This window comes from Chrysemys picta, chromosome 1 (genome assembly GCF_011386835.1).
Source record: "Chrysemys picta bellii isolate R12L10 chromosome 1, ASM1138683v2, whole genome shotgun sequence".
Taxonomy (NCBI): domain Eukaryota; kingdom Metazoa; phylum Chordata; order Testudines; family Emydidae; genus Chrysemys; species Chrysemys picta.
Window position 1 is genome coordinate 66,328,964 of NC_088791.1, and position 71,466 is coordinate 66,400,429.

At 47.2% G+C, this 71,466-nt stretch overlaps 2 protein-coding genes and 1 long non-coding RNA gene across 3 annotated transcripts; all 3 read left to right on the forward strand.

Moving 5' to 3' along the window:
* The first annotated feature begins 4,608 nt into the window (after positions 1-4,608).
* LOC101940051 (uncharacterized) lies at positions 4,609-8,593 on the forward strand. The gene is made up of 3 exons (XR_254672.5): positions 4,609-5,306; positions 6,368-6,446; positions 8,131-8,593. It is a non-coding gene; the product is annotated as an uncharacterized LOC101940051 (long non-coding RNA).
* Positions 8,594-21,653: 13,060 nt separating this feature from the next.
* Positions 21,654-26,997, forward strand: LOC101940227 (lysozyme C). The gene is made up of 4 exons (XM_005280040.4): positions 21,654-21,860; positions 22,669-22,833; positions 24,681-24,759; positions 26,537-26,997. Exons 1-4 carry the CDS (start codon positions 21,725-21,727, stop codon positions 26,601-26,603), a joined length of 447 nt encoding a protein of 148 aa, XP_005280097.1. The 5' UTR covers positions 21,654-21,724; the 3' UTR covers positions 26,604-26,997.
* Positions 26,998-47,049: 20,052 nt separating this feature from the next.
* LOC101940491 (lysozyme C-like) lies at positions 47,050-56,890 on the forward strand. Its single transcript, XM_024109080.3, has 4 exons — positions 47,050-47,319; positions 50,054-50,218; positions 53,895-53,973; positions 56,420-56,890. The coding sequence occupies exons 1-4, from the start codon at positions 47,184-47,186 to the stop codon at positions 56,484-56,486; spliced, it is 447 nt and encodes a 148-aa protein (XP_023964848.2). The 5' UTR covers positions 47,050-47,183; the 3' UTR covers positions 56,487-56,890.
* Positions 56,891-71,466: the final 14,576 nt, after the last annotated feature.

Consider the following 71,466-nt stretch of genomic DNA (forward strand, 5'->3'; position numbering starts at 1 on the left):
TTGGGCGATGATGCAGTGTTGCCAACTGTCGCCACTTCATTGTGCGTCTTGTGATTTTTTTTTTTTTTTTATCTAGTTATTAAAGCCCCTAGAATGAAGTGACTGCCTGAGACCCTCGGCTTTCCCTGACAAAGTTTCCAGCCTCGAGAACATGATTGATTGTGCCCCAAAATGCCCAGAAATCAGCAGGCAAAGAAAAAGATCCCAACTGTGGAAGAGCCTCCTCACCAACGGTGCACGCTTTCTTGGCTGGGCATGGCATAGCGACCTTTTCTCCCTAGGGGCCCCCGGCCCACAGCCACTCTGGCTCTGCAGTGGTCTTCCTCTTTGTCCAGGTCACTTTTACTCCTGCCGTATGCAGGATAACCAAGTCCAACACACCCGTAGTCTGGCAGGGCCATGCTAGAGCTCTGGTCCTGCTTCAGGCTTTGTGGGCCTTCCAGCCCTTGGCTGTGAGGTTTTCATGCCTCCATTGTAGATGGGCTGGTAAGGGGACACTGCCCAGAGGCCCTGTATGAAGCAGAACTGGTTTTTCCCTCTTTTAAACCTTCCCTACAGACTTGACACCTTGCATAGGTGTAATAGACTCATAGACTTTAAGGTCAGAAGGGACCATTATGATCATCTGGTCTGACCTCCCGCATGATGCAGGCCACAAAGCCGTCCCAACCGTTTCCCTTGACTCTGCTGTTGAAGTTCCCAAATCCTGTGGTTTAGAGACTTCAATTAGCAGAGAATGGGGTGGGGCTGATAGGGGTACAGGCTTTCATTAACCCTTTACTGCTCAGAGTGGCGTCTGTACAACCCCTCACATCAACATTTATAAATTAAAAAGATCTCCATGTTTATAGGGCAATCTCATGATGTTGGGGGCTGGCTCCTGAGTTTGGACCACTGGGGACTGGCCGTCCTCATCTCGCCACCCGCTCTGACCACAATCACAAGCGAAGGAGTTCTGAGTCACAGCAGCAGGCGGAAGGGAGACCCTGCACAAGTGCATCTGCTGCCAGGATGTCAGTGGGTCAGAGAAGAGGGAGGGAAATGAATCATGGCCCCAGTCGGGCTGGGGAACTCTCCTGACAGAGAGAGTTAAGATCTGGGACTGTTTCATCTGGAAAAGAGAAGTGTCAGGTGATGGCTGGGTACAAACTGCTGAAGGAGAGGGGCAGTGGTGACCAATTTCCCCTTTCCCACAGTTCGAGAACAAGAGGGGCCCCAAGGACATTAAAAGGCAACTTATTTAAACCAGACAAGAGGAAGCACCTTGGCATCACAACGCAGAACGAACCTGGGGAACTCACTGCTGCAAGCAATTATTGCAGCAAAGGGCCTGAGAGGTCTCAAAAAAGGATTAAGGGGGAGAGTCTCTCCTCCCCTCCACACCCACCGTAGCCCCTTCCCATTGCTCAAGAGGGCTGGACGGTGCTCCTCCTACACAGGCACAGGGGCAGTCTACACTCGTTGCATGCCTGTAGGGGGTGTGCTGGGGGAAGGTTGGGGTGGGATGGGCATGTCATGGGGCAGATTCTGAGCAGTTCTGTGACCCCTAGGAGGCTGCTGTAACTTAGCCAGGCTCCCAGGGCTGGCTGTTCAATTGAGGGCCACTCCAGCCTGTGGAGTAGCTGAGGCTGGGGAGGGTGCAAAGGTGGCTTAAAGCCCCCCTCCTCCCCGTCCCCTGGGCTGTGAGGTCTGTGCTGCATCTCTTAGCCCAGCCCCCTGCATGTCGAGCTGAATGAGAACAGCATCGGAGACACAACAGCCCAAGTAACACTCCTGAGGCGGTCGCCCCCTGTGCGTTTCTGGATCAATGGGACAAGCAGGATCAATCTCTTCTGCATCTGGGCTAGTATCAGCTGGGTCGGTAGCAGGGGGATATGGGCCTATCTGAGTACAGCAGGAGCTGGAGATGGCAGTTCTGGAGAGGGAGCCCTGCGATGTGGGTGAATTCCCTGCTCTGCCAGTAACTCCCTGCGTGACCTTGGGCCAGTCCCTTAGTCTCTCTGGCCTCAGGTCCCCGCTGTGAAATGGCATTAATAACACGTCCGTTTCCCTCACTCCTTGTCTGATCGTTTAGAGTGAAGCTCTTCGGAGCAGGGGCTGCCTCTCCCCATGTGTACGTGCAGCCTCCTATCGCCAGCTATGGGCCCCATCGCCATAGCAATTCTCTGTCATTAATACATTTCCCCCGTCCTGAAGCATGGCTGTGCCATTATCTCCACTTTACAGATGGGGAAACTGAGGCAGCGAGTGGCTGCGGGTATGTCTACTCTGCAGTTAGACACCTGCGGCTGGCCCCTGCCAGCTGACTTGGCTCGGGCTAAGAGGCTGTTTAACTGCAGTGGTCTAGGACCCCGCAATTAAACCCAAGCCCCACGAGCCCAAGTCACCTGGCAGGGGCCAGCTGTGAGTGTTTGTTGGCAGAGTCGTCATATCCTGTGTGACTTGCCTAAGGTCACTTGTGGTAGAGCGAGTGAAACAACCAGCACCTCCCCTTCTTGCACCCTGAGGGGCGGGGGAATCTCACTGTGGTGTCTTTTCTGTTTGTGGATTTCCAAGATCAAAGGAGCGATTCTGCTCTCAGATCCTGTCTTGCGGTTAGTTTGAGCGATCAGAAACATACCACATCCTGCCTGTGTGGCCCTCCTCCCCCAAGCTCCCCTGGAGATGCACACAGGAGCCCAGGGCAGCTCTCTGCTGTCATGTCTTGATCTGGGGGCTCTTCACCAACCCCCGGCTCCCCCTTCTCCCACCCCATTTCTGCACCGTGCAGAGCCACCGAGATCTTTGTGCTGCTTCTCTCTGCCGGCCCCAGACCAAGGAGGCCAGGCCTGCCCAGGCCTATCACACCAGACATTAAACCACGTGAACTGAACCGGCTTTAAGGGCAGTTCCTGCTAGCAAGGTGGGGCAGTATAGTCTGCCTGGCCCGTGCAGATCAACCACAAACATTGGGGTGAAAAACAAGGCCTAGGCCAGCTCCCTGTGTGGCCGGAACATGCCTTTAAACAGGGCAGAATACGGCCTAAAGGAATTCTTGGGGTAGGGACTAGAGCTGAGAGAAATCTGAATTTCTGTCCCATGGGCAAGCCCAATATTCGACCTTCGTTCCTGTTCCAGATCAGGACGAAAAGTCAAAATATTGAAATTATTCATGGAACAAAAAGTCTTAAAGCATTCCTATTGGGGAGTGTTGACACGTGTCACTGTGGGGCAGGTTGACACAAAACTCCATCTGCCCCCGTTGCCACCACGCCTCATAGGACTCGTAATTTGGGTGTCTTATTCCCTTATTCTCCCCCATGGGCACAGCTCCCTGGCTGGACTACATCTCCCTTGATGCACTGCAGTCATATGACTCCCATGATGCCCCACATATCTCAGGCTGGACTCGGATTGGCAGCCATCCCCAGAGAGCACCCAGCGTGCTGTTTGATCGGGGAAGCTCGAGGACTTTCAGGCAGGGAGTGACAGTGGTGGAAGGACAGATGTGGGGAGTTTGCTTCCATCTCTAGCAATCTGGGTTCTGCAGCACTCTCATTGCTACCCTACAGGCCTCTCCTGCACTGCATGCATCTAACAGCTGCCCTGACATCTCCCAGCTCCAGTGACATGAGCAACCCACTCGAGTTTCACACTTGTCGTTTCTACCATGGATGTGAAACCCCTCGCAGCTGGCTGGGTGAAGGTTTTTACGCTGAGGAAAAGAACAATGGTGTGAAGGTGTGGAAGCAGAGAAAGAACTGACAGGAAGGGGATGCAATGCATGACAGTTCGTTAGCAAGAGTCAGGCTAACTGTAACCCTAATAACGCGAGATTTGTAGAAGCGAGGATTGTGTGAGGCAAGTGGGAAAGAACTGTGTGAGAAGTTGTTGCGACCTTGTGTAGATAATATGGAATGTAGACTAAGAGTCTACACAAGTGAGAAAAACAAGATATCAGAATGACCAGTGTATAAACAAAATGCAGCTGTTGCTTATTATTGTCTGTAACAAAAGGTATCAATCCTTGCTGTAATTGTTTACCTGTTGAGAGACCTGCCTAGGAGGGGGAGACCCTGTGTCCTAGTGCACTCTCTCCCTCTATGCAATTGCTTGAGAGAATAAAGTATCTGACTTTGCTGTACCCAACCAAAGGAGTGAGAACTGTGTTTTTCTCCGACAATTTGGGGGCTTGTCCGGGATGGCAACGCCTGAGACAGCGGCAGCTGCTATGGATTGTTCCCCTTCGAACCCCATGGCGCCACAAGAGAGGTATGAGACCTTTTGAAATCTCTATTGGGGTGTCGGAGGAGGACTGCCCGTGGAGACTGTCTGTCTCTGTTGGGCTTACGCCATCTGAACTTATTGACTGCAGCAAGATCAGATGCAGAGCAGTGCTGGGGAACTGTTTTGCCGCCCCCAATAAGGTTAGTTTATGTGGTGCTGGGGACTTAGTTTTGCCACCCCCAAGAAGGTTAATGCATAAGGGAAATGCATTAGGTATGCACCGGGGCTGAGGGGTTTTTAGCCTCTCCTGTGTGAGTATCCTGTAGGGAGAGATCCTTAGTTTATGAGTGGACAGGGCATCCTCCCTGTGTGTGTGATTGGAAAATGGGTGGGGGACAATCTAAGCATTCCCTCTCACCCCCTAAGGGTACCCCAGCTTATTTCATGTACGTACATTATGGTCCTAAAACCTGCAGGTATTTAGAGAATTGGAATCTTTACACGCGTGAAAATCCATCTAAACAATGCCCACTAGAAGGTACCTTCAATCTAGATAAGATCATACATCTCAGAGGAGCTTTTAATCACCAAAAAATGCCTCTGACACACAGTGGGAGCAATTTGTCTATTGAGGAAAGGAACGGGTTAATTTGAAATTCAGCTTGGCCCAGAGATAAAGAGAGAGTTGCTCTGCGTTCAAGGTCAAAAATCAACGCAGACCAGGCTAAGTACAAAGAAAAACTGCTTTCGGCCCCAGCTGGCTGTGAAAAAATATAGACAGAGGCAAACCAAAGGCAATACAAGTTACAGGACTGAGATTATATTTTCAAAGCTTAACTGTCCAGTGAGATCCAACAGTCTGGCTTTGCGACCCTGGAGCCGGCGTGGTTTGGGGATGCTGAAGAAGCCACAGGCAGCCGGCCTGGACTGGAATCTCTGAAGAGATGCCGCAGGAGACCCCAGGGCGTAAAAGAACTGCCCTCCCAAGAGAGGAAGCAAGTTGGAGATTCTGGACAAGCTGTATACAGGATAATCTCCCGTCCACCTCTCCCCCTTCTCTGGACGTTCTACACAGACGTGGCCAGTCTGGACATACATGTGTGAGTATGAAAGTGGCTTAGGGCTTGGGGCATTAATGTGTTTTTTTTTCTTTCCCTGAGTGATGTGGGAGCGTTCCCAATACTCTGTTGTTGTTTTATTAATGAAGCTTTAAAATGTAGTCCTATGGTGTGTTTTCTTTATCTTCCCCCAATGATCCTGCAGTGTCAGCCTGACCATCTGACACGAGGGATAGATTGGTCACAGAAATCTGTCAGTTTTGGTGGAAATTGAGGAAAGGGGGGGAGCCCTGCAGAATGCACACCATCTATTTGTTTTGCCTTTATTTTATGTTTGCTTTGCTTGGTACTGTTAGTGTTATATGTTGAGAATTGCATGATTAAAAGTGTGCCCACTCTCAGCCGCAGTAAGTCTGAGAACTGGAGAGGGGTTTAGCATTCCTTTCTCCACCCCGGTTGACCAGGAAGGGTGTCAGGTGAATCTACCCCAGTCGTAACAGGACTGGGTAATAGAGAAGTTGGAGAAAAGAGAAGAGTTGTGTACTTGATAACTAGAATTGAGCAATTAAGAGCATAGATCATGAACCAGGCAGCAACTCAAACCTACGCCCAGGGCAAGTTGCAAGCCTTGAGACAGGACTTCCAGGCAGAAAAGGAAGCACTAGCTAAGCAAGTACTGGTCCTGTTATTGGTTATGCTATATCTAGCCCACAGATTGACAGCATTCTAAAGCTAAGACCAAATTGTGGAACTAACATAATGCTTGACACCAGAACATTGCTTACTCTGTGTGTTATATCCCTTTCCCCCACTCTGGGTCTGTCTTTCTATTTAGATTCTAAGATCTTCAGAACACGGACCATCTGCTAGTCTATGTTTGTACAGAATACTATGTTTGCCTATCATAGGCAGAATTCTATGTTTGCCTATCACCAGAGGGTCCTGTTCTTGGTTGGTCCTTAGATGCTACTGTAATCAACTTGATTAATAAATAATAATAATAAAATATTATTTCAGCATCAATTTTAAGATGACCGATTCAAAAAAAATGAAGAGGAAAATGTTTTTTTCTCCTCCCTCTTTCCACTGTATTTCTTTTTTAGAGTTACTGACAGCAGATATTACAGCGAGTGTAAATTGTGCAAAGAGAGTTGTTCGCGATCCTAATGGCATGGGTGCATGGTACGTTTAAAACTGTTACAAGAACTAATAACAATGACATATTTGTGTGTATAGTTGGGGGGAGTCCAGTTAAAAGAGAGAGACTACAATCTTCTTTTGGATAAACAAGCTTGTATAGAAGCAACAAGCAGGTTGCTAATATTTGCATGCTTATTTATTAACATATTTGAACTCAGAACTTGTATACTAAGGGTTCACAGCACAATACATTTATGGACATTGAGGCTTCTCAGTTGTAGCTCTGATACACATCAAGGCCACTTGGACCTTTACAGCAGCAATGGAGATAACACTCAGATCTCCCTCCTCCAAAAACTCCTACACTTGGACTGAAAACGACTCTCTATTCGTTATTAAAGGTGTAGGGTCTATGACATACAGTTGACCAGTTTTGATTCCATCCAGTATAGAGCACTGGCACTGTGAATGGGAGTCTTTTCCATCTGCTCTAAACAACAGTCCAGGTGCCCTCTCTAGGTTCACAACTCACCTACTTCTGGGGTTTGACTTTTCTAATGACCAATAAAAGAGCACAAAGTCCGGTCTAAACCTTCTCCACAGACTTGGGTGACCTGACAGTTCCTAGTTCAGGATTGCTCAGCCCACCCCTTAGGTCTTCTTGGCCTTCTTCCTCTCTTTTAATTCCCTCTAGACTTGTTACTTCTAGCAGGTGAAATGGGACCGGCTTCAGCTGTTGTCTACAGGACAGACAATCAACCCCTTCCTGCCCAGGTTTGCCCCGCTTGTCCACCACATCACAAGCACACCCACTCTTCTAATTAGAGAAATGTATTTTGTGAGCATCTGTGGTTCCCAGGAATTCAAACACCAATGTAACAAATCCAAATCCACCAAGGACTTCAAGATTACATCTATGCTACACAACAGGGCCACTTGATCCTTCATATGGCAGTGGGGATGGAACTTAAATCACCTTTCTCTGGAAGTTTACTGCCCTCCAGCTGGAAATAAATGGGAATGTGCATTAGTTCTATTTAGCAGGATAGCGCTTATGGCACAAAACTGAACAAATTTGATTCTATCCAGTAGGGAGCAGCTTCTAATTTTCCCTGGGGGTGCTCAAACCTATCCCACCCGGGCCCCACCCCCATTCCACCCCGTTCCCCAAGGCACCAACCCACCCATCTCTTCCTGCCCTTGCTCAACCCCCTCCCTGCCTCATTCTGCCCTCCCCCCTGAGCATGCCCTGTCCCCATTCCTCCCCCTCCCTCCCAGCATCTCCTGCATGCCACAGAACAGCTGATCCATAGCTGTCAGGAGGCACTGGGAGAGAGGGGGAGGAGTTGATCAGCAGGGCCGCTGGCGAAAGGGAGGCACTGGGAGGAGTGGGGGAGCTTGGCTGTCGGTGGGTGCTAAGCTCCCGCTAATTTTTTTCTGGAGTTGCTGCCTATGAGCAGTGTCACAAACACACCAAATTTATGTGGCAGGAATAACAGCTGGTAAGTGGGCCTTTTGACAACCTTTTAGGAACCTTTTAGGCCATTCAGACTAGCCAGGTGCTTTGTCGGGATTGGACCAGTAACTAATTATTTGTTATATAAGCTTGGATCTCTGCAAAAAAGTTAATTGTACATAAATGTAATTGGTTGGCTTTTTCTTGGGGGGCTTTGCACTAATTGATAAGCTTGCCATAATCAACTAACGTGATTTTTAACTCAAACAGGGTGGCATGGACAAAGAACTGCAAAGGGCGAGATGTCTCCCCGTGGATCTGTGGCTGCGGGCTATATGGTTATGGGGTTTACTGCATCTTGGTTCCCTTATAATTAAGGAGCTTTTCACATGCAGCAAAATATTCCCTCTTCTTGCTTCCCTTTTACAATTAATCATGTTCAAAATAAAACAAATTCAGGAGAAAGGTTTGCAGGGCAACTGACTGGTAAAATGCAAATATTTTACTCCTTGCCGTGGATGGTTCCATGTGACCAGCTGCAGTAACTTATTTTGTGTTCTACACAGTTTTAAAGATCTTGTATTACCTCTTTATTATATATACATGTCAGAATAAGCCAGATCTGTTTTTCCTGTGAGATCCTGCAACTAGTTTGTTCTGCTAATTAGTAGCATTGTGTAATCCTGCCTGTGAGCTCACATTCATTATGCTCAATAAAATGACGTACTTTGCACATAGTTTTTGTGATTATTGGTTAATATACAAGAGAAAGTGAATATGAGATTATGAACTTGGACCCAGGTCCTCAAAGGTATTTAGGCTCCTAACTTCCATTGATGTTCATTTAATGGAAGCTAAGAGCCTAAATACCTTTGGAGAACGGCCTGGCACTATGAGATAAAGATTGTGGCAGAAGCACATAATCACGGACACCTACATGTTTTATTTTGACTATCATAGTTTGTAAACACATGGTGCAGAATGGTAATCTGTTAAATATAATTATGTTCCAAACCCACAAATTTGGGTTTAAAAAATCTGTTACGGTTGTAGCAACTACACTAATGTCACTCATCACATCATTCACACAACCCAAACATTTAAAAGCAAAGAAATGAATAGTTAAGAACACTGGCCCTCTTACACTGGTTGCATGACAAACACACACGCTGATCCCAGTTTAACCAGGTATTGAAGCACACGAGTCATCCACGAGGTCAGGGGGAGAGGAGAGGGACTCCCAGCACTCCTGCACACCCCAGCTAGTAGATGCTCCTTTGGAGACTATTACCAGCTGGCAGAGTTAGCTCTCCACTGGAGCATAGCAGGCAAGAGAAATCAGGGAGCCAACAAGGACACCGAGGAACTGTTGGGACTGCAGCTAGTGGTGTGCCCCAGGGAGACAGAGGAGCAGGTTCACAGCAAGGTGATCATAGGAAGGAGCCCAAGGATACCAGACGATTGTCCAATTGTGTTGCCCTAATCCTGGTCAGCATGTTGGGATCCCCACTGACCACGTGGTGGAACCCTCTGCCAGTGTTAGGGCCCTGGGCTGGGACCAGGTGAAGTAGGGTGAGCCAAGGTCCCCCTATCCTCTGCTGCCAACCCCATCTCTGGGGGGCAACCTTCCCACCTTAGGCCAAGAGGCCTGTGTTTGTCTGCCATCTCCCAGATACAGGATGTCAGGCATTAACCTGCTTGCTGCTGTGCCCTGCCTCAGGGCCTGAGCCCTGGACTTCTTGCTGCCTGGCCCCTGCCTAGGTGACCAGGACCTTGGAGACTGCTAATCCCCCTTTGAGCCAGTCTTTCCAGAAACACAGAGCGAGGGGGCCTGCCCTCCCTCTGAGCCTGATGGGGAGGGACAGCCGCAGGACCAGTGCAAGGATATTTTGCTCCCTAGGTGAAACTTCCATTGCGCCCCCCCCTTCTCCTCCCCTCCATCTGAAGCATCACTTATTATAAACTTTCAAAAATGAATACTGCATAATGTGGCATTGTTCATTAGAATTAATACAAGGGGGTCAGAGGAGATGATCACAATGGTCCCTTCTGGTCTGGGGGATAATGAGCAATGAGGAGGGTGAGAATGCCCCCTGCTCACAGGGTCTCTAAACATTCCCAGGCTCTGAGTACTTCGCCCTCCGGGGGGGACCCAAGGGCAAGGAGGGCAGAGCCGGGCTCTCCCGGGGAGCAGGTGAGGATCTCCCTGGGGATCAGGGCTGGCTCCCTGCATTGGCACAGTGCCACCGGGGGGGCAGGGAGGGTCAGTGTTTGGAAGCAGCACCTGCACCAGCCCTTTCCCGTCCGTCGCACTGCGGGGTTTTGTTTCACTTTCCCTTGCCCCAGGAGGCAGCTGCGCCCGGCCCCAGGCATGGCACGTTGGAGGGCGAAGCTCACCTGAGCTCAGGACTGCATCCTGCCTCCCCCAACGGTTTCGTCCCTCGGCCGCACTGGTCGCCACGCCCGGCCGGCTGTCTCCTCCTTGCTCCACCACAGGCTCCCACTGACCATCCTGTGCGGTACCCCACGCTGCGGGGGCGGGTTTGTTATGGCCTTGCTCCCCGCCCTGCCCCGCTCAGCTGACTCCCGTGACTCTGGACACCGCTTTTTGGCGCCCCCAAATCTTGGCGCCCTAGGTGGTTACACCGGCCCTGGACAGCCGCAATCTCCTGCACCTCTGGTGAGAGCAACCTCCAGCCCCATAGATTTCAGTGGGAGTTAGATGCCTAAATACCTCACAGCATCTTGGCTTATGACTCCCAAGTCTTTAGAATAGTAGGTAGAGAAGAAAATGGGAAAGTAGGAAAGATCTTCGTGGCTCCAAAAATGGCTTGAAGGATCCCCTTCCCTCCTCTCCCCATCAAGGAAAAACCTGTGATTTACAATGGAGATAGTGCAGGACCTGGTATTACACTGGCCCAAATGGCACTAGTCACATACATTAATACACACAAGCTTGGCAAACTTCTGCAGTGCTCTGGTAAAATCAAACTGTTGACAGATGAATGAGGAAATGAAACAATGTATGTTTTTCTTTCTTTCTTTACAAGAAGTTAGAAATACTAATTTTGGATTTCCCAACAGGGCTTTCTTCATAGTGCTGTTCTCTTTCCTGCCTGTATTTGCACAATTCTCCTGATTAAGATGAAAATCAATACAGTACTGTTCTGGGGTGGGGGTTTGTTTTTAACATCTATAACTTGCATTTGTAGTAAGGTACAAATCTAGCCCTGGAGGCCAAGAATGGAGCATTTTAGCTGTGTTTGTTATGGTGAAACAAGCCCACACCACATTCAATCCATCTATGGCATTTATATGGCTCCTACCATCGAAGTGTGTGAGCACTGCATGCCACCCCCGTGAGGCAGGGAACAAAGGCACACAGCGACTAAATGACAGAGGAAATCTGTGGCAGACGGGGGTATTGTGTCCCCAAGACAATGCCCTAGCCACTGGTCCAGCCTTACTTTCATAATAATAAAGAATAAAGAATAAGAATAATAAAGTTTTTGGTTCTGAATAGGTGTGTCTTGTCGTTCAACGAAAACTGCTGTTTCTTTTGCCGAATGCAAACTGGCTCTGGTTCAAATTCTGTCGGAAAGTCTATTTCTTCAGCAAGCTCGAGAGAATCTACCAGTGTTCTTTCGAACCCTTCATCACTTCTGAATTGATCCAGAATATTTTTAGTTTGCTGCAGTTTTTGAATAGCAGAATGTAAGTTCAAGTTCTTTTCCTGAAGCTGCTTACTAGTGATAAAAAGGATATTATACCACAAAATGAGTGAAGTCACAAATTTGAACTTGGAAAGGTCATTTGCAAGAGCTTCTGCATCTGAATGTGCCGTATTGCCAGATGATCCAGTAAAGGTAGTATCATCAGAAATTTCAATTAGGGCATCATAACTGTTTCCAAGTTCATAGCGAAGAGGCTTCAAAGCATCAATGCGACCCTCCCATCTTGTCTGACTAAGTGGTTTCACAGTTAGAGAATTCACATGGCAAGTCAGAATCTCCCAACGGCGTGTTGAGCCTGAGAAAAACATATAAACACGTTGCACCAGGTCAAAGAAACTGCTTGTCTCCAAACATCATCTAGCGACATCATTGACAACCAAATTCAGAGAATGCGCACTGCAAGGAACGAAAAAGGCCCTAGGATTGATTTCCATCATTCTCCTTTGAACACCAGTGTCTTTACCCTTCATATTACTCCCATTATCATAGCCTTGGCCACATAAGTTTTCAACAGATAATGACATTGTTTCAAGCTCTTGTGGAATAGTTTCAGTCATAAATGCTCCAGTCGTCTCCTTCAGTGGTATGAAACCCCAAAAATGTTCCTTTATGAGCACTTCAACATTATCTTCATCTGCAGACTTTTCCATATCCACAAAATGAATGATCATCATAATTTGTTCAACATGACTCACATCTGGTGTACAGTCCAGTATTATTGAAAAGTATTTTGCAGAATGGGCAGCTTCTACAATTTTCTTTTTAATGGCATTTTCTAGGATTTGAATCAGTTCATTTTGTATATATTTTCCTAAGTAATGAACCTGTCTTTCATGATCAGTTATTTTACATAGATGCGCCTTCATGACTGGATCAAACAAAGCTAGGTATTCAAGAAATTTTAAAATGTTTCCATTACCTGGAGTGTATAATTTTTCATTTCTACCGCTGCCGCGGAATGCTAAATTGCTCTCACTAAAGCAATCAGATGCTGTAATATTTGTTGCCAATATTCTTCTTTTTCCTTGATCACACGTACATTTTCTTCATAGATAGTTTTTCCTTTTTTCAATCGTAATTCAAGTTCTTTCCAATTTTGAAAACATTCCAAATGTTCTGTACCTCTTTCATGTGAAGAGAGAATTGAAGATACGTTTTTCCAGTCCTTGGAACCATTTTCAATGTGATGTACCAATTGCTTGATTTCTAAACAACTTGCAGTAAAAGCAAAATGCAGAGTCCTTCAACACTGAATATTGTAACCAGTTTTGATGAATTTCTTTCCCATTAATGAGTTTCCTCTTGTAATGCTGAGCAGAGAATTTTCTTTTATTTCCATTCTTAGGGAAGGGACATTCATGAACTTGTTTGGGTCCATGTTCCACGAGAATTTGCTGCACACTGTCATCATATCTGGGCCATGAAGCTGGGTCCCCATACTGTAACTTGTTTGTAACTTCCTCATCCTTTCTTTCTTCGACTTCATTTACTTCAATTTCTGAATGTATCTCTGAAGGCGAATACATTTTCTCCACTTCCATATCAGTCTGATGCTGTGAGCTGCCTTCATCTGGAAGTAAGTTTCCGTCATCTTGAGTTTCCAAACTGCTTTTATGTGGATGTGAGCTACCTTCATCTCAAAGTAATATATCTTCATGATGATGTTACAAACTTCATGCAGATGTGAGCTAACCTCCTCTCCAAGTAAAATTCCTTCATCTGGATGCTGTGAACTGCTTCCATCTTTATTTGGATTAAGGAGAAGATATTTCAGGAAGGATCCCTGCTGTTTTGCTTGATCCTTTTCCTTCTCAGCCTTTCGTTTACAATACTCAGCTCCTGAGGGTTTTCTTTTTCCTCTTTCTGCCATGGGGCACTTGAATATTGTTATGTACTGTGCTTCCGACTGCAAGCATTATAGTGTTAAGGATGGCTGACACACCACATCGTTGGTGATTTAAACCACATTGCAGCCATCCCAGCACATCTTTTCACTGCTTAAAGGTTCAATGATTAGTGATATACACTCACTTACCTATTAAAACAGTTAGTTACAGCGTTTACACGGAAACAAAATGACCTTTTTCGCTGTTATAACCCGACACTGGTTGTTTAGAAAGTAATCCCCTTCCTCACAGTTACCCGCTTGGAGTGTGACGTCATCACTTTCGTAGTCTAATAAGCGTTAACGCTGTTACTTTTCTTTTATGGACCTTATTTATTACATGTGAATCAGTTATAACAAAAAAAATTTCATAATTATACAGCCCGATAATAATGCTAAGGTTTAATAACGCTTAAAGATACTCACATTTTGGATTTATAATGCTGAAAGACGTTATTCTTTATTCTTTGGCACCAAAAACACAATTTTCCACAGTATTCGCTCGATTCTTAACCATCTACCTGCGACGTGTGTTAAAATGACCATTTCACATGTATCAACTCATGATATCTCCGCTCTCCATGAATTTCCGGCTATGCGACCTTGATGTATATTCGGGTTAGGTGTCACTAGCCTTGCAGCTCTTGCCGCTGGCGGATGTGTTTCATTGTGGCTGAGTTATTGCTTATCAAAATTGCGGAATGGGTCATCTTGACCCTACGTCACAAATTGGAAAAAAAAATCGCTAAAATATTAATTTTTGCACTAAATAAAACATTTTACATATGAATAAATTCTCAGAAATGTAGAGAAATTAATTATAATTCATATTCCCTCCACACGCGCACAGGAATTGAAATAATGACATCTTCATTATTTTATTTGTATTTTTTCCCCTCTTTTTCATTTTTTTTATTTCTTTTTTATTTGATTTTTTCCCCTCGAATTTGGCGCCCCATTTAACTTGGCACCCTAGGTGACCACCTAATTTGCCTATATGGACAGGCCGTCCCTGTACAGGCTCCTGGGTTTGTTGGGCTCTCAGCAGGTGAACACTCCTCTCCCCCACTCCCCCCCGCATCATCTTAAATCATTCCCACAACTGCAGCACTGGTACCGAGTCCATGACCCAGGACTCCTGCTCTCCCATGTCTCCCAGAAAAGGTCCAAAATTCCCCTGGCCTGCCCCCTATACAGAAGCTCAAAGGGGTAAAATCCCATAGAGGCTGGAAGAACTTCCTGTATGGCAAATAACAAGTCTGGTAGCAGCCTGTCCCAGTGTCGCGGGTCATTGCCAACAAATTTTTTTAACATGGATTTCAGGGTGCTGTTGAAATGCTCCACCAGCCCATTGGTTTGTGGATGCTATACCAACATCTTGAGGGCCAGGATCCTAAGTAATTCACACAGCTCTTATATCAGCTTTGAAGCTTTGATGAGAAATTGGACCCCCCCGTCCAACAGAATTTCTTTTGGGATCCCAACCCTGGCAAAGACCTTCATGAGCTCGCCTGCTATGGTGGACGCTTTCATCACACCCAGTGGAATGGCCTCAGGATACCAGGTGACGTAGTCTACAATCACCAGTATGTACTGGAACCTGGATGCGCTTTTCTGCAGGGGTTCCACCAGATCTGTCCCTATCTGCTCAAACAGTACTCCCACTGCAGGGATCAGGATGTGGGCCTTTGGCACCACTTTGAGTCCTGTGAGTTGACACTCATGGGATGAGGCACAAAACTCACACATTTCTTGGTGGATGCATGACCCAAAAAAGGACTATCCATTGTAGAGTGTTCTCTTGCCCCAGGTGTCCAGTGCAGCACTGTGTGGGCCAGCAAAGTAGCTCCCATAGAAATCTCTTAGGCACAAGTAGCTGATGCCATGTGTCTTGGATTTTGGGGTCTCTCACTATCCAGTACAGAGGCTTGTTCTGAACTTCAAAGTGAGGCCCCTCTGGTGTCCATGGGCCTCCTTTCCCTTCTCCTTCAGGTGTGCCTATTTGTTCCCAAGCATAGCTCAGGGTCTGGTCTTCCCGTTGCTCCCACACAAAGTCCCCGTCTTCCATCAATCAGTCATTGTCCGTCTCGTTTAAAGCCCCCGTAGTCGCAGGTTGGATCACTGGCACCTCTGCCGGGTTTGAGAGGCCCTCTTTCTGCTTCCTCTGTCTCCTCTTGATCCATGAGCCTCCTCACTTTTGGGCATGGGTTGGTCGCCACAGGGTGTTTGCTGCTCCCCAGGAGCTCCCCAAATCACCTCCAGTCCCATCCCAGGGCTACCAGGGTTCTCAGGACAAATTTTTTGGTGTCCTTAGAGTGAGGCCACCAACTCTTACAGGTGGCTGCGCTCATATTTTTCCCTAAAATACTTGATTAGCTTTAGGAAAAACAAATAAATATGCACATATACACATCCAAATCATTGTAATTTATTTATTGCTAGCTAGTAAGTCTGTTGTGAAAAGTGATATTAACAAACATACAAATATCACTTTTCACAGTGGACTTACTCAGCCCTGGCAAGCCTGGGGACAAATTAAGCCCTGGATGAGGGGGTTGGGAGGCAGCGGGGTTAGGGGCGATGGGGTGGGTCGGAAGGTGGCTGAGGGGAGGCAGCAGGGCGTTGGAGCCTGAAGCCCTGTGGCCAGATCCCAAAGTCCCATGGCCGGGCGATGGGGCTTGGGGATGGAGTCTGAAGCCGGGCAGCTGGAGCCTGGGGTCTGCTGCCACACAGCTGGAGCCCAGGGTTGGAGCCCGAAGTCCTGTGGCAAGAGCCTGCTGCCCCACCCGCCCTGGGCTGAAGCCCTAAGCCTGAGCCCCAATACCCCTGGGAAGGTGGGAAACTCAGTGGTTGCTCCTCCAACATTGTGCCCCATATGTCTCCAGAGGGGGACAGGGCCCAACCCTTGCTAGCAGTCCCAGTTTGCTGAAAATTTTTCATTTTCTCTATGCCCCAAAACCAGCTTTTTTTTCTACTTTTCAAAATTGGCAACAAACCAAAAAATCCATTATTTGCCTTGCACTAGCTACACCCCAAGTGCCTGGCTACGGCTGTGAGCGCTGCTCAGGGGAATTCCCCGATGCATCCTCCAGCACTTTGCTAAAGCCTTGCATCCCCCAATCCTTGCTGGCCATTCCCCAATATATGAGGATGGGAGGAAACCTACTGCTGCTGCACAGCATGGGAATCCAGAAAACTTCCCCTCTCCCATCTGATGCCTTCTCTAAAACTCCCTCAATAAAATCTCGGGAGAAATGAACCATTTCCAGAAAGGATCTAAGAGCTGTGACATCTGTGGGAACTGGTAGTTTAAGAATCAGCTCCACACTCTGTTGATCAGGGGAATGCCCCTTCTGTCCCAAAATCACTCCAAAATAGTTTACGTGTTGGGACCATGATTGAGCCATTCTTTAGATTTACTTTAAACCCAGCTTCCTGAATCTTTTGTAACACCCTGTCCAGTACTTCCGAATTCTCTTCCCTGGGGTCTGAGTGCAAACCAGGATGTCATCCACATAAGAAATTACACTGTCGCTTTCAAGCATTCTGTCTTTAACTGATCTATCTCCATACCTACTATCATCACTACCATTTGCTTACAGAGCTGCAGGAAGCTCCCAGAAACCATTACCATGCTCCTGTACAAAATCATTCAAGCTATTTCCCAAAATCATTTCCAACTTCTTTTTCTTTCCAGATATTCCCTTTCCTTCTAACGTAGCTTCTTACCCAATCAGGCTGTCAGCCTGAGCCCTGAATCAGTAGCAGAATGTAATGATAAATCAACTCATGGGCTACGACATGGAAAATTACAGATTGCGATCCTGTTCCACCTTCCCTTTCCCCTATTGCAAACAAACAAACTTCTTGTATCAATTGTCCCCTCCTCTCCACCATTCCTGGCAACTGGCTCACCAGATCCATTACCCAGGGTTTTCAGAACCCAAAGCAGTGGTAACTTAATTTAACTTAACTGTTTCATTCCAGGTGGTATCAGGAATAAATCAATGGGAACACAGCGCTTCCAGCTAATGAAAGATTGATACAAGTAAGCATGCTCCTATCTAAAACGACTATTTATTAGATTTAAGTACACACAGACACAAGCAATAGGTTTAGAACATTCCAAATAATTACCTAAACTCTGAGATGGTATTGAGTAATGAGCAGCAGGTCAGCAATGGCCAGGTGCCTCCCTGCCGGAGAATATGGTTTTGGGGAAAAGTCTCTCAGGATAGCTTCAGAGAACTGCTCCAAAGTATACTCCATTATCTAGTCTTGTTATAACTAATTTTTACAAAACTCATAGCTCATTGTGACTCCTACTGGGTCATCACTTCTCCTAACTTCAATCAACTACTGGTTAACAAAACATTCTACATCAAAAGCGCCCAGCTCAAGGTCTCCATCCACTTATTTTCTTTCAGTCTCATAATTTGTTGATGCTTTTCTCCCCTCCTCCCATCACGATAAATAGAAACTGCAAGCTTGCAGCTAGTATTCTCCAAAAGCCCTGCTTATGCAAATTAACCCTTAACTATGTGGTGTTCTATTTTATTAATTCATGGTGGCTGAATAAACATAATATTGCTGCAATTAGCATAATCAAATTCTGGAGTAACACACCTCTCAATTCTCGGGTAATACAGCCACCGGAGACCCATTCCAACACCTAACCCGCCATGTCACGTAGAGAAGGGTCATCAACATTAAGAAACAAAGGGGACTCAATTCCCAACCAACCATCAACACAGAAGGGACATCACCCTTACCTACCATAATTGCTGCCGGTAGAAGCCACAGGCAGCCACCCGCCATCATTGCTACTTCTGCGAGGAAGAGCTGCCATGTAGGGGAACCACCTCAAGGAGCCTTCTATGGTGGGTTGGGGGAAAACATGGTGACTCAAGATGTGCTGGGCCAGGAAAAGGGTGGTCTTGTGTCAACTAGGGTTGTTTGTTGGGGGAATGGCACACTTTTGAGGGAGCCCATTGTTAAAATATTGGCAGCACAGCCCTGCTCCTGAAGACCTAAGAAGAGTTAGCAGTGATAGTTTAAACTCGAGTCAGATTCCAGTGGGGGTGATTCCATTCTGGCTAGCTACGTTCAGCTAGAAGTCGCAATGGACACAAAATTCTTCAATGCCTTCAATGCTTTGCAGTGTTTAGAGGTTTTCAATGTCAGAGGTGGCTGCATTCAGCAGCGGGTGGAGTGTTCTCTGCTTTCAGTTTTATAGCTAGTCTGGTGCTTTGGCTTTGGCTTTTTTGGAGAAAAACACTATATAAATGTCTATCACATACGAAGACTGAAAGATCATACTACAAATACCCCCCAAATCAACATTTAAAATGACAGGCTTGGGGTGTTATCTTCACTAAATTGCCATGATTGACATTTTTGATACTTTCTGAAGTTAGGAATTCCCGAACAACGTCGTTTAGGGCTCTCCCGTCTGGCCATACAGTATATGGAAAAGAACGCTCCAACTTTGGGCCAGATCCTCAGCAGATGTAAATTGGTGTAGCTCCCTTGAAGTCATGGATTTGTTCCAGCTGAGGATCTGGCCCTTGCTCCTCTGCTTTTGGGCCAGCCTGGGAAAGATTGCACTACATAGCAATGCTGTACGGAACGTGCACTGAGGCCCTGCTGACGGAGACTTGAGGAAAGGGGAAAGCATCTTGTACCAGCAATGCTTCTGGCTGCACTGGCGCTGATGGCTTCTGGTGAGAGCAACCTCCAGCCCAGCATAGATTTCAGTGGGAGTCAGGCGCCTAAATACCTTTCAGCATCTGGGCCCAGGACTCCAATGTCTTTTGGATAGCAGGTAGATAAGAAAATGTGAAAGTCGGAAAAATCTTGTGGCTCCAAAAATGGCTTCAAGGATCCCCTCCTCTCCCCATCAAGGAAGAATCTGTGATTTATAATGGAGACAGTGCTGGACCTGGTATTACACTGGCACAAATGGGACTAGAGATATGTATTTACACCTCCCATTTTGTAAACTTCTGCAGTGCTTTGTTAAATCTAGCAGCTGACAGATGAATGAGGAAATGAAACAATATATGTTTTTCTTTGAGTAACAGAAAACCACACCTTTCTTTACAAGCAGTTAGAAATACTAATTCGGATTTCCCAAAAGGGCTTTCTTCATAGTCTCTTCCCTGCCTGTATTTGCACAATTCTCCTGATTAAGATAAAAATCAATACAGTAGTGTTCTGGGGTGGGTTTTTTTTCCTTAACGTATATAAATTGCATGTGTAGTAAGGTAAAAATCTAGGCCTGGAGCATTTTAGCTGTATTTGTTATGAAAAAACAGAGGTCCATAGCACATACAGTCCATGGCTCCCACTATCAAAGTATGTGAGCAGTACTTGCCACCTCCATGAGGTAGGGAGCGAAGGAACACAGAGACCAAACAACAAAGGAAATCTGTGGCAGAAGAGGGAATTGGGTCCCCAAGCCAATGCCCTAACCATTGGGCCATCCTTGCTTTCATAATAATAAAGAACAGGGTGTGGGCTCTGGGAGGGAGTTTGGGTGCGTGAGGGTGTATGGGATGCAGGATCTGGGAGGGAGATTGGGTGAGGAAGGGGTGTGGGGTCGGGCTCTGGGAGGGAGTTGGGGTGCGCGGTACAGGCTCTAGTCTGGGAAGGGGGTTGGGTTGCAGTAGGGGGTCGGCGCTTACCTCTGGCGGCTCCCAAAAGTGACCAGCACACCTCTCTGGCAGCGGCTCTTAAGTGGGGAGTCCAGGGGGTTTCCATGTGCCACTGCCCACAAACACCACCCCAGCGCTGGGGGCGGGGGCAGCATGTGGAGACCCCCTGTCCCCCCCGGAGCTAAAGGGCCATTCCGGCCGCTTCCAGGAGCAGTGTGCAGTGAGGGCGGGCAGGAAGCCTGCCTTACCTCTGCTGAGCTGCTGGCTGCGGTGGCTGGGGCCCACGCGGGCCCTTTTAAATTGCCCGAGCCCCTGGGCAATTGCCCCCTTTACTGCACCCCACCCCACCCCACAACCCGTCAGTGGGCCTGGATAAACTCGGGAAATTCAGGGAAACTCACACACTGGACAGCTTGGAAAGTCATCAGTAAGGAGCACAAACTATATTCAACTCTGGGCTGTAGGCTAGCACACAGATGTACTCGGTAATCTAAATGTGATCTCTTGTCACATTATTTTACTACAGAGGGACACATATATATATATACACCTTCCCTCCTCCCCCACCACCAAGAAGAATGTTTGTTTTTGAACTTCTGTGCTTAAGGTGTCCAATTCATTTCAGGTTTTTTTAGTAAAGATTTCCCTCTCCCTCGGGCCTCTCCTACCAGTTTTGAAGCTGACATTCCTGTGGTTGGGCCTTTTAGCTGGAGTGGCCCAGATCAGGCTTGTAATGGAAACTCAGTCACAACATTAACTACAGAGTTGCTATTGTCATACTACAATGTTACAGGAACAGAAATCTCAGGGTCTGAGCTTGTTGTTTTTACGAAGTCAAAATTCACATCCACATTTACAGATCAAAGGGGAAGTAACATGTCAGGGTCTGCAAAGTGCTATAGCGATTTTAGGTCTGTTGAGCAGGGCCTGTTGGTATAACTGTAGATAGCGCCAGGGCCCTAATTTAGCACACATCGCAGTAATAGAGGTGTTCTTTCACCACTGGAGAAAAAGATATAGTATAAACTGTTCTCTTAGGGTATAGAATGCCAGTCATTACTGAGATTTATTAGTGTAAGTTTCAAAATAGCATTTGCTCAGCATAATAATACCTAGCAACACCTACACAGAGCATATAGGCCACAAGAGAGGCATCATTATCCCCTTTCTGCATATGGGTAAACTGAGGCAGAGGTAAAGTAACTTGTTCAAGGTCACCCGGCAGGCCAGAGGCAAAGCTTGCACTACAATGTAGGGCTGCTGAATCCCAGTCCAGTGCTGTGTCCACTAGGCCACACTGCATCTCCAAAGACAGCAGAACTTACAGATGCCAGAGTGAACTAGACAACCTTTTAACCCACCTACCAAAGTATTTGCAGTTTATCATTCAAAGCTGGGAGCTGCAGGGAGGGGCTGTTGCTTTAGATGCCCAGCATGGCAGGAGGAACAGCTGAGAACTCAAGGGAAGTGCCGCTGCTTTCCGGGAAGGGTGTGACTTGAGCTGTTCCTGGTTGTTCCTCCCCAATATTAGCAGGCACACGTCGTCTCTAGTTTCAGTGGTAGGAGCCTGGGTTTGCTACGCTGCCAGCATGAAGGCTTTGCTAATCCTGGGGTTTCTCCTCCTGCCCCTGGCTGCTCATGGGAAGATCTACGAAAGGTGTGAGCTGGCAAGAGCAATGAAAAGGCTTGGGCTGGATGGATACCGGGGCTACAGCTTGGGACACTGTAAGTCTGCTTCCTTGGAGGAGATGTCCATGTGATTCAGGGGGCAGGGAGGGAAAGGGGATAAGTTGACAGGTGCCAGTTTTCCACTGGCAAATCCAGCCAAAACAGGGACCTGGCAGTGTCCCGTCAGATGTACTGACTGGAGACCAAAAGTCTGCTTACCACGGAGGGTGGGAGTGGGAGGGGAGGCACTGGGTCATCAACCTTCGACAGCCCCCGCTCAACCAGGGTCGTCTTCTATCTGCAGACAGGCGGGAGGTAGGCTCTGAGTCCAACTGCAGCTCCTTTCCCAGCCCTGGAGCAGAGGGAGCCCAGCTGGTGAGGGAGGGAGGATGAGACAATCCAGCAACAGGGAGGGGGGAGAGCAGTGAGCGATAGGGGGAGGGCGAGAGAAGAGTGAGTGGGGACAGGGCTTTGGGGAAGAGGTGGGACTGGGGCAGGGGCTCGGGAGTTTGATTTTCAGCAATTAGAAAGTTGGCATCCCTACCCCAAAACACTTACTGGTGTTTCCTTCAAAGATATTGGCCCCATGTGGTGTTCATATGAAAATCAAAAGTTTTACATGTAGAATGGTTTTTTTCTTACTCTTCATATTTAATAAGGATTGTGAATCTGATCAGATTAAAAGGAAGCAAAACTACCTGTGTGTACTTTGTACTAAATAATCATTTGCATCATCTACGAATGGGTGATACAGGGGCATTTAGATTCGCATTTATGTAACATATCAAGCTATGAGGAGTTTTTATCACCAGAGAAAATACATCCATCTGTGTGTGGTTATTTTTTTTAAACGGAACCTTCACAGGGGTGTGCACAGCAAACTACGAGAGCGGCTTTAACACAGGTGCCACAAACTACAATCGAGGTGACCAAAGCACTGACTATGGGATTTTACAAATCAACAGCCGCTGGTGGTGCAATGATGGCAAGACTCCAAGAGCCAAGAACGCATGTGGAATCCAGTGTGGTGGTAGGTGCAATATAATGTTCCCACAGGTAACACTATGAACGGCAAATTCTGCCTGATTGTGTGAGCCCATAGCATTGCAAAGTTATAACCGAGGCCATGTTTTGCCCCTAGTATCCTTACATTAAAAAAACAACCCCTTATTCTATTTACAAAAGGGCGGGATTGCAATGTGTGGGGATGCATATGTGCTATTAAAGGGGCGTTCCCAACGGATTTTTTAAAAAGCAATTGTGTTCCTTCTTTTCAGACTTTCTGTTTTATGTTTCCTTAGTAAAAACAATTCCCTTTTCGAGAAGCACTTATTACTTACTGGTTAGGTTGATTTGAGTACCCTTAACTTTGTTCTTAGAGGATGAAGTTCACCGCTGGGCAGAAGGCCAGCACAAATGCCGGTTCTTGACCTTGCTTCATTATAAAAATAAACATTTTAAAGTTTCTAATTTAAAGAGACACAATCAACTTGAAATCTAGTCCATTTTAAGAAAGAATTAAAAATAGTTTCAAGACTATAATATTCCCTCCTCCCCCTGACAGTTTTTGTATTTTTACAATCACTCTATTTTTTTTGGACTTGTCTCTGCTGTTGCTGTGTGAGAGACCCACACAAACAATCCAGGGAACTGTCTGTCTGACTATACATAAAACCAGCAAAATAGCTATCCATAAAGAGTAAAACCAATGCTTTTGGAGAGAGTTAGCACAGAATTTATGGTCTCACCTAAGACATATTACTCCCAAAAGCTGTCAAGGGCACCAAGGAAAGAAGATGGAAAAAATACCAAACAATATTTTTCTCTCATTTCTTTCAATTTCTAGTGGCTCATAGGTGCTACTTGTGGTAATAGTTGGTTTAAAATTTTCAGACAAGTGTGTTATATTGAAGCAGATGGTATGGTATCCCTTTATAGTACTAGAAGACATTTGCTTTGAAATTAGATCATTAAATAGAATTCAGCAAAGAAAGTCTAATAGAAACAGATAGAAACTATAAAGAGAGGAACATAGCAATTACCATACTGGATCAGACCAGTGGTCTTTCTAGTCCAATACGATGTCTCCAATATCCTCTTTACTCCTGGGGGAATTCTACGCCAAAAATTAAAAATTCCGCACACAATATTTTAAAGTTCTGCAAAATTCTGCATATTTTATTTGTCAAAATAACACAATATAATCACATGTATTTCAATCATTTTGGTAATTTATTTTGAAATACCTGTCAGCAAGGATGTCTGTAACAATACAGACAACAAAAAAGATCCAGGAAATGTTTTTTGACAAATAGATTCCTTACTAGGCATATTAATACAGGACTCTGAGTAATAATTAATTTAAACTATAGTACAGAAACGTATTTCCCGCACCCCTCAGAAGCAGTGCAAAGACTTGGGGGAGTCAGGGGTAACGGAGGAGCTGAGGGAGCAGGAAGTAATTGCTGGGAAGGAGGCTGAGTGTGAAGTTGGGGGGTTGTTGGGTATGGGTGGGAAAAGTATGGAACAGGTTTTTTTGAGCCGTGGGGAGGGATTGTTAGGGAGCTTCCCCCATGCAGACCCTGGATAACCCCTAGCCTCTCCCGTTCAGTCAGGCACATCTGCCCCTGTCCACATGTGTCCTTCCACCCCCATTTAGACAGGCCCCTCCCCCCAGAATACATTCTATTCTATGTTTGCCTATCACCAGAGGGTCCTGTTCTTGGTTGGTCCTTAGATGCTACTGTAATTAACTTGATTAATAAATAATAATAATAAAATATTATTTCAGCATCAATTTTAAGATGACAGATTCAAAAAAAATGAAGAGGAACATGTTTTTTTCTCCCCCCTCTTTCCACTGTATTTCTTTTTTAGAGTTACTGACAGCAGATATTACAGCGAGTGTAAATTGTGCAAAGAGAGTTGTTCGCGATCCTAATGGCATGGGTGCATGGTACGTTTAAAACTATTACAAGGACTAATAACAATGACATATCTGTGGGTATAGTTGGGGGGAGTCCAGTTAAAAGAGAGAGACTACAATCTTCTTTTGGATAAACAAGTTTGTATAGAAGCAACAAGCAGGTTGCTAATATTTGCATGCTTATTTATTAACATATTTGAACTCAGAACTTGTATATTAAGGGTTCACAGCAGAATACATTTATGGACATTGAGGCTTCTCAGTTGTAGCTCTGATACACATCAAGGCCACTTGGATCTTTACAGCAGCAGTGGAGATAACACTCAGATCTTCCTCCTCCAAAAACTCCTACACTTGGACTGAAAACGACTCTCTATTCGTTATTAAAGGTGTAGGGTCTATGACATACAGTTGACCAGTTTTGATTCCATCCAGTATAGAGCACTGGCACTGTGAATGGGAGTCTTTTCCATCTGCTCTAAACAACAGTCCAGGTGCCCTCTCTAGGTTCACAACTCACCTACTTCTGGGGTTTGACTTTTCTAATGACCAATAAAAGAGCACAAAGTCCGGTCTAAACCTTCTCCACAGACTTGGGTGACCTGACAGTTCCTAGTTCAGGATTGCTCAGCCCACCCTTTAAGTCTTCTTGGCCTTCTTCCTCCCTTTTAATTCCCTCTAGACTTGTTACTTCTGGCAGGTGAAATGGGACCGGATTCAGCTGTTGTCTTCAGGACAGACAATCAACCCCTTCCTGCCCAGGTTCGCCCCGCTTGTCCACCACAAGCACACACACTCTTCTACTTAGAGAAATGTATTTGGTGAGCATCTGTGGTTCCCAGGAATTCAAACACCAGTGTAACAAATCCAAATCCACCAAGGACTTCAAGATTACATCTATGCTACACAACAGGGCCACTTGATCCTTCATATGGCAGTGGGGATGGAACTTAAATCACTTTTTTCCGGAAGTTTAGTGCCCTCCAGCTGGAAATAAACAGGAATGTGCATTAGTTCTATTTAGCAGGATAGCGCTTATGGCACAAAACTGAACAAATTTGATTCTATCCAGTAGGGAGCAGCTTCTAATTTTCCCTGGGGGTGCTCAAACCCTGCTCAGCCCCAGACCCCTCCCCCACTCCATCCCTTCCTCCTAGCCCCCACCCCACCTCTTCCTGCTCCTATCCCACCCGGGCCCCACCCCCATTCCACCCCGTTCCCCAAGGCACCAACCCACCCATCTCTTCCTGCCCTTGCTCAACCCCCTCCCTGCCTCATTCTGCCCTCCCCCCTGAGCATGCCCTGTCCCCATTCCTCCCCCTCCCTCCCAGCATCTCCTGCATGCCACAGAACAGCTGATCCATAGCTGTCAGAAGGCACTGGGAGAGAGGGGGAGGAGTTGATCAGCAGGGCCGCTGGCGAAAGGGAGGCACTGGGAGGAGTGGGGGAGCTTGGCTGTCGGTGGGTGCTAAGCTCCCGCTAATTTTTTTCTGAGGGTGCTCCAGGGCTGGAGCACCCACGGAGTTGCTGCCTATGAGCAGTGTCACAAACACTCCAAATTTATGTGGCAGGAATAACAGCTGGTAAGTGGGCCTTTTGACAACCTTTTAGGAACCTTTTAGGCCATTCAGACTAGCCAGGTTCTCTGTCGGGATTGGACCAGTAGCAAATTATTTGTTATATAAGCTTGGATCTCTGCAAAAAAGTTAATCGTACATAAATGTAATTGGTTGGTTTTTTCTTGGGGGGCTTTGCAGTAATTGATGAGCTTGCCATAATCAACTAACGTGATTTTTAACTCAAACAGGGTGGCATGGACAAAGAACTGCAAAGGACGAGATGTCTCCCCGTGGATCCGTGGCTGCGGGCTATAAAGTTATGGGGTTTATTGCATCTTGGTTCCCTTATAATTAGGGAGCTTTTCACATGCAGCAAAATATTCCCTCTTCTTGCTTCCCTTTTACAATTAATCATGTTCAAAATGAAACAAATTCAGGAGAAAGGTTTGCAGGGCAACTGACTGGTAAAATGCAAATATTTTACTCCTCCGTGGATGGTTCCATGTGACCAGCTGCAGTAACTTATTTTGTGTTCTACACAGTTTTAAAGGTCTCGTATTACCTCTTTATAATATATACATGTCAGAATAAGCCAGATCTGTTTTTCCTGTGAAATCTTGCAACTACTTTGTTCTGCTAATTAGTAGCAGTGTGTAATCTTGCTTGTGAGCTCACATTCATTACACTCAATAAAATGATGTACTTTGCACATAATTTTTGTGATTATTGGTTAATATACAAGAGAAAGTGAATATGACATTATGAACTTGGACCCAGGTCCTCAAAGGTATTTAGGCTCCTAATTTCCATTGATGTTCATTTAATGGAAGCTAAGAGCCTAAATACCTTTGGAGAACGGCCTGGCACTATGAGATAAAGATTATGGCAGAAGCACATAATCACGGACACCTACATGTTTTATTTTGACTATCATAGTTTGTAAACACATGGTGCAGAATGGTAATCTGTTAAATATAATTATGTTCCAAAACCACAAATTCGGGTTTAAAAAATCTGTTACGGTTGTAGCAACTACACTGATGTCACCAGGGGTGGCTCTAGGCAGCGTAGCAAGCAGGTGCTTGGGGCGGCCAACGGGAAGGGGCGGCATGTCCAGGTCTTCGGTGGCAATTCGGCGGTAGGTCCCTCGGTCCCTCTCGGACGGAAGGACTCGCCGCTGAAATGCCGCCGAAGAACAAAGTGGTGGCGGTAGAGCTGCTGCTGATCGTGGCTTTTTTTTTCCCCCCCACCACTTGGGGCGGCAAAAACGCTGGAACCGGCCGTGGATTTCACTCATCACATCATTCACACAACCCAAGCACTTAAAAGCAAAGAAATGAATAGTTAAAAACACTGGACCTCTTACACTGGCCACATGACAAACACACCCGCTGGTCCCAGTTTACAAGGTATTGAAGCACACGAGTCATCCACGAGGTCGCGGGGAGTGGAGAGGGACTCTCAGCACTCCTGCACACCCCAGCTAGTAGATGCTCCTTTGGAGACTATTACCAGCTGGCAGAGTTAGCTCTCCACTGGAGCATAGCAGGCAAGAGAAATCAGGGAGCCAACAAGGACACCGAGAACTGCAGCTAGTGGTGTGCCCCAGGGAGACAGAGGTGCAGGTTCACAGCAAGGTGATCATAGGAAGGAGCCCAAGGATACCAGACGATTGTCCAATTGTGTTGCCAGAATTCTGGTCAGTGTGTTGTGTTGGGATCCCCACTGACGACGTGGTGGAACCCTCTGCCAGTGTTAAGGCCCTGGGCTGGGACCAGGTGAAGTAGGGTGAGCCAAGGTCCCCCTATCCTCTGCTGCCAACCCCATCTCTGGGGGGCAACCTTCCCACCTTAGGCCAAGAGGCCTGTGTTTGTCTGCCATCTCCCAGATACAGGATGTCAGGCGTTAGCCTGCTTGCTGCTGTGCCCTGCCTCAGGGCCTGAGCCCTGGACTTCTTGCTGCCTGGCCCCTGCCCAGGTGACCAGGACCATGGAGACTGCTAATCCCCCTTTGAGCCAGTCTTTCCAGAAACACAGAGCGAGGGGGCCTGCCCTCCCTCTGAGCCTGATGGGGAGGGACAGCCGCAGGACCAGTGCAAGGATATTTTGCTCCCTAGGTGAAACTTCCATTGCGCCCCCCCCTTCTCCTCCCCTCCACCCGGAGCATCGCTTATTATAAACTTTCAAAAATGAATACTGCATAATGTGGCATTGTTCATTAGAATTAATACAAGGGGGTCAGAGGAGATGATCACAATGGTCCCTTCTGGTCTGGGGGAACCTATGAGCAATGAGGAGGGTGAGAATGCCCCCAGCTCACAGGGTCTCTAAACATTCCCAGGCTCTGAGTACTTCGCCCTCCGGGGGGGACCCAAGGGCAAGGAGGGCAGGTGAGGATCTCCCTGGGGATCAGGGCTGGCTCCCTGCATTGGCACAGTGCCACCGGGGGGGCAGGGAGGGTCAGTGTTTGGAAGCAGCACCTGCACCAGCCCTTTCCCGTCCGTCGCACTGCGGGGTTTTGTTTCACTTTCCCTTGCCCCAGGAGGCAGCTGCGCCCGGCCCCAGGCATGGCACGTTGGAGGGCGAAGCTCACCTGAGCTCAGGACTGCATCCTGCCTCCCCCAACGGTTTCGTCCCTCGGCCGCACTGGACGCCACGCCCGGCCGGCTGTCTCCTCCTTGCTCCACCACAGGCTCCCACTGACCATCCTGTGCGGTACCCCACGCTGCGGGGGCGGGTTTGTTATGGCCTTGCTCCCCGCCCTGCCCCGCTCAGCTGACTCCCGTGACTCTGGACACCGCTTTTTGGCGCCCCCAAATCTTGGCGCCCTAGGTGGTTACACCGGCCCTGGACAGCCGCAATCTCCTGCACCTCTGGTGAGAGCAACCTCCAGCCCCATAGATTTCAGTGGGAGTTAGATGCCTAAATACCTCACAGCATCTTGGCTTATGACTCCCAAGTCTTTAGAATAGTAGGTAGAGAAGAAAATGGGAAAGTAGGAAAGATCTTGTGGCTCCAAAAATGGCTTGAAGGATTCCCTCCTCTCCCCATCAAGGAAAAACTTGTGATTTACAATGGAAATAGTGCAGGACCTGGTATTACACTGGCCCAAATGGCACTAGTCACATACATTAATACACAAGCTTGGCAAACTTCTGCAGTGCTCTGGTAAAATCAAACTGTTGACAGATGAATGAGGAAATGAAACAATGTATGTTTTTCTTTCTTTCTTTACAAGGAGTTAGAAATACTAATTTTGGATTTCCCAACAGGGCTTTCTTCATAGTGCTATTCTCTTCCCTGCCTGTATTTTCACAATTCTCCTGATTATTCTCTTCCCTGCCTGTATTTGCACAATTCTCCTGATTAAGATGAAAATCAATACAGTCCTGTTCTGGGGTGGGGTTTGTTTTTAACATCTATAACTTGCATTTGTAGTAAGGTACAAATCTAGCCCTGGAGGCCAAGAATGGAGCATTTTAGCTGTGTTTGTTATGGTGAAACAAGCCCACACCACATACAATCCATCTATGGCATTTATATGGCTCCTACCATCGAAGTGTGTGAGCACTGCATGCCACCCCCATGAGGCAGGGAACAAAGGCACACAGCGACTAAATGACAGAGGAAATCTGTGGCAGAAGGGGGTATTGTGTCCCCAAGACAATGCCCTAGCCACTGGTCCAGCCTTACTTTCATAATAATAAAGAACAAACCCTAAGTGAAAGAGTCTCTAGTCCACTTGAATATAGTTTTAACTTTAGGTGTTGGGATGTTACAACATCTGATCAGAGTCCACAATTCCCTCCTTCGAAAGGATTATTCCAGGGAAAAAAGTTGTTCTAGTGAAGTTAATGCTGACTCTACATATCAGCAACTCCAGTGCAATAAATCCATACAAGCACCTTGTCACTAGCCAAAAGAAATAGATAAACTCGGGAAATTCAGGGAAACTCGCACACTGGGAAGTGTGGAAAGTCAATGTTAAGGTGTGGAAACTAGATTCAACTCTGGGCTGTAGGCTAGCACACAGACGTACTCGGTAACCTAAATGTGATCTCTTGTCACATTATTTTACTACAGAGGGACACATATATATATATATACACCTTCCCTCCTCCCCCACCTCCAAGAAGAATGTTTGTTTTTGAACTTCTGTGCTTAAGGTGTCCAATTCATTTCAGGTTTTTTTAGTAAAGCTTTCCCTCTCCCTTGGGCCTCTCCTACCAGTTTTGAAGCTGACATTCCTGTGGTTGGGCCTTTTAGCTGGAGTGGCCCAAATCAGGCTTGTAATGGAAACTCAGTCACATTAACTACAGAGTGGCTATTGTCATTCTACAATGTTACAGGAACAGAAATCTCAGGGTCTGAGCTTGTTGTTTTTAACAAAGACAAAATTCACATCCACCTTTACAGATCAAAGGGGAAGTAACATATCAGGGTCTGCAAAGTGTTATTGCGATTTTAGGTCTGCTGAGCACGCCCTGTTGGTAGATAGCCCCAGGGCCCTAATTTGGCGCACATTCCTGTAATAAGGGTGTTCTCCCACCACTGGAGAAAAAGATATAGTATAAACTGTTCCCTTAGCCAGTCATTATTGAGACTTATTAGTGTAAGTTACAAAATAGCACTTGATCAGAATAATAATACCTAGCAGTTACACAGAGCATATAGGTCACAAGAGAGATATCATTATCCCCTTTCTGCATATGGGGAAACTGAAGCGGAGTGACAAAGTGTGGAGTAGAATGTGGGTCTGTTGGATCCCAGTCCAATGCTCTGTCCACTAGTGCACACTGCATCCCCAAAGACAGCAGAACGTACAGATGCCACAGTGAACTGGACAACCTTTTAACTCACCTACCAAAGTATTTGCTGTTTATCAAAGCTGGGAGCTGCAGAGTGGGGCTGCTGCTTTCCGGGAAGGGTGGGATTCCTGCTGTTCCAGGTTCTGCCTCTCCACTATGAGCAGGCACACTTTGTCTCTGGTCTCACTGGCAATACCCTCCCAGGGCATATTGTTCCAGGACCCTGAAGGTGGAGAAGGCACATCTGGTGAGTGCACATTTGTAACGACACTACAGGGGTTAAAAGCAATTGTGTTTAATGTTTGATTTGCCCTGAACAATTGGGATGCATTCGCGGCCAGTACAGCTACTGGAAAAGTCTGTTAGCGTGTCTGGGGATGGAGTGTGAATCCTCCAGGGTCATCTCCATGAAGCTCTCCTGGACTTACTCTGAAAGCCTTTGCAGAAGGTTTCTGGGGAGGGCTGCCTTATTTCGTCCTCCACGGTAGGACACTTTATCACGCCAAGCCAGTAGCAAGTGGTCTGGAATCATTGCAGCACAAAGCATGGCAGTGAATGGTCCTGGGTTTTGGTCGCATTCATGCAACATTCAGTCTTTATCTTTCTGAGTCAGCATCAGGAGGGTAATATCATTTATGGTCACGGGGTTGAAATAGGGGAATTTTTGTAAGGGAACAGTAATCCCCTCTGTTTGGTGATCCCCGACACATTAGACCCTGGTCATGCTGGGCTGTTTGCACTTGGCTAAAGAGATCATCCCAGAGAATAGCCATGCAGGGGTGGAGGAGTGTGCTGCACATTCACCCCAAAACTGCAGCCCCTCCATTTAAATGGCAAACCCAACCAGCATTGGTTGCTATGGGAAAGGAGGGTGCTGCAGTTTGAAACCATTCCCACATGTTATGATCACGGAAGAAGCCAGCCCCGCGTACCTTTGGTTTACCATGGCTGCCTGAAAACTGAATTTTGTTGCCCAGCCGTGTGTGATGTGTCACCATACCAGCAGGTGCTCAATATAAAAGGCAAAATGCGACCTTGTACCTAAAACACATGTGCTGTCTGCTGTGAATTGATTGATTCACTGTGAAAGAGTCTCGCTTTTGTTCTCAGAAATGTATCTTCTTAAAATCTACTCTCTCTTTTTTGCCCCCTGCAGCTGCAAATGTTTCTATGCTCCCCGCATCAACTCTATCTCTGAGGTTATCGCAGATTAGAAGGTGAAAAAAACACACTTGGGATGACATGTTTTCAGAGCTCATGCAGTCCTCCCGCACCGATAGGGCACAGCTGAATGCATGGAGGCATTCAGTGGCAGAGACCAGGAAAGTATACAATGAGCGTGATCGGAACACGCAGGAGGAGATGCTGAGGCTAATGGGGGAGCAAACGGACATGATGAGGCGTCTGGTGGAGCTGCAGGAAAGGCAACTAGAGTACAGACCCCCGCTGCAGCCATTGTGTAACTGCCTGCCCTCCTCGCCAAGTTCCATATCCTCCTCACCCAGAAACCCAAGAACGCGGGGAGGGGAAGGATCCAGGCACCCTGCCACTCAACTCCAGGGATGGCCCAAGCAACAGAAGGCTGTCATTCAGAAAGGTTTGATTTGTAGTGTGGCTACAATAAGCAATGTGGCCTTGTCATTTCCTCCTCCCCCACCCTGTTATAAAACCCCTTGTACACCCGGGTTACCTTTTACGAGTCAGCGTTATCAGTGATCTCAAGGGTTTTTTTAATAAATAAAGAATGAATGGATTCAGAACAATAGGGACTTTATTTCCTGTGCCAGCTGTGGTCGAAGAGGGGGAGGAGGATTGACTTACAAGGAAGTACATTCACAAAAGGGGGTGGCTTTGCATCAAGGAAAAACACACACGACTGTCACACCATAGCCTGGTCAGTCATGAAACTGTTTTTCAAAGCCTCTCTGATGTGCAGCACACCTCGGTGTGCTCTTCTAATTACCCTGGTGTCTGGCTGTTCAAAATTGGCCGCCAGGCAATTTGCCTCAACCTCCCACCCCACCATAAATGTCTCCCCCTTACTCTCACAGATATTATGGAGCACACAGCAAGCAGCAATAACAATGGGAATATTGCTTTCGCTGAGATCTAACCTACCCAGCAAACAGCACCAGCACCCTTTTAAACGTCCATTCTACCACTAGACACATTCTACCATCATTCTGCACTTGCTCAGCCTATAGTTGAACTGCTCCTTACTGCTAACCAGGCTGCCTGTGTATGGCTTCATGAGCCATGGGAGCAAGGGGTAGGCTGGGTCCCCAGGGATAACTATTGGCATTTCAACATCCCCAGCGGTAATTTTCTGGTCTGGGAAGTAAGTCCCTTCTTGCAGCTTTCTGAACAGCCCGGAGTTCCAAAAGATGCGAGTGTCATGCACCTTTCCAACCATCCCACGTTGATGTTGGTGAAACTGCCCTTGTGATCCACCAGTGCTCGCAGCACCATTGAAAAGTACCCCTTGTGGTTTATGTACTGGCTGCCCTGGTGGTCCGATGCCAAGATAGGGATATGGGTTCCATCTATCGCCCCACCACAGTTTGGGAATCCCATTGCAGCAAACCCATCCACTATGACCTGCACGTTTCCCAGAGTCACTACCTTTGGTAGCAGCAGCTCAGTGATTGCTTTGGCTACTTGCATCACAGGAGCCGCCACAGTAGATTTGCCCACTCCAAATTGATTCCTGACTGACTGGTAGCTGTCTGGCGTTGCAAGCTTCCACAGGGCTATCGCCACTCGCTTCTCAACTGTGAGGGCAGCTCTCATCTTGGTATTCCTGCGCTTCAGAGCGGGGGAAAGCAACTCACAAAGTTCCATGAAAGTGGCCTTATGCATGCGAAAGTTTCACAGCCACTGGGAATCATCCCATACCTGCAACACTATGTGGTCCCACCAGTGTGTGCTTGTTTGCCGGGCCCAGAATCGGCATTCCCCTGTATCAACATGCCCCAATGCCGCCATGATATCCCAATTGCCACATCTCGTGCTTTCAGGAACGTCTATGTCCATGTCCTCCTCACAATCTTCCTCGTGCTGGCAGCTCCTAGCTAGCCTCTGCACATACTGCAGGATAATGTGTAGGGTGACCAGCTGTCCCGATTTTATAGGGACAGTCCCGATTTTGGGGTCTTTTTCTTATATAGGCTCCTATTACCCTCCACCCTCTGTCCTGATTTTTCACACTTTCTGTCTGGTCACCCTAATAATGTGTGAGGTGTTTACAATGCTCACAAAAGCAGTGTGCAGCTGAGCTGGCTCCATGCTTGCTGTGCTATGGTGTCTGCATGGATAACCCAGGAAAAAAGGCATGAAATGATTGTTTGCCGTTGCTTTCAAGGAGGGAGGGAGAGGAGACTGATGACGTACTCAAAACCACCCGCGACAATGTTTTTGCCCCATCAGCCATTGAGAGCTTAACCCAGAATTCCAGTGGGCAGTGGGGACTGTGGGATAACTACCCACAGTGCACCACTCTGTGAGTTGATGCTAGCCACGGTATTGAGGACGCACTCCGCTGACCTAATGCGCTTAGTGGAGACACGCATGATCAACTGTATAAAATCGCTTACTAAAGATTGACTTCTATAAAATCAACCTAATTTCGTAGTGTAGACAAGCTCATAGGCGCTGATTCCGTGGGTGGCTTAGCACCCACCGTCAACAAGCTCCTCCCCTCCCCTCCCAGCACCTCCTGCCCATCGCGGAGCAGCTGTTCTGCGGCATGCAGGAGGTGCTGTGGTGGGGGAGGGGAAGGAATGGGGACAGGGCATGCTTGGAGGATGGGGTGGAAGTGTCACAAAGAGGCAGGTCAGTGGTGGAGCTGGGCCAGGAAAATGTGGGGTGGAGCCTTGGGGGAAGGGGTGGAGTGGGGGCAGCATGGGGCCGGGGCGAGGAAGGGAAGAAGCAGGTTGGGGTGGAGGCTTGGGGGAAGGGGTTGAGTAGGAGCGGGGCCTGGGGCTGAGCGGTGGCTGAGCTCCCCTGGTGAAAGGGGGAAGTCGGCACCTGTGCTTTGCTAATCCTGGGGCTTTTCCTCCTGCCCTTGGCTGCTCATGGGAAGATTTACGAAAGGTGTGAGCTGGCAAGAGCAATGAAAAGGCTTGGGCTGGATGGATACCGGGGCTACAGCCTGGGACACTGTCAGTCTGCTGCCTTGGTGGAGATGTCCATGTGATTCAGGGGACGGTGAGGGAAAGGGGATAAGTTGTCAGGTGCCCGGTTTTTGACTGGAAATTCCAGACAAAAGGGGGACCTGGCAGTGTCCATTCAGATGTACTGACTAGACACCAAAAGTCCGGTTACCACGAAGCCGGGGTCGGGGAAGGCACTGGGTCATTAACTTGCACCAGCCTCTGCTCAGTGAGGTTCACCTCCTATCTGCAGACGGATGGGTGGCAGGCTTTGAGTCAGACTGCAGCCCCTGTCCCAGCCCTGGAGAGCAGAGGACGTCCAGCTGGTGGGGGAGAGAGGATGAGACAATCCAGTGACAGGGAAGGGGGAGAGCAGCCAGCGATGGGCGGAGGGGGAGAGAGGAGTGAGTGGGAGGGAGGACCTTGCGGGAGGAGGTGGGGCAGAGGCTGGGCCTCAGGAGTCCGGTTTTCAGCAATTAGAAAGTTGGCATCGCTACCCCAAAACACTGGTGTTTCCTTCAAAGATATAGGCCCCATGTGGTGTTCGTATGACAATCAAAAGTTTTACATGTAGAATATTTTTTCTTACTATGCATATTTAATAAGGATTGTGAATCTGATCAGATTAAAAAGAAGCAAAACTGCCTGTGTATACTTTGTATTAAATCATGATTTGCATCATCTACAAACAGGTGATAGAGGGCCATTTAAATCCATATTTCTGTAAAATATCAACCTATGAGGAGTTTTTATGAGCAGAGAAAATACATCAATCTGTGTGTGGTTATTTTTTTTTTAAACGGAATCTTCACAAGAGTGTACAGCAAGATACGGGAGCAACTTTAACACAGGTGCCACGAACTACAATCCAGGTGACAGAAGCACTGATTTATGGGATTTTACAAATCAACAGCCACTCGTGGTGCAATATTAAAACTGAAGGCAGGTTTTGACCACAGTTGCCAACTTTCACGCGGTAACTAAGCCCCCAGATTTTCACAATAAGACAAAAATCAAGCTAACCCCATTTCAAAACAAGGTCAAAACAAGCCAGTCCCTAAGAACCCCAACACTCTATGTGACTAGATCCCCCTGGCGTGCAGTCTGGGATTGTGGTGCACCCGTTGTGCACCCCTGACTCTCTTCTATCCTTGCCCCTGCTTGCCCCTTGCCCCTGCTTGCCGGGAGCCAATCAAAAAAAAAAGAAGCAACAAGCTACAACAAGCAACAAGGCAAAATCTAGCCAACAAGCAACTCAGAAGCCAATTAAGCCAAAAACAAGCCCAATTTCTGTGTTTTTTTATAGGTTTGACATGCCTGGTTTTGATCCTAGTAGCCCTACATTGAAAAACCAACCCCTTATTCTATGGACAGAGGGGCGGGGTTGCAATGTGTGGGGATGTATGTGTGCTATAAAAGGGGGTTCCCAATGGATTTTGTAAAAAGGAATTGTGTTCCTTGTTTTTCAGACTTTCTTTATTAGGTTTCTTTAGAAAAGGCAAGTCCCTTTTCAAGAAGCACTTATTACTTACCAGTTACGTTGATTTGAGGACACTTAACTTTGTTTTCAGAGGATGAAATTCATTGCTGTGCGAAAGTCCAGCACAAATGCCAATTCCTGACCTTGCTTCGTTTTAAAAATAAGCATTTTAATGGTTGTAATTTAAAGAGACACAATCAACTTGAAATCTAGTCCATTTTAAGAAAGAATTAAAAGTAGTTTCACGTGCTGCAATTACCCCTCATTCCTGCTACTAATTTTTGTATTTTTACAATTGGTATTCTTTTTTATGTACTTGTCTCCTCTGTTCCTGTGAGAGATACCCACACAAAAAAACAGGAATCTGTCTGTCTGACTATACACAAAACCAGCAAAATGGCTTTTCACAAAGAGTAAATTATGGAGAGGGTTAGCACAGGAATTACAGTCTCACCTAAGACATATTTCATCCAAAGAGCTGTCAACGGCACCAAGCAAAGAAGATGCCAAACAATATTTTTCTCTTATTTCTTTAAATTTCTAGTGGCTTTTAGGTGCTACTGGTTGGTTTAAAATATTCAGACAAGCATGTGATATAGAAGGAGATGGTGTGGTATCCCTTTACGGTACTAGAAGACATTTGCTTTGAAATAAGATTGTGATATAAAATACAGCAAAGAACGTCTAATAGAAACAGATAGAAACTATAAAGAGAGGAACATAGAAATTGCCATACTGGATCACACAAGCGGTCCTTCTAGTCCAATACAATGTCTCCAATAGCAGTGGCCAGTACCACATACTTCAGAGGAAAGTGCAAGACACCTTACAGTAGTCGGTTATAGTATAACTAGCCCACAGACTGAGGCCTGGTCTACACTACGGGTTTAGGTCGACTTTAGCAGCGTTAAACCGAATTAAGCCTGGACACGTCCACACAACGAAGCCCTTTCTTTCGACTTAAAGGGTCCTTTAAACCGGTTTCTTTACACCACCTCTGACGAGGGGATTAGCGATAAAACCGGTCTTTGCGGGTCGGAATTGGGGTAGTGTGGATGGAATTCGACGTTATTGGCCTCCGGGAGCTATCCCACAGTGCTTCATTGTGACCGCTCTGGACAGCACTCTCAACTCAGATGCACTGACCAGGTAGACAGGAAAAGACCCGCGAAGGTTTGAATTTCATTTCATTTCCTGTTTGCCCAGCGTGGAGAGCACAGGTGACCCCGCAGAGCTCATCATCACAGGTAACCGTGATGGAGTCCTCCCAGGATCGCAAAAGAGCTCCAGCATGGACCGAACGGGAGGTACGAGATCTGCTCGCCATATGGGGAGATGAAGCAGTGATAGCTGAACTCCGTAGCAGTAAAAGAAATGGAAAAGTATTAGAAAAGATCTCCAAGGCCATGAAGGACCGAGGCCATAACAGGGACACACAGCAGTGCCGCGTGAAAATTAAGGAGCTACGGCAAGCTTACCACAAAGCCAGAGAAGCAAACGGAAGGTCCGGGGCAGAGCCGCAAACTTGCCGCTACTACGCGGAGCTGCATGCGATCCTAGGGGGTGCAGCCACCACTATCCCAACCGTGTGCTATGACTCTCTCACTGGAGAAACACACAGGGAAGACGGTTCGGGGAACGAGGAAGATGACGATGGAGGTACTGTAGGTAGCTCACAGCAGCAAGGAAGCGGAGAAACCGGTTTCCCCAACAGCCAGGATATGTTTGTGACCCTGGACCTGGAACCAGTAACCCCCGAACTCACCCAAGACCCTCAGGGCACACAGGAGACCTCTGGTGAGTGTAACTTTGTAACTATTTGTAAACATTACAAAAAAAAAGCAAGCGTGTTTAATGATTACTTTGCCCTGGCAATCGCGGCCAGTACATCTACTGGAAAAGTCTGTTAACGTGTATGGGGATGGAGCGGAAATCCTCCAGGGACATCTCCAGAAAGCTCTCCTGGTTGAAATGGGGTGATTTTATTAAGAGGACATTCAGAGGCGCCCGTTCCTGCTCTTCTGACCAGAAATGTTCCCCGCTGTTAACCACGCGGTAGGGGGAGGGGTGAAGTGATCATCCCAGAGAATCGTGTGTGTGTGTGTGGGGGGGGGTGGTTTACTTGTGTTTGTGCCGCATGTTAATCGGGAAACCGCAGCCCCTCCTTTTACATTGAAACCCCATTTTAAATGGACAACCCAATTCATCCTTGATATGGGAAATGCGCTGCTGTTTGCAACCTTCCCCTTAATGCCATGGCTCATGAAGCCGTACACAGGCAGCCTGGACAGGAGTCAGGACCTGTTCAACTACAGGCTGAGCAAGTGCTGAATGGTGGTGGAATGCGTTCCACGGCATCAACCTGCCCCAGTGACACCATGATTTCCACATTGCTGGGGCCTGTGCCTTGTGAGAGGTCTATGTCCATGTCAATTTCCTCATCACTCTCGTCGCCGCGCTGCAATCGCCTCCTCGCCTGGTCCGGGTTTCGCCTTGGCATGTCCTGGCTCTGCATATACTCCAGGACAATGCGCGTGGTGTTCATAGTGCTCATAATTGCCGCGGTGATCTGAGCGGGCTCCATGATCCCAGTGCTAGCTATGGCGCCTGGTCAGAAAAAAGGCGCGAAAGTAGTATCTGATGGACCAGGAGAAGGAGGGAGGGAGGGCCGAGTGACGACATGGCGTACAGGTACAGGAACAGGGAGAAACACAAACAACTGTCACACAGAATGGTCCCCCCAAAGATTAAACTGAAAACCCTGGGCTTAGCAGGCCATTGATTTCACGGAGGAAGGGGAAGAAAATGAATACAGAACAAATCTATTTTTTACATCTTAAGCTGGCAGCCGACGGTGCAGCATGAGTGATAGCCTCTCCAGTACGATGACGATGGGTACCAATCATAAAATACCATCATCTGCCAAAAGGCAAGGGGCTGCTGCTGTGTAGCAATGCAGCCCCACGTCTGCCAGCCCCACGTCCGCCAGCACCCAGCATCGCCCTCGGCCTCTTCTGGGTGCTTAGCAGACAATACTGGGCAATTGGCAGAAAATAGTATATTACGACTGGTAGCCATCATCATCGAAACAGTAGCATGTCTGCCCAGGTGGCCATGATTGACAGCCACACCAATACGACGATGACGGGTACCAGTCATAATATACCATCGCCTGGCAAGGGGCTGGTGCAATGCAGCCCTACGGCTGCCAGCCCCATGGCTATCACTCATGCTACACCGTCTACCGCCAAAAGGCAGTTAGCAGCTGCTGCTGTGTAGCAATGCAGTCCCACGTCTGCCGGCACCCAGAGGACATATGGTGACGGTGAGCTCAGCTGAGCTGAGCGGGCTCCATGCTTGCCGTGGTATGTTGTCTGCACAGGTAACCCAGGTAAAAAGGCGCGAATCTATTGTCTGCATTGCTGTGACGAGGGGGGAGGGGCCTGACGACATGTACCCAGAACCGCCCGCGACACTGTTTTGCATCATCCGGGCATTGGGATCTCAACCCAGAATTCAAAGAAAAGGCGCGAACCGCTTCTCGGCTCTCTGAGCTGTGGCGCAAACGTAGTATCTGACGGACTAGGGGAAGGAGGGAGGGCGGGCCGAGTGACGACATGGCGTACAGGCACAGGGAATTAAAATCAAGAACGGTGGCTGTGCATCAGGGAGAAACACAAACAACTGTCACACAGAATGGTCCCCACCAAAGATTAAACTGAAAACCCTGGGCTTAGCAGGCCGTTGATTTGACGGAGGGAGGGGGAAGCAAATGAATACAGAGCAAATCTATTTTTTACATCTTAAGACGACGGTGCAGCGTGACTGATAGCCCTCGGCATCTTTCTGGGTGCTTGGCAGCAAATACGGGGCGGTGTATGACGATAGTCTTCAGGCCTATTGCACAATCGGCTGCTCGGGGAAGACTCTGCTAACGTGCAATGACCCGACTTGTAATAGGACGGCTAATAGTCGTAATACACCATTTACTGCCAAAAGGCAAGCCCCACGGCTGCCAGCACCCAGATCACCGATGAAGGCTACCAGTCTACTGCACCGTCTACCGCCAAAAGGCAGTTAGCAGCTGCTGCTGTGTAGCAATGCAGTCCCACGTCTGCCGGCACCCAGAGGACATATGGTGACGGTGAGCTCAGCTGAGCGGGCTCCATGTTGTCTGCACAGGTAACCCAGGTAACCCAGGTAAAGAGGCGCGAATCTATTGTCTGCCGTTGCTGTGACGGGGGGAGGGAGGGGCCTGACGACATGTACCCAGAACCGCCCGCGACACTGTTTTGCATCATCCGGGCATTGGGATCTCAACCCAGAATTCAAAGGGGCGGCGGAGACTGCGGGAACTGTGGGATAGCTGTGGGATAGCTACCCATAGTGCAATGCTCCGGAAGTCGACGCTAGCCTTGTACTGTGGACGCGGTCCGCCGACTAGAGCACCTAGAGCATTTTATTGTGTGGACACACACAATCGGCTGTATACAACCGATTTCAATAAAACCAGCTTCTATAAATTCGAACTAATTTCGTAGTGTAGACATACCCTGACTGCATTCTAAAGCTAGGACCAAATTGTGGAACTAACATGATGCTTGATACCATAACATTGTTCACTCTGCTTGTGTGTTATATCCCTTTCCCCCACCCTGGCCTGTCTTTCTATTTAAATTCTAAGCTCTTCAGAACAAGGACCATCTGCTATTCTATATTTATACAGTGTCTAACATCATGGGACCCTATTCTTGGTTGGTCATTAGATGCTACTGTAATAAACTTGATTAATAAATAACATATAATTTCAACAACAGTTTTAAGATGACAGATTCAAGAAAATGAAGAAAATGGCTTTTTCCCCCCCTCCTGTTACCACTATTTTTTGTTTTTAGAGTTACTAACAGCAGACATTACAGCCAGTGTAAATTGTGCAAAGAGAACCGTTTGCGATCCCAATGGCACGGGTGCATGGTACATTTAAAACTATGACAACAACTAATACCAGTGACATACTTGTGTGTATAGTTAGGGGGAGGCTAGTTAAAAGATAATCTTCCTTTGGATAAACAAGCTAGTACAGAAGGAACAAGCAGGTTGCTAATATTTGCATGCTTAATTACTAACTTATTTGAACTCAGAAGTTGTACACTAAGGGTCACAGCACAATACATTTATGGACATTGAGGCTTCTCAGTTGTAGCTCTGATACACATCAAGGCCACTTGGACCTTTACAGCAGCAATGGAGATAACACTCAGATCTTCCTCCTCCAAAAACTCCTACACTTGGACTGAAAACGACTCTCTATTCGTTATTAAAGGTGTAGGGTCTATGACATGCAGTTGACCAGTCTTGATTCCATCCAGTATAGGGCAATGGCACTGTGAATGGGAGTCTTTCCCATCTGCTCTAAACAATAGTCCAGGTGCCCTGTGTAGATTCACAACTCACCTACTTCTGGGGTTTGACATTTCTAATGAACTAAGACAGCACAAAGTCCGGTCTAAACCTTCTCCACAGACTTGGCTGACCTGACCGTTCCTAGCTCAGGACTGCTCAGCCCACCCCTTAGGTCCTCTTGGCCTCAGACCCAAGATCCCTCTGTTAGGAGACTGGCTCTGAAGTCTGCTTTCTCTCTTTTAATTTCCTCCAGGTTTGTTACTGCTGACAAGTGAAATGGAACCAGCTTCAGCTGCTGTCTCAAGGATAGACAATTAACCCTTCCTGCCCAGGTTCAGCAGGGCACTTGTCCACCACATCACAAGCACACACACTCTTCTACTTAGAGAAATGTATTTGGTGAGCATCTGAGGTTCCCAGAAGTTCAAACACCAATGTAACAAATCCAGAACCACCAAGGACTTCAAGATTATGTCTATGCTACACACCAGGGCCACTTGATACTTCATGTGACAGTGGGGATAGAACTTAAATCATCTTTCTTCACAAGCCTAGCCCCCTTCTGCTGGAGCTAAAAGGGAATGAGCAATAGTTCTGCTTTGCGAGACAGAGCTTGTAGCAGAAAACTGAGCAAATTTGATCCCATTCAGTAGAGAGCACTTGTGCAAACACACCAATCTTCTGTGGCAGGAATAGCAGCTGGTAAGTGGGCTTTTGGACAGCCATTATGGCAATAATTTAGGAAGGGTTGGTAGACTCAATATTTATTCAGGCATCATCCAGGATGCAGGATCCAGGATGCAGGATACAGCTGGCCCATTTAGAGTAGGCAGGCACTATGCCAGAATTGGGCCAATGGCAAATAACTTGTACTTCTGCAGAAATATTAACCATGTATACATTTAAAGTGGTTGGTTATTTTCCTTATGAGCATTTTCACTAATTGATGAGCTTGCCATAATCAATAAACATGATTTTTAACTCACACAGGGTACCATGTAAATGGTACTGCAGAGGACGAGATGTCTCCCAGTGGATCCGGGGCTGCAAGCTGTAAAGTGTTGGGGTTTATCCCAGCTTAGTTCCCTTGCAAATTAGCAGGGATTCGCATAGAGCAAAATGTTCCCTCCACTTGTTTCCCTTTTACAATTAATCATGTTCAAAATAAAACAAACTCAAGAGAAAGGTTTAGTGCAACTGACTGGTGAAATGCAAATATTTTACTCCTTGCTGGTAAGACTGTGGATCTTTCCACGTGACCAGCTGCAGTAACATCTCTTATTACCTCTATATTATATATACACATCAATATAAGTCAAATCTGTTTTTCCTGTGAGATCCTGCTACTATTTTGTTCTGCTAATTATTGTAATGTGTCATCTTGCTTGCGAGCTCACATTCATTACAATCAATAAAATGACTTATTTTGCACATAGTCTTTGTGATTATTGGTTAATATACAAGAGAAAGTGAATATGAGATTATGAACTTGGACCCAGGTCCTCAAAGGTATTTAGGCTCCTACCTTCCACTGAAATCAGTGAAGTTAGGAGCCTCAATCGCTTTTGAAGAACTGGGCTGTGCACTATGAGATAAAGTGTATGAGAGAAGTGCATCATTAGGGAGACTTAAATATTTTATCTCAACTATCAGTTTGTAAAAACATGGTACGGAATTGTCATCTGTTATATATAATTATGTTCCAAAACCACAAATTTGGGTTTAAAAAATCTGTTAAGGCTCTTAAAGAAATACACTGATGTCACTCATCACATCATTCACACAACCCAAGCACTTAAAAGCAAAGAAATGAATAGTTAAAAACACTGGACCTCTTACACTGGCCACTTGACGAACACACACGCTGGTCCCAGTTTAACCAGGTATTGAAGCACATGAGTCATCCACGAGGTCATTGGGAGAAGAGAGGGACTCCCAGCACTCCTGCACACCCCAGCTAGTAGATGCTCCTTTGGAGACTGTTACCAGCTGGCAGAGTTAGCTCTCCACTGGAGCATAGCAGGCAAGAGAAATCAGGGAGCCAACAAAGACACCGAGGAACTGTTGGGACTGCAGCTAGTGATGTGCCCCAGGGAGACAGAGGTGCAGGTTCACAGCAAGGTGATCATAGGAAGGAGCCCAAGGATACCAGACGATTGTCCAATTGTGTTGCCAGAATTCTGGTCAGTGTGTTGTGTTGGGATCCCCACTGACGACGTGGTGGAACCCTCTGCCAGTGTTAAGGCCCTGGGCTGGGACTGGGTGAAATAGGGTGAGCCAAGGTCCCCCTATCCTCTGTTGCCAACCCCATCTCTGGGGGGCAACCTTCCCACCTTAGGCCAAGAGGCCTGTGTTTGTCTGCCATCTCCCAGATACAGGATGTCAGGCGTTAGCCTGCTTGCTGCTGTGCCCTGCCTCAGGGCCTGGACTTCTTGCTGCCTGGCCCCTGCCTCGGCGACCAGGACCATGGAGACTGCTAATCCCCCTTTGAGCCAGTCTTTCCAGAAACACAGAGCGAGGGGGCCTGCCCTCCCTCCGAGCCTGACGGGAGATGGTCACAAACTCCTGCACCTCTGGTGAGAGCCATCTCCAGCCCAATAGATTTCAATGGGAGTTAGGCGACTAAATTCCTCACAGCATCTGGGCCTAGGACTCCCAAGTATTTAGAATAGTAGGTAGAGAAGAAAATGGGAAAGTAGGAAAGATCCTGTGGCTCCAAAATGGCTTGAAGGATCCCCTTCCCTCCCCATCAAGCAAAAATCTGTGATTTATAATGGAGACAGTGCTGGACCTGGTATTACACTGGCCCAAATGGCACTAGTCACATACATTAATACACACAAGCTTGGCAAACTTCTGCAGTGCTCTGTTTTAAAATCGAACTGTTGACAGATGAGGAAATGAAACAATGTATGTTTTTCTTTCTTTCTTTACAGAGAGTTAGAAACACTAATTTGGGATTTCCCAACAGGGCTTTCTTCATAGTGCTGTTCTCTTCCCTGCCTGTATTTGCACAATTCTCCTGATTAAGATGAAAATCAATACAGTAGTGTTCTGGGGTGGGTTTTGTTTTTACATCTATCAATTGCATGTGTAGTAAAGTACAAATCTAGCCCTGGAGGCTAAGAATGGTGCATTTTAGCTGTGTTTGTTATGGAGAAACTGAATCCCATACCACATAACAATCCATCTATGATATTTAAAAGGCTCCCGTCATCATCAAAGTGTATGAACACTGCATACCACCTCCACGAGGTAGGGAACGAAAGCACACAGACACCAAATGACACAGGAAATCTGTGGTAGAATGGGGAATTGAAACCGGTCTCCCAAAGCCAATGCCCTAACCACTGGGCCAGCCTCGCTTTTAGAATAATGAAGAACAAACCCTAAGTGAAGGAGTCTCTAGTCCATTTGAATTTAGTTTTAGCCTGAGGTGTTGGGACGTTACAACATCTTTTCGGAGTCCATAATCCCCTAATTTGAAAGGTTTATCCTGGGGGGAAAAAAGTTGTTGAGGTGAAGTTAATGCTGACTGTACATATCAGCAACTCAAGTGCAACAAATCCCTACAAGCACCTTGTCACTAGCCAAAAGAATTAGATAAACTCGGGAAATTCAGGGAAACTCGCACACTGGGAAGTGTGGAAAGTCAATGTTAAGGTGTGGAAACTAGATTCAACTCTGGGCCTACAGGCTAGCACACAGATGTACTTAGTAACCTAAATGTGATCTCTCTTCATGTTATTTTACTACAGACTGGCAAATATACATATATACCCCAGGAAGAATGTTTGTTTCTGAACTTCTGTGCTTAGGGTGTCCAATTCATTTCAGGTTTTTTAGTATAGATTTCCCTCTCCCTCAGGCCTCTCCTACCAGTTTTGAAGCTGACATTCCTGTGGTTGGGCATTTTAGATGGAGTGGCCCAAATCAGGCTTGTAATGGAAACTTAGTCACAACATTAACTACAGAGTGGGTATTGTCATTCTACAATGTTACAGAAACAGAAATCTTAGAGTCTGAGCCTGTGGTGTTTACACCGACAACACTCACATTCACAATAATTTTTTTTTTAAATTTACAGATCAAAGGGGAAGTAACATGTCAAGGTCTGCAAAGTGCTATAGCGATTTTAGGTCTGATGAGCAGGCCCTGTTGGTATCAGTGTAGCAAGTGTCAAGGCCCTAATTTAGCACACATCCCTGTAATAAAGATGTTCTTCCACCACTGGAGAAAAATATAAACTGTTCCCCTAGGTTGTAGAAAGCCAGTCATTATTGAGAATTCTTACTGTAAGTTACAAAATAGCACTTGATCAGAATAATAATATCTACCAGTCAGGGCCGGCTCCAGGGTTTTTGCCGTCCCAAGCGGCAGAAAAAAAAAAAAAGCGCCACGATTGCGATCGGCGGCAGCTCCACCGCGCCGCTTTCTTCTTCGGCGGCAATTCAGCAGCAGGTCCTTCCCTCCGAGAGGGACAGGGACCCTCTGCCGAATTGCCGCCGAAGAGCCGGACGTGCTGCCCCTTCCCCTTGGCCGCCCCAAGCACCTGCTTGCTCAGCTGGTGCCTGGAGCCGGCCCTGCTACCAGTCATAGAATGCATATAGGTCACAAGAGAGGTATCACTATTCCCTTTCTGCATATGAGGAAACTGAAGCAGGGGTGAAGTAATTTGTCCAAGGTCACCCTGCTGTCCAATGGCAAAACTTGGACTGGAATGTAGGTCTGCTGCATCCCAGTCCAGTGCTCTGTCCCTTAGGGCACACTGCATCTCCAAAGACATAGCAGAACTTACAGATGCCACAGTGAACTGGACAACTTTTTAACCCACCTATCAAAGTATTTGTAATTTATCCTTCAAAACTGGGAGCCGCAGGGAGGGGCTGTTGCTTTAACTGCCGGGAGTGGCAGGAGGAACAGCTGGGAGCTACAGGGAAGGGCCGCTGCCTTCTGGGAAGGGTGTGACTTGAGCTTTTCCCAGTTGTTCCTTCCCATTATCAGCAGGCACACATCATCTCTAGTCTCAGTGGTAGGTTTGCTACACTGCCAGCATGAAGGCTTTGCTAATCCTGGGGCTTTTCCTCCTGCCCATGGTTGCTCATGGGAAGGTCTACGGAAGGTGTGAGCTGGCAAGAGCAATGAAAAGGCTTGGGCTGGATGGATACCGGGGCTACAGCTTGGGACACTGTAAGTCTGCTGCCTTGGAGGTTCAAGGGGTGGAGAGGGAAAGGGGATAAGTTGACAGGTTCCAGTTTTCAACTGGAAAGTCCGGCAGTGTCCATTCAGATGTACTGACTGGAGACTAAACTCTGGTTACCGTGACAGGTGGAGCGGAGGTGCAGGGTGATCATTCCATGCCAGCCCCTGCTCAACCAGGGTCGCCTCCTATCTGCAGATAGGCAGGCGGCAGGCTCTGAGTCTGATGGCAGCTCCTGTCCCAGACCTAGAGCAGAGGTAGCCCAGCTGGTGAGGGAGGGAGGATGAGACAATCCAGAGACAGGGAACGGGGAGAGCAGTGAGCAATAGGGGGAGGGGGAGAGAGGAATGAGTGGGGGTCAGGGCTTTTGGGGGAAGAGGCAGAGCAGGGCAGGGGTGGGGTCTTAGGACTCCGGTTTTCAGAAATTAGAAAGTTGGCATCCTTATCCCAAAACGCTGGTATTTCCTTCAGAGATATAAGCCCCATGTGGTGTTCATATGACAAGCAAAAGTTTTACATGTAGAATGTTTTTTCTTACTATTCATATTTAATAAGGCTTGTGACTCTGATCAGAATGGAGTGGAATGAGGATAATCAATGGGACACAGTAATACCAGGGTACAAAATATATCAGAAGGATAGAACTGGTCGGGCTGGTGGGGGAGTGACACTATATGTGAAAGAAAGCATAGAATCAAATGAAACAAAAATCTTAAATGAACCAAACTGTACCATAGAATCTCTATGGATAGTAATTCCAGGTTCTAATAATAAGAATAGCAGTAGGGATATATTACCGACCACCTGACCAGGATGGTGATAGTGACTGTGAAATGCTCAGGGAGATTAGAGAGGATATTAAAATAAAAAACTGAATAATAATGGGGGATTTCAACTATTCCCATATTGACTGAGTACATGTCTGTTCAGGACGGGATGCAGAGATAAAGTTTCTTGACTTTAAATGACTTAAATGACTGCTTCTTGGAGCAGCTAGTCCTGTAGCCCAGAAAAGGAGAGGCAATTCTTGATTTAGTCCTAAGTGGAGCAGAGGATCTGGTCCAAGAGGTGAATATAGCTGGACCGCTTGGTAATAATGACCATAATATAATTAAATTTACCATCCTTGGGGTGGGGAAAACACCACAGCAGCCCAACACTGTAGCACTGAATTTCAGAAAGGGGAACTACACAAAAATGAGGAGGTTAGTTAAACAGAAATTAAAAGGTGAAATCCAAAAGTGAAATTCCTGCAAGCTGCATGGAAACTTTTTAAAGATAGCATCATAGAGGCTCGTTTTAATGTATACCCCAAATTAAAAAACATAGTAAGAGAACCAAAGAAGTGCCACCGTGGCTAAACAACAAAGTAAAAGAAGCAGTGAGAGGCAAAATGGCATTCTTTAAAAAGTGGAAGTTAAATCCTAGTGAGGAAAATAGAAAGGAGCATAAACTCTGGCAAATAAAGTGTAAAAATATAATTAAGAAGGCCAAAGAAGAATTTGACGAACAGCTAGCCAAAGACTCAAAAAGTAATAGCAAAACATTTTTTAAGTACATCAGAAGCAGGAAACCTGCTAAACAACCAGTGGGGCCAGTGGACGATTGAGATGCTAAAGGAGCACTCAAGAACGATAAGGCCATTGCCGAGAAATTAAATAAATTCTTTGCATCGGTGACAAATCTGAGGAACTGTCCCAGATTGAGGTGTCATTAGAGGAGGAACAAATTGATAAACTAAACAGTAATAAGTCATCAGGAACAGATGGTATTCATCCAAGAGTTCTGAAGGAACTCAAATGTGAAATTGCAGAACTGCTAACTGTAGTCTGTAACCTATCATTTAAATCAGCTTCTGTACCAAATGACTAGAGGATAGCTAATGTGAGGCCAATTTTTAAAAAGGGCTACAGAGGTGATCCCAGCAGTTACAAGCCAGTAAGCCTGACTTCAGTATCGGGCAAACTGGTTGAAACTATAGTACAGAACAAAATTGTCAGACACATAGATGAACATAATTTGTTGGGGAAGAGTCAACATGGTTTTTGTAAAGAGAAATCATGCCTCACCAATCTACTAGAATTCTTTGAGGGGGTCAACAAGCATGAGGACAAGGGGGATCCACTGGATATAGTGTACTTAGATTTTCAGAAAGTCTTTGATAAGGTCCCTCACCAAAGCCTCTTAAGCAAAGTAAGCAGTCATGGGATAAGAGGGAAGGTCCTCTCATGGACTGGTAACTGGTTAAAAGATAGGAAATAAAGGGTAGGAAAAAATGGTTAGTTTTGAGACTGGAGAGAGGTAAATAGTGGTGTCCCCCAGGGATCTGTACTGAGACCAATCCTATTCAACATATTCATAAATGATCTGAAAAAGGGGGTAAACAGTTGGGAAAGGGCGACAGGGGATGGATCACTTGCTGATTACCTGTTCTGTTCATTCTCTCTGGGGCACCTGGCATTGGCCACTGTCGGAAGACAGGATACTGGGCTAGATGGACCTTTGGTCTGACCCAGTATGGCCGTTCTTATGTTCTTATTAACATAAGCAAAACTGCCTGTGTATACTTTGTATTAAATAATCATTTGTATCATCTGCAAACAGGTGATATAGGGGCATTTAGATCCATATTTCTGTAAAATATCAACCTATGAGGAGTTTTTATCACCAGGGAAAATTCATTAATCTGCGTGTGGTTATTTTTCTTGAACTGAACCTTCACAGGGGTGTGCACAGCAAGATACGAGAGCAACTTTAACACAGGTGCCACGAACTACAACCGAGGTGACCAAAGCACTGACTATGGGATTTTTCAAATCAACAGCCGCTGGTGGTGCAATGATGGCAAGACTCCAAGAGCCAAGAACGCATGTGGAATCCGGTGTAGTGGTAGGTGCAATATAATGTTCCCACAGGTAACACTATGAGCAGGCAATTCTGCCCTTTTACACCAGTGTGAGCCTATGGCGTTGCAAAATTATAACTGAAGGCAGGTTTTGTTCCTAGTAGCCCTATATTAAAAAAACAACCCCTTATTCTACAGACAGAAGGGCGAGGTTTCAATGTGTGGGGATGTATATGTGGTACAAAAGGGGGTTCCCAAAGGATTTTTCTAAAAGGAATAGTGATCCTTTTTTCAGACTTTCTTTTTTAGGTTTCTTTAATAAAAACAATTCCCTTTTGGAGACACATTTAGTACAGTAACTCCTCATTTAACATATCCCACTTAACCTTGTTTCAATGTTGCCTCCCTGCTCAATTAGGGAACATGCTCCTTTAAAGTTGTGCAATGCTCCCTTATAACGTCCTTTGGCTGTCTGCTTGTAAGATTCAGTGGAAGAGCAGCGACTTTACAAGGGAGCATTGCACAAGTTCTGCTTCTCCGCCTCCTCCCCCTCCCTCCCCCTCCCTCTCCACTCCTCCCCCTCTCTCCCAGAAAATCCTAAGCGCCACTAAACAGCTGTTTGGCGGCGCTTAGGACTTTCTGGGAGGGAGGGGGAGGAGCAGAGACGCAGGGCTTCCCTGCTCCTGCCCCTCCCTCCCAAAAAGTCCTAAGCGTGAAGTGCTGGGAGAGACGGGGAGGAATGGAGACGCAGGGCTTCCCTGCTCCTCCCCCTTCCTCCCAGCACTTTGGCTTAGGACTTTCTGGGAGGGAGGGGCAGGAGTGGGGAAGCCCTGCATCTCCGCTCCTTCCCCTCCCTCCCAGAAAGTCCTAAATGGGCTTAGGATTTTCTGGGAGGGAGGGATGTGTTGTTCTCTGGAGAGGAAGTGGAGTGGGGGTGGGAAGAGGTGGGCCTGGAGTGGAGCAGGGACAGGAAGAGGCGGGCCTGGAGCATTCCCGGCAAAATCCGAGCCTGTTCTCCTGGGAAGCTGCCACTGCTGCTGCAAAGGTGCTTCCTAGTGTCCTTGCCTGCAGCGGGCTGTGCCTGTGTGGGGTAAGCCAGGGGCACTTCCCAAACACAGTACAATACAATACTGTGCAGCATACAGTATAATGCCTTTTGTCTGCCCCCAAAAAATTTCCTTAGAACCTAACCCCCCGCATTTACATTAAATCTTATGGGACAATTGGATTCGTTTAATTGTTTCACTTAGGGTACGTCTTCACTACCCGCCGGATCGGCGGGTAGTGATCAATCTATTGGGGATTGATTTATCGTGTCTAGTGTAGATGCGATAAATCGATCCCCGATCGCTCTGCCGTTGACTCTGGAACTCCACTGTGGCGAGAGGCGGAAGCGGAGTCGATGGGGGAGCGGCGGCAGTCGATCCCATGCCATGAGGACGCGGGGTAAGTCGAACTAAGATACGTCAATTTCAGCTACGCTATTCTCGTAGCTGAAGTTGCGTATCTTAGGTCGATTCCCTCTCCCCCCCCCCGTCCCAGTGTAGACCAGGCCATAAAGTTCCATTTTTCAGGACCATAACTACAACGTTAAGTGAGGATTTACTGTACTTACCAGTTATGTTGATTTCAGGACACTTAACTTTGTTTTCAGAGGACGAAATTCACTGCTATGTGGAATGCCAGCACAAATGCTGGTTCCTGACCTTGCTTGGTTTTAAAAATACACATTCTAATGTTTGTAATTTAAAGAGACACAATCAACTTGAAATCTAGTCCATTTTAAGAAAGAATTAAAAGTAATTTCAAGTACTGCAATTTCCCTTCACCCACACCCTGCCATTTTTTGAACTTTTACAATCACTACTTTTTATTTTATTGTATTTTTTTGGACTTGTCTCCTCTGTTGAGACACCCACACAATCAACATAGGGAACTGTCTGTCTGACTATACAGAAAACCAGCAAAATAGCTATTCACAAAGGGTAAAACCAACCCTTTTGGAGAGAGTTAGCACAGGACATATGGTCTCACCTAAGACATATTTCACCTAAAGAGCTGCCAAGGGCATCCAGTAAAAAAGATGGAAAAAATACCAAACAATATTTTTCTTCATTTCTTTGAATTTCTAGTGGCTCTTCGGTGCTACTTGTAATAATATTTGGTTTAAAATGTTCAGACAAGGGTGTGATATTGAAGCAGATCGTTTCATATCCCTTTATAGTACTAGAACAAAATTTGCTTTGAAATAAGATCATTACAGTAACTCCCCACTTAACATCCTCTCACTTAACGTTGTTTCGATCTTCCGTCCCTGCTCAATTACAGAACATGCTCCATTTAAATGTGCAATGCTTCGCTATAACGTCGTTTGGCTGCCTGCTTTGTCCACAGCTGGCAGCCCCCCTATCAGCTCCCCTACGCCCCCCCACAGCGCCTCCCGCCTGCCGGCAGACCCTGCAGATCAGCGCCTTCCCCCTCCAGCCCCTGCTTCCTGCCTGCGGCAATCATCTGGCTTGCAGCATTCGGAGGGGAAGGAGTGAGGACTCGGCGCGCAGGCTCCTCCTCCCTCCCCTGCCTCTCGAACGCAGCAAACCACCTGATTGCTGCAGGCAGGAGGCAGGGGAGGGATGGGGGAGCTTGCGTGCCCAGTCCTTGCTCTTCCCCCCCACCCTGCCTCCTGAACACCGCAAGCCAGCTGATTGCCGCGGGCAGGAGGCAGGGGAGGGAGGGAGGAGGAGTGAGGATGTAGCATACAGAGTAAAGGGGGGGGGGAGAAGAGGTGGGTTAAGGGTGGGGACTTGGGAGAAAGGTTGAGCCCCCCCGCCCTGGCGCTTGCAGAGTAGGGGAAGCTGCCGCTGCCGCTGCTGCTGCGCAACGTGCTTCTCTTAGCCTACAGCACCTTCAGCTTCCTTGCCTGCCTCATTGTCTCCAGTGCCAGTGGGCTGTGCCTGTGTGGGGTAAGGCGGGGGCACCTCCCAACTACAGTACTGTACTGCACTGTACTTTATGGCAAAAAACTTTTTCCCTGGAACCTAATCCCCCCCCATTTACATTTATTCTTATGGGGAAATTGGATTCGCTTAACATCATTTCACTTAAAGTCACATTTTTCAGGACCATAACTACAACGTTAAGCGTGGAGTTACTGTATATGTAAAACACAGCAAAGAAAGCCAAATGAAAATAGAACTAGATAGAAACTACAAAGAGAGGAACATAGCAATTGCCATATGGATCAGACCAGTGGTCCTGTAGTCCAGTACAATGTCTCCAATTGCACTGGCCAGTACCACATGCTTCAGAGGAAGGTACAAGACACCTTGCAGTAGCTGGCTATGGTATAACTAGCCCACAGACTGACAGCATTCTAAAGCTAGGACCAAGTTGTGAAATAACATGATGCTTGACATCATCACATTGTTCACTCTGCTTGTGTGTTATATCCCTTTCCCCCATCCTGGGTCTGTCTTTCCATTCAGATTGTAAACTCTTCAGAGCAAGGACATTTGGTATTCTATGCTTGTACAGTGCCTAACACCACTGGCCCCATTCTCGGTTGGACTTTAGATGCTACCATAATCAACTTGATTAGTAAATAATAATAATAATCAATAAAATCTAATTTCAGTATCAATTTAGGATGACTGATTAAAAAAAACGAAGGGGAAAATGTTGATTTTTCTTCTCCCTCCTGTTACCACTATATTTCTTTTTTAGGGTTACTGACATCAGACATTACAGCGAGTGTAAATTGTGCAAAGAGAGTTGTTCGCGATCCCAATGGCATGGGTGCATGGTACGTTTAAAACTCTTACAACAACTAACAACTAGTCACATACTTGCGTGTATACTTAGGGGGAGGCTAGTTAAAAGAGAGAGACTACAATCTTCTTTTGGATAAACAAGCTTGTATAGAAGCAATAAGAAGGTTGATAATATATTTGTGCTTATTTATTAACATATTTGAACTCAGAACTTGTAAACTAAGAGTTCAGGGATAATAAATTTATGGACATTCATGATTCTCAGTTGTAGCTCTGATCAAGGTCATCTGGACCTTTAGAGCAGCAGTGGAGATAACACTCAGATCTTCCTCCTCCAAAAACTCCTACCACTTGGACTGAAAAAAACTCTATTAGATGATAAAGGTATAGGGTTTATGACATAGTTTACCGGTTTTTATTCCATTCAGTATAGGGCAGTGTCACTGTGAATGGGATACTTTCCCATCTGCTCTAAACAACAGTCCAGGTGAAATGGGACTGGCTTCAGCTGCTGTCCACAGGACAATTAGCCCCTTCCTGCCCAGGTTCAGCGGGGCACTTGTCCACAACATTACAAGCACAGGTTTCAGAGTGGTTGCCGTGTTAGTCTGTATCAACAAAAACAACAAGGAGTCCTTATGGCACCTTAGAGACTAACACATTTATTTGGCCATAAGCTTTAGCCCACAAACGCTTAGGCCCAAATAAATTTGTTAATCTCTAAGGCAGGGGTCGGCAACCTTTCAGAAGTGGTGTGCCGAGTCTTCATTCATTCACTCTAATTTAAGGTTTTGCGTGCCAGTAATACATTTTAACGTTTTTAGAAGGTCTCTTTCTATAAGTCTATATTATATAACTAAACTATTGTATGTAAAGTAAACAAGGTTTTCAAAATGTTTAAGAAGCGTCATTTAAAATTAAATTAAAATGCTGATCTTATGCCACCAGCCTGCTCAGCTCGCTGCCAGCCTGGGGTTCTGTTCACCTAGGCCGGCAGTGGGCTGAGCAGGGCCTGCGGCCGGGACCCAAGACCTGGCGGGGGGTTGTTTCAGGGGTCAGGGCAAAGGGCTGGGGGAGGGGGTTCAGGGCAGAAGGCTGGGGTGTGGGTGGGGGGATTCAGGGATCAGGGCAGAGGGCTGGGGTGTGGGGGGGGTGTAGGGCAGAAGGCTGAGTGTGTGGGGGGGTTCAGGGCAGAGGGATGGGGCTGTGGGGGTGCAGGCCAGAAGGCTGGGTGTGTGTTGGGGTGGGGGGGTTCAGGGCAGAGGGGTGGGGGATGTGGGGGGTGCAGGGCAGAAGGCTGAGTGTGTGTGTGGGGGTCAGGACAGAGGGCTGGGGTGCTCGGCTCATGGGAGTGCTCCCAGCCCCCTGCCCTGAGCGGCTCATGGCAGGGGGCTAGAAGGGATATGCCCTGTTCCACCCCCTTCCCCCAGGCTCCATCCCTACCTCTCTCTGCGTCCTCTATGGAGCTGTGTGCATGCTGCCGCTCTTCCCCCTCCCCCTCGCTAGGGCCATCAGCTGATTGGCGCAGGGATGGAGAGGAGGAGGGGCAGGAAAGCACCATGCTGGGGGAAGAAGCGGGGGAGGGGGAAGCTTGGCTGCTGCAGAACCAAGCTTCTGCCTTCTGCCACCGCAGGGGAGAGCGGTGGGGCTGAGTGGGGCTGGGACCGCGGCAGGGAGCTGCGTACCACTCAAAATTGGCTTGCGTGCCGTGTTTGGCACACGTGCCGTAGGTTGCCAACCCCTGCTCTAAGGTATTACAAGCACACACACTCTTCTACTTAGAGAAATGTATTTGACCAGCATCTGAGGTTCCCAGGAATTCAAACACCAATGTGACAAATCCAGAACCATCAAGGACTTCAAGATTATGGCTATGCTACACACCAGGACCACTTGATCCTTCATCCGACAGTGGAGGGATAGCTCAGTGGTTTGAGCATTGGCCTACTAAACCCAGGATTATAAATTCAATCCTTGAGGGGGCCATTTGGGGCAAAATCAGTACTTGGCCCTGCTAGTGAAGGCAGAGGGCTGGACTCAATGACCTTTCAGGGTCCCTTTCAGCTCTATGAGCTAGGTGTATATCTCCATATATTAACTTTCTCCAGAAGCTGTAGCTAAAAGGCAATTAGCAGTAGTTCTCCTTATTGGTGCAAATACACCAAATCTTCTGTGGCAGGAATAGCAGCTAGTAAGTGGGCCTTTTGAAAATCATTCTGGCAATATTTTAGGAAGTGTTGGTAGACTTGAGATTTATTAGGCAGGATCCAGGAGGCAGGAGCCAGCTGGCCCATGCAGAGTAGGCAGGCGCTGTGCCAGAATTGGGCCACTGGCAAATTACTTGTGATATTATTTTTGCTCTCTGCACAACTATTATCCACTTACATGCATTTAAAGTGGTTGGTATTTTTCTTGGGAGCCTTTTTGCTAATTTATGAGTTTGCCATAATCAATTAACATGATTTTTAACTCACACAGGGTGGCATGGAAAAAGTACTGCAAAGGAAAAGATGTCTCCAAGTGGATCAGCGATTGCAAGCTGTAAAGTGTTGGGGTTTATTTATCCCAGCTTGGTTCCCTTGCAAATTAGCAGGGATTCGCATAGAGCAAAATGTTCCCCCCACTTGTTTCCCTTTTACAATTAATCATGTTCAAAATAAAACAAACTCAAGAGAAAGGTTTAGTGCAACTGACTGGTGAAATGCAAATATTTTACTCCTTGCTGGTAAGACTGTGGATCTTTCCACGTGACCAGCTGCAGTAACTTATTTTGTGTTCTGCACAGTGTAAAAGATCTTTTATCAACTCTATTATATATACACATCAAGATAAGTCAAATCTGCTTTTCCTGTGAGATCCTGCTACTATTTTGTTCTGCTAATTATAGTAATATGTCATCTTGCTTGCGAGCTTACATTCATTACAATCAATAAAATTACTTACTTTGCACATTGTTTTTGTGATTATTGGTTAATGTAGAAGAGAAACTGAATATGAGATTATGAACTTGGGCCCACTGAAATCAGTGGAAAGTAGGAGCCTAAATACCTTTGAAGAGCTGGGCCTAGCACTATGAAATAAAGAGTATGAGAGAAGTGCATCATTAGGGAGTCCTAAATATTTTATCTCAACTATCATAGTTTGTAAACACATGGTGCGGAATTGTCATCTGTTATATATAATTACATTCCAAAACCACGAATTTGGGTTTAAAAAATCTGTTTAGGTTCTTACTCAAATACACTGATGTCACTTATCACATCATTTACAACAACCCAAGCACTTAAAAGCAAAGAAATGAATACAACAACCCAAGCACTTAAAAGCAAAGAAATGAATAGTTAGCGACACTGGATCTCTTACACTGGTCGCATGACAAACACACACGCTGGTCCCAGTTTAAAAAGGTATTGAAACACATGAGTCATCCATGGAAGTCAGGGGAAGAGGAGAGGGACTCCCAGCATTCCTGCAAACCCCAGCTAGCAGATGCTCCCTTGGAGACTGTTACCAGCTGGCAGTTAGCTCTCCACTGTGTTGCCAGAATTCTGGTCAGAGTGTTGTGGTGGGACCCCACTGACCACATGGTGGCACCCTCTGCCACTGTTAGGGCCTTGGGTTAGGACCTGGGCTGGGACCTGGTGGAGTAGGGTGGCCCAGGTCCCCCATCCCCTGCTGCCAACCTTACGCCTGGGGTGACAGCCTCCCCACCTTAGGACAAGAGGCCTGCGTTTGTCGGCTGTCTCCCTGAGCCAGGACATCAGGCACTAGACTGCTTCCTTCTCCGCCCTGCCCAGAGGACAAGAACTCCTAGACTGCTGGCTGCTCTGCCCTGCCTAGAGGGTCAGAGCCCCAAGATTGTTGGCTGCTCCGTGCTGCCCAAAGGGAGGGCCAGAGCCCCATGACTGCTGGATGAGACACCCTGTGAGAGGGCCTGAGCCCTGGACTACTTGCTACCTGGCCCCTGCCTAGGTGACCAGGACAATGGAGACTGCTAATCCCCCTTTGAGCCAGTCTTTCCAGAAACGCAGGAGCAAGGGGCCTGCGCTCCCTTCGAGCCTGATAGGGAGGGACAGCCGCAACCTCCTACATCTCTGGTGAGAGCAACCGCTAGCTCCCATAGATTTAAATGGGAGTTAGGCGCCTAAATACCTTACAGGATCTGGCCCTAGGACTCCAAAGTCTTTAGGATGGTAGGTAGAGAAAAAAATGTGAAAATAGGGAAGTTCTTGTGGCTCCAAAAATGGCTTGAAGGATTCACCCCGCCCGAACCATCAAGGAAAAACCTGTGAGTTATAATGGTGTAAGCAGAGTCAGGATGAGCTCTACCCTGACATCTGGTGGTGAATTATGGTGAGTGTGGAAAAGAACTCCAGGGGCTGATCTTGTTTGCATAGACACACCCACTCACCTGGCATGAAACAACAGCAACTCAAAGTGGTTACTTTGGCTGGTGTGGGATCCCCAGTTTTCTCTGTTATTGGGGCAGGAAGAATAAAGTTTTGTTACCCTGATTCTGTGAATCAAGGCCAGTGGAACTGTTGTGTGACAGAAGGACTGAGTGAGTCCTTCACCATTACCTAAATAGCACTTGCTTGACAAGGGGCATGGGTTACACAAGCCAGTGAATGGAGAGAGGATGGGGACAGGTGTTTGTACCTGATGGTATAGGCCTGCCCACCCCTCCTCAGGGTTTAAAACACCAATTGTACTACCTCCTCTCTCCACTGTTGAATGTCAGAGCTAACTTTGATTCCATTAGGAGTCTAGTTACAGGCTGCTGAGCTGAGTTCACTTTGGGCCAATGGTGCACTAGCATTGGGGCTCCCTACTATGAGCTGAAATTGCTAAGAGCTGAAATCACAAAAGAGCTAAAGTTATTAAGAGCTGAGATCACTGAGTGCTGTGTTAACTAGTGGGGGAGCCTGAAGCTATATTGCTAAGCAGCTGGTGGAGCAATTTGTGGGGATGACTGGAGGAGCTGGTTGGAGTGGCCCAAGGAATGGTGAGTGGAGCTGTTTGCGGGGATGGCTGGAGCAGCTCACAGGTCGGTGAGCAGAGTGGAGCAGCCTGTAGAGCGGAGCGGTTTGTGGGATGGCAGGAAGTGGACTGGCTCGTGGTGAAGGCTGTGGCGGAACCCCACGGAGAGACGGCCAGCCGGCCTCAGATCACGTAAGGTGCCCCTTAACACCCTGCATGCCCCCCCTTTTACTCTGGGGCTGCAATGACCAGGGACAGAGATTTTGGGGTCTGTTGGACTTTTGGGACTTTGGGTGGTTGCTGGACCCAAGAGACTTTGGGGGTGTTGGACTTTGGGGACTCTGGGTGATTTTTGGGTTGCTGGATTCAAGAACCAAAGGGAAAGGATACACCCCAATTTGCTGGGGTGGGTTTTTTGCTTATGGTTTGTGTTATGAATCCTGTTTGTGGTGTTTTTCCAATTTAATGCTGATGTCGTTTACCTCATGTTATTAAACATTTTCTGTTACACTCAGACTCCGTGCTTGCGAGAGGGGAAGTATTGCCTCTTAGAGGCACCCAGGGGGTGGTTGTAATTGTCCCAGGTCACTGGGTGGGGGTTCGAGCCGGTTTTGCATTGCGTTATTGAAACGGAACCCCTAGATACAGAACCCGGCCCTTGTTGCTGCCAACTTAGATGGGCAGAAGGGTTACAATGGCATTAGTCACATATATTAATACACACAAGCTTGGCAAACTTCTGCAGTGCTCTGTTAAAAGCAAACTGTTGACAGATGAATGAGGAAATTAACAATGTATGTTTTTTTTTTCTTTACAAGGAGTTAGAAATACTAATTTAAGATTTCCCAACAGGGCTTTCTTCATAGTGCTGTTAGCTTCCCTGGTTGTATTTGCACAATTCTCCTTATTAAGATGAAAATCAATACAGTACTGTTCTGGGGTGGGTTTTGTTTTTAATATCTATCAGTTGTATGTGTAGTAAGGTACACATCTAGGCCTGGAGGCTAAGAATGAAGCATTTTAGCTGTGTTTGTTATGGAAAAACTGAATCCCATACCACATAACAATCCATCTATGGTATTTAAATGGCTCCCTACACAAAGTGTATGAACACTGCATACCACCTTCACAAGGTAGGGAACAAAAGCACACAGATATCAAATGACACAGGAAATCTGTGGCAGAATGGGGAATTGAAACTGGTCTCCCCAAGTCAATGCCCTAACCACTAGGCTAGCCTTACTTTCATAATAATAAAGAACAAACATTAAGGTGTGAAAAGTAGATTCAACTCTGGGCCTACAGGCTAGCACACAGATGTACTCAGTAACCTCAATGTGATCTCTTTTCACATTATTTTGGTAGAGTGACAAATATAAATATACACCCCAAGGTTTGTTTCTGAACTCCTGCACTTAGGGCATGGGTGGGCAAACTTTTTGGCCCGAGGGCCACATCTGGGTATGGAAATTGTATGGTGGGCCATAAAAACAACAAGGAGTCTGGTGGCACCTTAAAGACTAACAGATTTATTTGGCCATAAGCTTTCATGTGTAAAAAACCCACTTCTTCAGATGCTTATTCAATGCACAGGACTCCTTGTTGTTTTTCTGGCTTCAGACTAACACGACTACCCCCTGATACTTGACACTATGGTAGGCCATGAACACTCACAGAGTTGGGGTTGGGAGGGCTCTGGCTGGAGGTGCAGGCTCTGGGGTGGGGCTGGGGATGAGGGGTTGGAGGGAACTCTGGGCTTGGACCAAGGGGTTCGGAGGGGGATAGGGGGATCAGGGCTGGGGCACGGGAGGGGTTCAGGGAGGCGGGCTTCAGGTGGCGCTTACCTCAAGCAGTTCCCAGAAACAGAAGCATGTCCTCCCTCCGGCTCCTACGCGGAGGTGTGGCCAAGCGGCTCTACACACTGCCCTGTCCGCAGGTGTCGCCTTGTCCAGAGGTGCCACCCCTGCTGCTCCCATTGGCTGTGGTTCCTGGCCAATGGGAGCTGCGGGGGCAGTGCTTGAGGTGGGGGCAGCGTGTGTAGCCCTCTGGCTGCCCCTACGCACAGGCGCAGCCCGTCCATATAGGTGAATTAGGTGGTTGCCTAGGGTGCCAAGTTAAATGGGGCACCAAATTCGAGGGAAAAAATCAAATAAAAAAAAAATGAAAAAGAGGGAAAGAATACAAATAAAATAATGAATATGTCATTATTTCAATTCCCGTGTGTGTAAGGGAGGGAATATGAATGATAATTCAATTCTCTACATTTCTGAGAATTTATTCATATGTAAAATGTTTTATTTACTGCAAAAATAAATAATATTTTAGCTTTTTTTTTTTTTCAATTTGTGACGTACGGTCAAGATGACCCATTCCACAATTTTGATAAGCAATAACTTATAATAGCCACAATGAAACACATCCGCCAGCGGCAAGAGCTGCAATGCTAGTGACACCTAACTCAAATATACATCAAGGTCTCTGTGACAGGTTGGATCACAAAACCCCCCTGGGAGCTGCCACCTGATGTGCCAAGACTACTTCTGCCCCTGCTTTCCTGCCCTGGCAGCTTAGGACTTCAGTGCCCCACCTGGTTTGAGCCAGACCCGCTAGCCTGCTGCAAACCCAGACCCAGGGTCAGGGGTGGCAGTTTTGTAGAAATTTTGGTGGTGCCCAGAACCTGCCCCTGCCCAAACTTCGCCCCCCACCTGCCCAAGGCTCTGGGAGGGAGTTTGGGTGGTGGAGGAGGTCTGGGGTGCAGGCCCTAGGCTGGGGCAGGGGATTGGGGTGCAGGGGATTGAGGTGCAGGGTGCAGGCTCTGGGAGGGAGTTTGGGGATGGGAGGGCTGCAGAGGGAGGGGGTGCAGGGGTGAGGGCTGTGGGGTGTGGCTGCAGATGAGAGGTTTGGAGTGTGGGAGGGGCTCAGGGCTCGGGCAGAGGGTTAGGGTGTGGGGGATGAGGGCTCTGGCTGGGACTGGGGATAAGGTGTTTGGGGTGCTGGAGGGGCTCAGGCAGAGGGTTGAGGTGTGGGGGGTGAGGGCTCTGGCTGGAACTGGGGATAAGGTGTTTGGGGTGCTGGAGGGGGTCAGGGCTCGGGCAGAGGGTTGAGGGTGTGGTGCGGGGGTGAAAGCTGTGACTGGGGGTGTGGTCTCTGGGGTGGGGCAGGGCTGGGGATGAGTTTGGGGTGCAGGCAGGCTGCTCTGGGACAGGGACCAGAGAGGAGGACTCCCCCCAGCCCTTTTCCTGCCAGCAGCAGCAAGCTCTGGGGGAGGAGCCCCCCTTTCCTGCCCCCCCCAGCAGCACACTCACCCCCATCACGGTCACTGCATGTGCTCCTAGGGCCCCTCTCAGGTCCAGGAATCTCCCTCGCCTCCCCCGTGGTGGGTGCCGGGGGGCGCTGCGTGCGCCTCCTCCCCTGCTGTTGCCCTGACTGTAGCTTCACTGGGGGTGAAGGATGGGGCTGCCTCCTTGCCCAGCATGCGGCAGGAGTGGTGACTGCGGGCGGAGTGGGGGGGCTGTGCTGCTGTAGGGTCCTGCCGGAAAAGGGAAGGGTCTGAGGGGGAAGGGCAGGCTCAGAGTCAGTCTGCCCTGGCAGTGGAAATGGGGGGCACTAGGAGGCAACATGTAGCTGCACGGAAGAGACGGTGTGTCAGTTTTCAGAGTAGCAGCCCTGCTCCGGAGCCCCGGGAAGGCAAGAGAGGGCCGGGGGAGGCATGGGGGGGGGCGTACGGGGGCCGGGGAGGACACCCAGCCCCAAATATTTGTGGAGCTGGGCCCCTGGGCTCTGAATATTGCTTGTGCCCGAGCACCATGTGGATATGGAATTCGCCGCCTATGCCCAGGGTCTGAACTAAGTCCCATAACATCCGTAGGCTTAACTGAAAGCAATTTAAAAAGTGTTCCTGCCTTTAAAACTCAGATGCCCAACTCCCAATGGGGTCTAAAACCCAAATAAATCCGTTTTACCCTATATAAAGCTTATACAGGGTAAACTCATAAATTGTTCGCCCTCTATAACACTGATAGAGAGATGCACAGCTGTTTGCCCCCGCCAGGTATTAATACATACTCTGGGTTAATTAATAAGTAAAAAGTGATTTTATTAAATACAGAAGGTAGGATTTAAGTGGTTCCAAGTAGTAACAGAACAAAGTGAATTACCAAGCAAAATAAAATAAAACACACAAATCTAAGCCTAATACAGTAATACAACTGAGTACAGATAAAATCTCACCCTGAAAGATGTTTCAATAAGTCTCTTTCACAGACTGGATGCCTTCCTAGTCTGGGCACAATCCTTTCCTCTGGTACAGCCCTTGTTCCAGTTCAGGTGGTAGCTAGGGGATTCCTCATGATGGCTCTCCCTTTTCTCTGTTCCACCCACTTATATATCTTTTGCATAAGGTGGGAATCCTTTGTCCCTCTGGGTTCCCACCCCCCACTCCTTCTCAATGGAAAAGCACCAGGTTAAAGATGGATTCCAGTTTAGGTGACATGATCACGTCACTGTAAGACTTCATTACCCACTTGCCAGCACACACGTATACAGGTAAAACAGAGCCATCTGCAATCAATTGTCCTGGTTAATGGGAGTCATCAAGATTCCAAACCACCATTAATGGCCCACACTTTGCATAATTACAATAGGCCCTCAGAGTTATATTTCATATTTCTAGTTTCAGATACAAGAGTGGTACATTTATACAAATAGGATGATCACACTCAGTAGATTATAAGCTTTGTAATGATACCTTACAAGAGACCTTTTGCATGAAGCATATTCCAGTTACATTAGCATATTTTCATAAAATCATATAGAGTGCAAGGTCACAGTCGCATAGCCGGAAATTCATGTAGAGCGGAGATATCGTGAGTAGTTTAAATCACCAACGATGTGGTGTGTCAGCCATCCTTAACACTATAATGCTTGCAGTCGGGAGCATAGTACATAACAATATTCAAATGCCCCATGGCAGAAAGAGAAAAAAGAAAACCCTCAGGAGCTGAGTATCGTAAATGAAAGGCTGAGAAGGAAAAGGACCAAGCAAAACAGCAGGGATCCTTCCTGAAATATCTTCTCTTTAATCCAAATAAAGATGGAAGCAGTTCACAGCATCCAGATGAAGCAATTTTACTTGGAGAGGAGGTGATCTAGACAACCTTTTAACCCACCTATGAAAGTATTTACAGTTTACCATTGAAAGCTGGAGCTGCAGAGAGGGGCTGTTGCTTTAGCTGCCCAGCGTGGCAGGAGGAAGATCTGGGAGCTACATGGAAGGACCACTGCTTTCCAGGAGGGGTGACTCAAGCTGTTCTAGGTTATGCCTCCCCACTATTACCAGGCACATGTCATCTCTAGTCTCCAGGGTTTGCTACACTGCCAGAATGAAGGCTTTGCTAATCCTGGGGCTTTTCCTCCTGCCCATGGTCATCGGTTTGAACTCTACTGCCCTGCCTTCAGGTGACCAACTGTCATTCCCACCCCATACATTCCTTTGCAAATTTGAAAGTCCCCTTCCTGTTTGCTCAGTGATGTGTGCAGTGGTCTTAGCACATCTTTCCAGGTGGCCAGGCCTGCTCCACGCACCAGGTGATCCCCTGCTTGGAGCAATGCCGAGCTGCTGGACCTCATCGGCATTTGGGGAGAGGAGGTTGTCCAGTCCCAGCTGCGCTCTAGCCATAGGAATTATGATACTTATGGACAGATTTCACGATGCATGATAGAAAGGGGCCAGGACTGGGACACATTGCAGTGTAGGGCAAAAGTGAAGGAGCTGCGGAACGCCTACCACAAGGTGCGGGAGGCAAACCGCCGCTCTGGTGCTGCATCCACGAGCTGCCGGTTCTCCAAACAGCTGGATGCGATACTCGGTGGGGACCCCACATGCACTGCAAAGGCCCCTGTGGATACTACGTTGGCTCGCGTGCCAGTCAAGAGTGAACCAAGCCAGAAGGAGGAAATCTTGGATGAAGATGTGGAAGGGGAGAGGGACCCAGAGGCTGAGGATGGCTTGGAGGCCAGAGAAGCATGCAGTCAGGAGCTCTTTTCTACCCCAGAGGAGCCTAGCCAGTCACAGCAGTTGGATCTTGGCAAAGGGCAAACAGGAGAGGAGGCCCCTGGTAAGTGGATCTGAGTTTGGGAATTGCTGAAGCGATTTGCTGGGGGCAGGAGGGTTGCAGAAATCAGGCTTGTCTCCCACAGCATCATAGGCGCCGACTCCGTGGGTGCTCCAGGGCTGGAGTACCTACAGGGGAAAATTGGTGGGTGCTCTGCACCCACCGGCAGCTCCCCGCCCTGCCCCAGCTCACCTCCACCTCCACCTCCACCTCCTCCCTATCTCTTAGAGCTTGCTGCCACAAAACAGCTGTTTCACGGCGGCAAGCGCTGGGAGGGAGAGGGGAGGGGGAACATGGCGTGCTCGGGGAAGAGGCGGGGCTGGGGCGGGGATTTGGGGAAGGGGTCCAATAGGGGCAGGGAGGGGGCGGAGTAGGGGTGGGGACTTTGGGGAAGGGGTTTGAATGGGGGTGGGGTAGGGGTGGGAGGAGGTGGGGCAGGGGTGGAGTTGGGATGGGGTGGGGCCAAGGACGAAGGAGGGAGTCGAGCACCCACAGGCGCAGGGAAAAGTTAGCGCCTATGCACCGCATGCCTATTCTGAGCTGCGGAACAGGCTGTTGATAGACTCCCTCACTTCAAAGGAATCTCCCTCAGAGATCTCCAGGAAACTCTCGTGGAGATATTGGGCAATCCGCTGCTGCAGGTTCCTCGGCAGAGCTGCTTTGTTTCTTGCCCCATTAACAGTAATTTTCCCGCGCCACTGTGCCGTCACACGGTGGGCATGGGGGACCGTTGCTGCACACAGACGAGCCGCATAGGGGCCAGGAGGGAAGCCACAGGCTTGGAGAAGACCCTCCCTTGATTCCCTGCTCATCCTCAGCAGCAAGATATCTTCCATAATGATCACATCTTGTGGAAAGTGTGAGGACAGGAATGATTATCAAGCCCACGCTACAGTGCTAGCTCGCCCCAAGAGCCACGTGCCCAGTGTACAGCAGGATCCGGGAAGAGTGATTCACCCTGCCCCTGCAGCTACTCACCATTTTGGGGGTCTTGTGGCTCATGTGTGCTTCCCTTGGGTCAGCCAGTTAGTGACCCGTGTGTGAGTACTGGTTGTGTTTTAAAGCACTGAATCAGTGTTGTCTGTGTTGCAAATAATACTGCTTCTGTAAAATGTTGCATTTACAGAGATGACCTTGGGAGACCAGCCTCCCTTATCGGTAGCAGAATGGCTGCGCAGAATTAAAAAGCAGCCACGAAGAACTAAGGAGGACGTTCTCCGTGAGGTTCTGATGGACTCTGCCGCTGAGAAACAGGAATTGAAGGAGTGGCAGGACAATGAGAAGAGGGACCAAAAGGAGAACGCGGCACACCAGAAAGAAGCCACGGAGCAGCTCTTAAATGTTATGGAGCGCCAAGTGGACACACTCCAGGCGATACTAGCTCTTCAAACCGAGCAGCTCCGTGCCCGCCCTCCCCTGCAGCCACTGTCACAAAATCTTTCCCATGCGCCCCCACCACACCGCCAACAGACTGTTATCAACCTCCTGGCTCCACTCTCTACCCGCAGCATTCCACTCCTTCCTCCTCACAGTCCAGCACTGTGGACACCCACTGCACCCAACACCCATCCCTCTGCAGTTTGGCCCTGCTGAAGTACAGCACCCGCTGCATTGTACTCCAGAGGAGAAGGTTGGGTATGATCCCTGGACATAAACAAATCTGTAGCTGTCCCTGGACCCCTCCTCCTCTTGAGACCTTCCCTTTCCCCATCCCCCTCCCTGCTGCTGAATTTTTTTGTTTGACTCTCTCCTCCGATTGTTGTCTTTTAATAAAATAATTGTGTTGGTTTGAAAGTAATCTTTATTCTATTAAGTGAAAGCAAAAAGAGCACTGCAAAGCAACATACAATTATGTAAAGGCCCCTTCTTGCATCATGTGCACCAATCACCTCCTAGCATTACAAGCACTGCACTCCCGAGCACAGCAACAAATAATAGTGGCTTTCAGCCTCAAATTACTGCCTCAAGGCATCCCTGAGCCTTATGGCCCCCTGCTGTGCCCCTCTAATAGCCCTGGTCTCTGACTGTTCAAACTCAGCCTCCAGGCGCTGAGCCTCTGCAGTCCAGCCCTGAGTGAAACTTTCACCCTTCCCTTCACAAATGTTATGGAGCGTACAGCACATGGCTATAAGCACAGGAATATTGTCATCAGCATGTCCAGCTTCCCACACAGGCATCGCCGCGGGCTTTTAAACAGCCAAATGCACACTCAACAGTCATTCTGCACTTGCTCAGCCTGTTATTGAACCACTCCTTGCTGCTGTCAAATTGCCCCATGTACGGCTTCATCAGCCATGGCATTAAGGGGTAGGTGGGGTCTCCAAGGATCACAAGGGCATTTCGACTTCCCCTACAGTGATCTTCTGGTCCGGGAAGAAAGTCCCTGCTTGCAGCTTCTTGAACAGGCCAGTGTTCCGAAAGATGAGGCCTCGTCTGGAGTACTGTGTCCAGTTTTGGGCCCCACACTACAAGAAGGATGTGGAAAAATTGGAAAGAGTCCAGTGGAGGGCAATAAAAATGATTAGGGGACTGGAGCACATGACTTATGAGGAGAGGCTGAAGGAACTGGGATTGTTTAGTCTGCAGAAGAGAAGAATGAGGGGGGATTTGATAGCTGCTTTCAACTACCTGAAAGGGGATTCCAAAGAGGATAGATCTAGACTGTTCTCAGTGGTACCAGATGACAGAACAAGGAGTAATGGTCTCAAGTTGCAGTGGGGGAGGTTTAGGTTGGATATTAGGAAAAACTTTTTCACTAGGAGGGTGGTTAAGCACTGGAATGGGTTACCTAGGGAGGTGGTGGAATCTTCTTCCTTAGAGGTTTTTAAGGTCAGGCTTGACACAGCCCTGGCTGGGATGATTTAATTGGGAATTGGTCCTGCTTTGAGCAGGGGGTTGGACTAGATGACCTCCTGAGGTCCCTTCCAACCCTGATATTCTATGATTCTATGCGTGCGTCATGCACCTTTCCGGACCAGCCTGCATTAATGTCCACGAAACATCCACGGTGATCCACAAGTGCCTGGAGAACCATTGAGAAATACTCCTTGTGATTAATGTACTCGGTGGCTAGGTGGTCTGGTGCCAGAATTGGAATGTGCATACCATCTGTCGCCCTTCCGCAGTTAGGGAAGCCCATTTGTGCAAAGCCATCCACAATGTCACACATGTTGCCCAGAGTCACGGTCCTTTGGAGCAGGATGCGATTAATGGCCCTGCACACTTCCATCAACACAACCCCAAATGTCGACTTTCCCACTCTGAACTGGTTAGCGACTGATCGGTAGCAGTCTGGAATAGCCAGTTTCCACAGTGCAATCGGCACTCGCTTCTCCAACGACAGGGTAGCTCTTATTCTCTTGTCCTTGCACCGCAGAGCTAGGGCAAGCTCATCACACAGTCCTATGAATATGGCTTTCCTCATGCGAAGCAATGCATCATGGGGCATTGGAACTGGACCCAGAATGTCCCGCAACCCCCTCTGCCTTCCCACAAGTCTTAGCGGCAAAAGAAAAAGATGTGCTCTGTGGGATAGCTGCCCAGAGTGCACCACTCCAAATAGCGCTGCAAGGGCTGCAAGTGTGAACATGCTATTGCGCAGGCAACTGTCAGTGTGAACACACAACAGCGGTTTTCCTTCTGTGCTCTCTGAATGGCACTGTAACTGCCGGCGCTGTAACTTTGCTAGTGTAGACGTGCCCCAAGTGTGGCAAGAATCACCACCACAACAGCCTTGCTCATATGGAAGGCATACTTCACATTTTTAAACCCAGTCATCTTCCCTAGAGCTAGAACACGGTGCTCCACAGAGGCAGGGTCTGGAGGCAAAAATCCACAGCCCCCAGCCACAGATTAAACCCTCAGAATCCACAATAAACTGCAGTCTCTGTCCCACTGGGCTGGCCAGAGGGCAGACAAAAGCCTGCTAAAACAAACAAAATCCTGAAATTAACCCCACAACAAACAAAAACCCAAAAGCCCATTTCCCAACAAATAGAAACGCAGAGAGAACAGCAAACCACACACACTCTCAGCCTCCCTCCCAAACATCCCACCCCAACAGTCCTCTCAGAGAGAGAGAGAGAGAGAGAGAGAGACTGAAGGAACAGCTGAAAGCATACGGTGGCTGACCCTGGAAGAAACCTAAGGGAGGTTCTTGGGTCAAAGGTGCAGAGTCCTCTTGGCGCTGTAGGCAAAATAACCTGTTTCCTGCTATTTGATTTCTTCTGCATTTGAAGATACAGGGCTTTCTTTGTACATTTTTTGTAAATAAACTGCCTCAGAAAAATACCTGACTATCCACAATTTTTGCCCAACTGGAGCACCAACAGAGCCCAAGACTTTGACTAGCTGCTTGGGTCAAAAGGGGCACCAATATCTACAGACGATTTTCAATGATCCCCCTATACTTGCACATATGTACATTTAAAACTGTTACAATATGAAAAAAGTAGTGGCATACAATGACTATTTTTCCTACTAAATTTGGCCAATTGAAAATTTAAACAAAATACAGACACACTAATTTCAAGCATTTCCTATTATGCTGTGAACATTCCACAAACTGCTAATATACAGTCCTCTCCATTATAGAAACTATAGGTGAAATCCTGGGCCTATAGAAGTCAATAGGAGTTTGCTATTGATGTCAGTGGAACTGGGATTTCATCCTGTGGAATTAATTCAGGCCTGCCAGTGTAAGCCAGGGCACAGGATCTGTCATGTGAGGAAATACTGGGGTAGGAGTTGCAGCTACATAGTGACAAGCTCTGGCCATGCAGAATTGAAAAATACATTATCTCCTTTCCACCATTAATCAGGGCCGCCCAGAGCTAAACCCAGCGTTGTGAGTTCAATCCTTGAGAGGGCCACTTAGGGATCTAGGGCAAAATTGGTCCTGCTAGTGAAGGCAGGGGGCTGGACTCAATGATCTTTCAAGGTCCCTTTTAGCTCTATGAGATACATGTATCTCCATATATTATTATTATAGATTTTATGCGGAAGAGGGACAGAGGGGCTCCTTGCCCACTTTATGTTCTGGACATGCACAGCTGCTATGTGAAAGAGAAGGGAGCTTTGCTGCTTGCAAAGTTGGTAAGGCATTTGATATGCTCAGTGTCATCCACAACATCATCCCCCAAGACCTATGTGGCGCAAATGTCTGAACTTCACAGCTGAACAGTTAGTAAAGTGGGGTTAGATTAGCACAAGGTGCTGCCACAACACAAATAAATGACAATAAATAAAGCATCAGTGATTCAGAATTGCAGAGAAAGAGATTTGCTTTAAAATAATTATTTTATAATTATAATAATTTATAATAATTACAAATATATTTTTATATATATATATAAAACAAGTTTGAATCCGTTTTGTTGGATTATTTCTCAGGTAGTAATGTATAAATGACACATTTAATTCACATTTAATAGGGTGATTATTGTAATAGTGTGGGGAGAATTGAACAGTATTGTTTAGTTCCTTAAAGAAAACAACAGTTGAAACATTGCAACATTTTACTAAGTACATTTCACTTAACTATGTTGTAAGGCAGGCGTGTTAAACAGACTTGCCTACAAATCAACAAGACAAATATTTAGCAATCACACTGTTTCAACAGCTCTGTGGTTAGTTGCATATTTCTATAACTGATACATATTATATTAGGACATGATGGTAAAACTGATTCATCCCCTTTCAAGTATGATATTAAAATTGCCAATCCACCCAATGACACCCATTTTCATTTTTTCATTAAAGCAGGTTTGGCATTACTCTCAGTTGTTTCACATGAACAAGGACAGGCTTGACTTTCTGTGCTTATCTTCAAGTGAACTTTTGACTTCTACTGTAAGAAAAGGACTTTAGTAAGTTTTCATTGTTATCATGAACGGCTTTTCTTTTAGTTTGATTACTTCATGTGGACAATATTGCCAAGTTAACTATTTTATAATTGTGTTTGAATATCCATCAAGAGTAATAATTAATGTGAAACCTATTTTGTGACCATCAATGGCACAAGTATATATTGGTTGCCTACCAGAGGCTGGTTTAATTAAAGGGTAAACAATATTGCACTATAAATCTTTAACATATTCTGAAGCAGTCACTCACAGTAGGTAATTCTTAGAGCATCTTTCACTTTACAGTAACTGCTCGCTTAATGTTGTAGTTATATTCCTGAAAAATGTGACTTTAAGCGAAACGATGTTAAGCAAATCCAATTTTCCCATAAGAATTAAAGTAAACGGGGGGGTTAGGTTCCAGGGAAATTTTTTTCACCAGACAAAAGACTATATATATATATATATATATATATATATATATAAACACACAGTATAAGTTTTAAACAAACAGTTTAATGCTGGTACACAGCGATGATGACTGTGAAGCTTGGTTGAGGTGGTGAAGTCAGAGGGTGGGATATTTCCC

What these genes read in the sequence shown, in the direction of transcription:
- LOC101940491 (XM_024109080.3), top strand. Translation starts at nt 47,184, where the DNA reads ATGAAGGCTTTGCTAATCCTGGGGCTTTTCCTCCTGCCCATGGTTGCT. An exon ending in ATGTGGAATCCGGTGTAGTG is followed by an intron (nt 50,219 to 53,894) that starts GTAGGTGCAATA and finishes TTTCTTTTTTAG; the next exon opens with GGTTACTGACATCAGACATT. An exon ending in CCCAATGGCATGGGTGCATG is followed by an intron (nt 53,974 to 56,419) that starts GTACGTTTAAAA and finishes TAACTCACACAG; the next exon opens with GGTGGCATGGAAAAAGTACT.
- LOC101940227 (XM_005280040.4), top strand. Translation starts at nt 21,725, where the DNA reads ATGAAGGCTTTGCTAATCCTGGGGTTTCTCCTCCTGCCCCTGGCTGCT. An exon ending in GGGCTACAGCTTGGGACACT is followed by an intron (nt 21,861 to 22,668) that starts GTAAGTCTGCTT and finishes GAACCTTCACAG; the next exon opens with GGGTGTGCACAGCAAACTAC. An exon ending in ATGTGGAATCCAGTGTGGTG is followed by an intron (nt 22,834 to 24,680) that starts GTAGGTGCAATA and finishes TTTCTTTTTTAG; the next exon opens with AGTTACTGACAGCAGATATT.